Raw genomic sequence first — 72,089 nt, 5'->3', positions numbered from 1 at the left:
TACAAGAAATCTTATTATCACAGTTGTTCATCCATCTACACATCGTGCTAGTGATGAAAGCTTCAAATGTCAGGGAGAGACAATTCAAATCTCTTGCAATAAATCTCACATTTTAAATAATGATTTTTCACCTTGGAAAACTTCAAGAAAGGAACTACTGCAGTTTTCAATTTCACTCAGCTGGGTATGATAAGAGGCAGTGTCTATTTCCACACAAACTGAGAAAAATGAATCTCATTATTTTTGATGATGTAGCAAAGAAGTAATGACCCTGTGGGATCTTATTACATGGCTGAAAAGTGAATTAGCTTTGGCATAACCATATCGAGTGAATTACTCTAATGATCTGTTTCCTAACTCTTATGGGTGATCTCATAACAATGCTCTCATAATCTGGGAGTACGCGTGAGAGCATAAATGGATTTTGCTTTTCAAAATCCAGACTTTCTCAAAGGAAATCACTGAGACACTTTGTCATCACACTGCTGAGGGAAGTAGTTGTTACTATAGGCAATGATGACACCTTCTGTGTCAGTGATAAAATCGGTCCAAGTCACAGGCATTCACATATCTCATATAGACGTAAAACTGAAGGTAGCCTTAAATGAGAGAGGAGTTACTGACTTCCTCTGACTGGTCACCTTATTCACAAGACAGGCTGAGAGAACTGCAAAGCCACTCTGCCTGAAAATTTGTAGTAAACACGAAAACAAAATGAGCTGGAAGATAAAAGTTGGAAAGTTTTCACTTTTACAGGAAAGTAAAAGTGGATTTTTCAGCAGGGAGATCTTCAGGACCTTCTGTTAACCACATTTTCTGAGAGACTTGAAATTGCGGACACTCAAATTCATTAGTCATTTACAAATTAGAAGATTAAACCCCTATTTCCTACTTTTGTTGGCTGACAGATAAATAAGCATCAGAATTTGCAATAACGCTATCTAGGATTTCTCATTCAGCAATGATGAGAGTAGGGTGTAACATGGAATTAACTCCTCCTTGCTGTTCTCTGAGTTAAATAAGCATTCTGGTTGTATTTAAATATGCCTACAATGTGGCTAACTTGCCCTGGGCCAATGAGTTTCTGCATAGCACTAAACCTCCTTGGAGGCTAGTCCTGTGCTTCACTCTGTTTGATGCTTCAATGTTATCCACTAAATTTACGTTAACACTAATTGAGGATGTGATCACACAAAGCAATCAGCAGTAGTTCTACCATGCACTGTGATTATTTCAAGTTGAGGTGTGGATAAATATGCAATTTCTACACAGGGGTTTTAATTCTGTAGCAGCAGGATTAATGAGTTTGCTTTGCATTGGTCATCACTGACGTGCAAAGGGATGGAAAACAGAGGCTGGCAGTGTAGTGGAGGTGAGCACGGAACGCGTGTCCATGGTCACTCTCACCCTGCTGCTGAAGTGTTTCCCCTTTCAGGTCTTGTTGTTTTAAACAGTTGTTTATTACAAAATCCTTGATGGAGACAAGGATCCTTCCGGAGATTAATTTTCTGGCACTGTGAAAAGACCAGCTGTTGGGTGACAGCCTGTCAGATTTTTTTAAACAATCCAACAATGAAGGGCAAAAATACCGTGTCTGACAGCAGTAGCGGCAGTGGTTTTGCCAGCCTGCTAGTTCAGCAGGTGGATTGTGAGGTACTGCAGCACCATATGCAGTCTGCCACAAAAGCCCTGCAACAGGAGGTGAAATCCAAAACTGATCCATAAAAATGTGGATGAATAGTGCCACGTCCCTGTAGTAAGCGAACACTTTACTTGTTAAGGAATTAATCGATTTTTATCCTTCTTTCATCAAGGAAGAACTGGAACAGAGTGCAAGAAAATGGCAAAGTTAAGAGGAGCCAGTGGCTGAGCTGGGTACCAAACCTCCTTCTGTAACCCTGGGAATCCCTCAGCCCTTACACTCACCAAGATGATATTATTTACCAAGAGCTGTTGCCAGCTGGTTGCAAAGATAGACAATAAGATGACTCTGAGGCAGTAATGTCCATTATCTGAGCAGTCCAGGTTTGAAATGCTGGTATTTTTCACAGCACTTTGCTTACCTGTCTGGGAGCAATAAAAGTCATAGAAGTCATTTGAAATAGCAAGGAGCAGCTGTTTGCACTGTTGGCTGGCATAAATCTCAAACCATTTATAATAGCAGCAAACTCAACCTGAGCTAGAGCTGATCTCTAGTGATAAAATCTGATTTCCTTTTTGGTCACTTTTCCTGTGCCTGGAATATTTCCAACAATATATTTCTTGAGAAAAGTAATGAGACACACATAAATTCTCTGAAGCAGATTCTCTTGAAGATGATGAAACATCATTTGGCACTTCAAGCACCACAAAGGATGGAAAAACACTTGGCAGAGACTTTTGTCTGTTTTGTGTGTTGGTCTTCCATAATAATGATACCTTTGCAAGTGCCTAAACTACAATAACATGTTCGTAGCTGCCATGCTGCCCCACTGGGAGGCCATCTGAATTTCCTTCAGAGAAATCAGTCAAGACTGATGTTTCGGAAGTCATCCACTCCAGTCTCATTAAGTTGACTCAAACTATGAACAGTGGACAACTCATTCCTTTCTTATCATCTACCACTGAAAAGCTCTATCACTTTAACCACTTCCTGAATGCTCCCTTTAGTCTTTTTGGCTCTTGATCCCCTGATTTTCTCCCTACACCCACTCATTCTTCGCTGTCATACAGGTGTTGCTTTCTCTTGTCCCTCCAACTGTTGGTGCAGAATAGAGGCACACTAGAGCAGAGACCTTGCAGTCTACATGACTGGTGTTTACAACTGAGCAAACCAACCACAAACTTTAAGTTCTACCGCATTATAAATTATAGAAACAAAACCACTATTTGACGTCCAAGAGACACAGATTAAACTGCTCCGAGAATGCCTGGTTTTTAGGGACAGAAGGACACTTCTGATTTTGTTTGACCTCCTCTCAATATAAGCTGTAGAATGTAACCCAATCAGCTCCACATTCAGCCCAACATTGTACTGGAGAACCAGGACATTTCCTTTAGAAAGTTAACCAGGCATCAGATTACCTCTGGGAAAACAACTACCCAGAGCTATGTGAGGCTGCATTTTTCAGCAGTCAGGAATATATGGCTACATCTGCAGAAGCTGATGATTAAACTCGCTGCCCTGAGTGCAGCCCTCCTGTTTTCTCAGTAATGCCTCTGCCATACCAGGATTTGAAGGGGAAGCAGAGATATCAATAAAACTATGCCCATGCCTAATTCCTCGAGTGAGAAATGAGCATAATCCAAAGGCACAGAACAGAGTATTACCATGTTGATGTAGCATTTGGGAACCTGGGTTTCTTATTTCCTCTAAGTACAGCTGTTTAGTTGAACTTGATTTTGGTGGTAACCTTCCCAAACTGTGACCAGGGCCAAGGTTTTTGTCTTTTGCTTACTTTTCTGTAGCTAGGATGTGATTTCTAGCAATGTTTCTCTTCTGTGCAGCTTGTTGCATATTAGGGTAGTGATCTCGATTGATAATCTTGCTGTCCCTGTAATACAGAAAACAAAATTATATCAACAGGAAGAACATAAAGGAAAGAAGAAGAAAGGTTGAAAAATACAGCAGTGTTCACTCAACAGATCCAGCTCTCGTGGCACTGTGAGATAGAGAGTGTATTTCTACTCCTTTTAGCAGCATAGGCATGGCTGTAGAAATGTCATGTAAATGGTCTCAAAAAGTGAAAACGCTGAACAAGTTTGTTCCATGCCATATATCAACCTATTGTTAATCCCTGATAGTACAGTACCTTCTCCCATTTACTCCTACCGAGGATCTTTCTCTAACAAATACTGCCTCTAACAGCTTTTTCTTCCTTGTCATCCTGGCCCAATTCTGCACTTATGTTTTTCCTATGCTTCTAATTTGTTAGTTTGCTGCCAGTTCCCCATGACAGGTATATTGAGTCTGACTGAAATGAGCTAATTTTCCCCACGGAAACCCTCATGGTGCTGTGCTTTGTATCAGTAGCTAGAAAGGTGTTGATAACACACCAGTGTTTTGGCTACTGCTGAGCAGTGCTGGCACAGCATCGCTGCTGTCTCTCCAACATTGCCCCATCACCAGTAGGTTGTGGGTGGGCAAGGTCTTGGGAGGGGACACAGCCAGGACAACTGATCCAGACTGACCAAAGGGATATTCCACACCATATGATGTCTGCTCAGCAATAAAAGCTCAAGGAAAGGAAGAGGGGAGAGGGGAAGCATTCATTATTTATGTTGTTTACCTTCTTGAGACATCACCTGTTGATGGAAAGTAGAGGATAAAATATTTTGTTTACTTTTACTTCTGCTCACATGACCTTAATTTTTGCTTTATCAAATTGCCTTGATCTTGACCCATGAGATTTTTTCCACCTTGTTTCCTCCCCTCCCTTCCCTGACTAGGAGGGGAGTTATAGAGCAGCTTGGTGGGGAACTGACATCCAGCCAAGGGAAACACAACATAACAGGCCAGATGAAATCTTCACTGACACACAACCTGATGACTCCTCAGGGAAATTTAGGCAGCCTGAGTGACCTTCAGCCACACCTTGATTACACGTGTGCACAAAGGCACCTTGTTCTGTCACAGAGTAATCACTAAACAGAAATTAGGCTTCGCAAGCTTTGTTGGTAGTCAGGTCTTCTAGGCAGGAGCTAAACACTGAGGAAACAGAACATATTGCAAAGATGTCAAAGGGCTTCAGGAGACTGGTGAGACTCAGCCTCCTGAATCATTTAGGCTTTCTTTATATGTGTAGAGAGGAATCATCCAAGGATCTCTTGGTGCTTTACGCAGAGACAAACTCAATTCATGTACTTTGGGAAAGCTCCAAAGAAACAGAAGTACAGGGGAAAGTAGATGAGGGGCATCACAAGGAAGATCACATGGATTTTCCCCCCAGATATTCCATTGCCTTGATGGACTTTTAAAGAATCTGTAATACTGTGTTGAAAACCTTTCTGCAAACCAGGAGAAATAATGTCTTTTTTCCCCTAACAGAAACTGTCTTTTTCCCCAAAAAAAGTTGTCAAGTCAGATAAGAATTTCCCCTAAAATATCAAAATGTTATTTTTGTTGTAGTTATGCAGGTCATTTAGCCTTTTAGTATCTATTAATTATTCTTCCTTGTTGAGGCTCATTATAAAATATCCAACTGATGCTGCTATTCTCAGTAGCCTGAGGAAGCTGCTTTAATGTTCAATGCTGTACTCTCAGAAGCATTTACAGAATTGGCCTGTGGTTTTGGCTTGTGATTTTTGCTTGTTTCTTTGTTTGTTTGTTCAATTATTTTTATTCATTTCAAGCTTCTCTTAATACACGTCACAAAACTCTTCCCCACCTTTCTCTGTGCTCATGGCCTTCAAAGGTCTAGATGTCCTTAAATATTTTGTCTTATCTTTTTGCATGAGTGAATCATCCTAATTTGAGCTGGCTCAATTTTAACTTCCTTGAATTTATTTGTCTCATGTGGTCCGTTGCTTATCCAACCTGAATAGAATTTGCCAAAACTTTGTACTAAATGAACAGTATTTTTCTTCTCTGTAATATGTTTGTTTCTGAAGCTGGTTTTTTTAGCCTTTTCAGGCTGACCTGCGAAATAACCATTTTCTGATCTACTTCTTCAACAGTAATTGTTCCTGCCCATCTTAATCATCCAGCATGCAGTGTGTGCCTGAGGATTTGTTCCAAGTGATTAAGATGATTTCCCAAGGATGTCCCAAATGATCCTTATTTGATTTACATCTCTCTTCATTTTCACTATTGTCTTCAAAATTATGAAGGTTCAATATAGGTTTTGTTGTTTTGGGGCTTTTTTAAAAAGGTAATTATGCTGAGAACTTCTCACTGCCTTAATGCTTCTGATGGTCAATGATTTTGGAAATTTGTTGTATGTAACTACCAAATTGAAGTTTTGTCCTGTTATTCACCCTATATTAACAGTAGCAGAGCCACTAATGCACTTCATGGTATTTCTGATACTTTGCTGAATTGAAAATAAAATCTAATAGTAACCTTTGTCACAAAGCAAATTTCTTCCTCTAGAGAGATGAAGAACAAGCTTTCTGGTGTGCTTATCCAATAACTCAGCTGGTCACAAGGCTTCTGTATGGCCATAAACCCAGAACAGAAAAATCATCTGATTTATTTTGAAGTCACTGGTAGAATAATGGGATATGAAAATGTCGCAGTAGAGATAAAAGGATTGAATAGGTGCAGTTATAATAGCTGGGATAAAATTAAAAGTGTTATCTAATTTTGTGCTTTAGGATATGAAGTGAACACCAGCTTAGTTCAGGAATAAGTCCTTCCTCTGAACAGCTTATACCCCAGAGCACAAATAGTGACTGATTAGATTAGTTGGTGACATGGCTGCAATTTTTCATCTTCCTTTGCTGCAAATGCCATTGATCATTCTCAGAGATTAAATGAACCAGTGGTATCTTGTGGTTCAGAAATTCCCTTGTTTTGAATGACTTGACATTCCTGTGTGACAACAGAACTGATTTCAGCCTGGTCCTGCCTAGAGAAAAGCGTGGTGACAATTCACAGCTGCAAGGACACTTCCATATCAGTTTGCTAAGTAGAATGGTACCCAAATTTCAGAATTCACCAGCACATCCAGTGACCAAATTGTGTGAGATTCAGATATGTGGGCATTTTAGAAGTAGCTTGATCTCTTCTTTTCACCTCCTTTCAGGTGTGCTTTTAGATGTGAAAGACTGAGGAATCTTTGAGTTCCTCTGGAGTTGGCAGTTTTACAAAAGTAGGGCCAAATATTATGGCAAATGCAAACCGGAAGAGCTTCACTAAGACTAATATGGCAAAAGCAGGTGATTTTGTCAGAGTCAATCCAGTTTATGACATTTGAAGTTTTGACCCTGAGCAGAATGGATGGATAAAGAAGATCCTTTACTTGCTTTTATGTCAAGTCTCTTGATGTAAAGGAACAACAGACACTTTTTTTTCCTTCTAGAGCAACATTTTCTTGTGATGGAAACCAATTACTGTTGTTCTCTGAGGGAACATGTAAGCATCAGAGGGAATATTTTTTGTCTGAAAAGAAACAAAAAGAGTGGAAACCTTTTTGAAAAAGCCACTACTGAGGTTTTCTAGAAAAACATAATGCAACTTTACTCTTGAAGATCCTGGAGTTCTGATTATTTCCATTAATAAAATCTACTGAAATTGTTCTGTTCCAGACACTGTCTCACTTTGCCAAAATTTTCCAGCTGAATTATTTCCCTTAAGCAGTGAAGAAAAGATGCTTTTAAAGCATTGCTGCCTGTTGAGATCAGGAGATCAGGTGGGAAGAAGTGTTTATTTCCCTCAAATGTTCTTGCAGGAAGATTGTTGCTTGTCTTCATTTTGAAGTTATTTTTTTCCTCTTCTGGGATGCACCTTCCTCTCTCCTCAAAAGACTCCTGTTTGTATTAGAGTGCCTTGAAGACAAATGTGGTACTGCTCTGGGAGAAGCCTTAGATCCTGCCTTGGGAAATAGAAAGGCACCATGACTCTATCGAGCTGTGTACCTGTCCCTGTGCAAACATCTGTGATAGACTGATACATCTATTATGATCTCATGCAGCCTGAGGTGTCTGAATGAGTTAAACACTGAGGTAAATAATGAAGCAAACAACCTATCTGTGCAAATAAGTCTTTGAATTGATATTTGAATATGAAAAAACCTGAAAATTTTGCAAACTAAGCCAGAAGGACCATTGGAGATGTACCAGTGACACAGCTCCTCTGCAGAGCTCTGCGTGCTGTGGACACCAGCTGAGAGGGCAGATGGAAAAAGGAGACTGGAGATGTGAGAGCAGGCACCACATTTTCAAAGTTTTCAGAAAATTCCAGAGGTCATTCTTAGTCTCCAGGGACAAATTCCAATTTGGACAATGGCAGATGACAGTCAGAAAAGCATAGAGAAGACACTAAATCCTTCAGAAGAGGATGGTCAGAAAACTCCAGACAGCTTCAAGTGATGAAGTTGACATATTTTAGCGAATTAGCACCTGACATCTGGAAATTTTAAACACAATACTGAAAAGAGGAGCTGGCTGTATTACTTTCACTATCCTGTTAATACAGAAAAAACCCATGAATTAATGGTGTTGTTTCTGGTTGTTTTTGACTTTTTTATTTTTTTAATGATGATTTTGTTTTGCTTATCTAGACATTGGAACTGTTTTAACCACACACATTTTTTTGGCAACAAGGAGGTTGTCCTGATTTATTGGCACAGATACCTAGTCCTTTGCTGAAGTCCTTTATTTTTTAAAGACTCAGCCTTAAAAAGCTGATTTTGGCAGGAGGGGAATCTTGTATTTTGGTGTTTGGTTTGTTTCTTTAACAATATGAGTCCATTCAATTTAACATGAGAGTACTGATGTGATCTTTTTGAGCTTCTCTCTCTCTTAAAAGTTTTAAAAGGCTTTTAAAATATAACACAGTCAGACCTATTGTAGCAGATAGGTCAATGCACGTGAATAAAATTAACACAGAAGTAGCTAAAACCAAACGAGATCAGTGGCTTCCTCGCTGCTGCACAAAAGTCTTGACATGGGTGATACTTCTAATTTTCTTCCGGACATCACTTGTTCTCACAGTAACAGCTGTGACAAAATATCTTCTGGGTGTGTCTCTAAAGCAGAGAGCTAAAGTCCTCCCTAGGCAAAGATGTTTTTACAAGGAATTTCTTAGCTTTTGGGAGATTAAATATACTTGTCATTACACTAATGTTGTAGTTTCAGTTGTTTTAGGACACCTAGGCAAACATAGTTAATCCAAAGAGAACATATAGTGAGTCCCCTAGGTGAAAAGTCATCACACCTAATTTGATTTTAATAATACTATATTTGTATTTCAGGGGTTCCTGTTTGCTTGGCCAACAAAGACTATTGTTCTGCAACCTCCCATCTGTAGTTGTGATTGCTTTTTTACTTGATTTGGTAACAATATTTTAGAAATGCTGAGGTCTTTCCAATGCCTTAATTCCAAAACAAAGGTCATGGGAAAAACTCTTGTCCTTGAGTGTAACCACAGCAAAGTGAAACCGGGGCCAGAGATAATATCTTCGAATGATAAAGAAAGCAGATTAAACACATGGGACCGTCCAGAGACATTTACACAAAAGGCAAGCCGTTAATGGGCAATGAACTAATGATACATCTTCAGAAAATGTTTTCTCCGTGCCCAGAACCACTAACAAGATACGTAAGAGACACACACTTAGCCACATATTAGACACTCAGCTTGGGTGAATAGTGTCCCAAGATACCCAATTTAGTTGATATAGCAGGATGAGCTTCTCCAGACAGCAAGTCAGAGCAGGAGCTGCAGAGGTGACAGTGAATATTTCTCATCGTGTTAAGGAAGAATTGAGTCACAGCAGTTTAACATGTCAGACCTGACTGTAAAATCTCTTTATCTGTTTGGTGCAATCAGGGATTGAAAGCATATATCTCTGCTATGAGGCACTGAACACATGAAGGCACAAGCAGTTACCTGTGGGACTAAACAAAATGAGAACACTATGCAAGCAAATGAAAGAAGAAACAGAAATAGTAAGGCAGGCGAAAACAAGCCAAAATGCTACAAACATAAACACTTCTCAGTCCTTTTGTGTTATTCTTCATGTGTATTCTGCACTGGTTCAGCTGCATTGTTCTGTTAATTAAAATCATGTGGAATTTACAAAGAGCTTAAATAAGTCCAGAAGAAACATCCCACAGTTATTCTAAGCTGTGGGACAGACCACATTGCAGAGAGTTCAAGATGAGATGGGCAGTGCCTGCTAATAGCAAGAAAAGCCCATACAACTTGCAGCCTGGTGTTTTAATTAACAGAGAATATACCAGAGATGAACATTACAGGTCTATGCCTAATTCTCCTTCAAGTCATTGCACTTCTTTAAAGGAATCTGCAAGGATACAGTTCTATCCCGTGTATGAAAGGTTTTAACCTCTGCGTGATGCCATCCTGACAGAGCTTTCCTCCTCATTCTGTATTCCTTATGTATTTCTGGGCTTCAGCCAGAACTAGAACCAAAAATGGGATATTGCAACTCTGAAGGTATTTCTGTCTGGGAACAAAAACATGGAAAACCTCATGAGAAAGCATGTTGTGCAACTGCTAGACTGGTTTGGTGAATTTAAAAGATGAGGGTAGCCTTGACAAAACTTCATGTTGCTGATTATTTGTGCAATTTGAATGTAAACTACTAAAACTTTCTGATTAGTCTGAATAATGTCTGTGCCTATATTCACTCCACTGGGAATGGATCTGTAGAGCAGAACAGCTGGTACTGAGGATCTGTGATTACTGAGCTTATTCTGGGAGAGATTTACATCAGACAGGCTCCCAAAAGGTTTGCATTTTCTGAAATTCCTCTGCAATAGTAACCAGAGTATGGTAAGTGGAATCGAAAGCCCACCTATGACCCAAGAAGAGGTGGTAATGTACACATGCCTGAAGGTATTTGGTATGAATAATGCTTAAATTTTGAAGGTGTTTTATAGACAATTGGAAAATGGACTTTTTACAGAAAATAAATTAATCCAAGATCTCCTAAATTCCAAAACATTTGTCTGACCTTTCAACAAAAAAATATTGGTGAAAATTTAAACACTTCTTTCCCCCCTCTCCATCAAAGCAAAACATACGAAGATATTTTGATTCTACATTTCTTGGCTCTTTGCATCATGCTCCTCTGATTTACTCAATGAGGTTCCCAAATCTTAGCTCTGTGGTTTGGAAAAACAAGAACCATCTGGTAGATGCAGACAACACCAAACAAAAAGGATTAGCTCGCTTTTCTCATTTTCATTCTTAATCTTGGGAAGGACCCAGAACAAAAGTCACAATAAGAAAACAGGGTTCTGTTTGCAGTGGAAGAAGTTAAGTGCTCACTTGTCAGGTAACATTAAGATTCTCCACAGTTTGCAGGCACTCTTTACAGCCAGCCTAGGGAGGCAGATTAAATAGCTCAGTGTTGCACTAGACTCATGAATTCAACTATCAGAAGCCAAATAAAGAGAAAGCTGTGACTATTACACTGTCCAAGTAACCACTATTAATGATTATTATGCTGTCCAAGAAGTGAGAAAACAACTAGAGGTTTCCTTCACTTTTAGCTCAAATTCAGGCAGGGTTTAATGTAACAGCAGATGAAAAGTAAGTCAGGTATTTGGATTTTGTAGCTGTGAAACCCCTAACTCTCTGTATGCTGCATGGCCTTTCCACGTACAAAAAACAACCTGACCAAAAAGCAATTCTTGCCTGCTGAAATGAAGGAGTGTCACCACTACCATCAAAAGTATTATTAAACTGACACACATGTAAATCCTGTGCATTTCATACAGTAGAAACAGAGGCACACATGCAGCCAGTAGAGAATTATAATACACTGTGTTCAAAATAAAGAGAAGTACATCTCAATTCAGTGGTCATTCAGTGCCTGCAAACCCTCTGGTATAGATAAAAGATTTGATTTTTCCAAGTCTGAATGCTTCTATGGTAAAAACAAGGCTGGGAGAGCATTACTTTGCCAAGGAGTTTGCTGTATCTAACACGATGCACGTAATTAAGGGCATTTGCATCCCATTTCTGCATCCTCAAGGCTCAGGTTAGAAACATACACACCTGTCACAACCTGACATGTTCAGTGAAAGAAGAAATAGAGTCGAAATCATTACAGAGTGGTTATTTTTAACTAGAGAACCAATAAAAATACAAAGGAAGGAGGCAAGAAAGGAAAGCATTCAGGGACTGTCAAGAGCATGTCGAAGCTACAATGTTAATGGTAAAAAACAGTACAAAGCCTTTTAATTTCATGTCCTTCATTTTCAGGTCTCAACAGTTACAATAATTCTTAAACATATGATTTGTTTGTTCGGTAAAGGTTAATGATCTTTATTTATAGAAACTCAAGGAGAAGCTCGTCACTTCCCATGGATGGCAACAATCTCTCAAATAGATTTTTAGTCATGAGAAACACTGGGAAGATTTAGCAAACCTGGGCCTGTTGATTCTGTCTTCCAGTTTTGTGGACCAGATGAGGCTCTCTTTCAAAATGTCCTTTAGACTTTGTAGGTGTTTTATCAGAGTGGCATAAAGAGGGCTTTTGGCTAATAGTGCCACATAGCTCTGCTGTATGACCGCTTTGCTATTAAAATTTTCTTTTCTTTGGGATAATTTTAGGCAAATAGCATTTACCCAGTGTTCTGTTTTCAGCTGGGATAGAGTTAATTTTCTTCCTAGTAGCTGGTACAGTGCTGTGTTTTGGATTGACTTTGAGAATAATGTTGATAACACACTGATGTTGTAGTTGTTGCTGAGAAGCACTTACAGGATTTGTCAGCTTCACATGCCCTGCCAGCGAGGAGGCTAGGGGGGCACAAATAGCTTGGATGGGACATACCAGGACAGCTGATCCCAGCACCATGTTCAGCATGCAAAGTAGGGAGAAAACTGGCTGGGGCTGATGCTCAGGATCTGACTGGCATCAGTTGGTTGGTGGTGAGCAATTGTTTTTTCATTTGCATCACTTGTTTTTCTTGAGTTTATTCCTCCCTCTTCCTGTTATTTTCTCCTTCATTATGATTTTATTATTATTATTTCAATTATTACACTGTTCTTATCTCAACCCATGGGCTTTCTTACTTTTACCTTTCTGATTCTCTCCCCATCCCATGGAGGGGAGAAGGGGGGAAGTAAGTGAGCAGTTGTGTGGTGCTTAGTTATTAGCTGGGTAAATCCACAATCTCCAGGGTGTTGAGGGCCTCCAGATGCCTACTTTAGAGCCATTTTGGATGTCACACTGGTACTACTTAAAAATAATGCCAGTAGTTTCATGAGCAAATTTCCTCTTCTGAAGGTAACATCCTGCTTTACAGCTAGGGAATGTTCCAAACCACAGGCATCTAGCTGAGACTACAAAACCAGCTTAATCAAGGTTAAACTCCCAAATTCCCTTTGTTTATTGCACTACTCTTAGTAGAACAAAAATATGCAAAAGATCAATAGTTGAATCAAATAGCTCTGCCTTCAAGCAAGGTTGAATACTTTGAATTGAAGTCTTAGTCAACTTAGGTCCATGGTAAATGCTTATTATAATAGCCTTCTATTTAAAGCAATAGAAAAAGCATCCCTGGCAAACCAACAAAACCCCAGACAGTTAAAACACTTAAAATTTAAAAGAATAAGGAAAGCTTTCATTTTAACACTAACTCTTTTCCCTTTCTCTTTGGATATAGAGAATTTTCTTTCTGGTGCTGCCTCTTCTTTGACTATCTTTCTGCTGGTAGTGGAGGTGGCATTAATTGCCCTCTTGCATGTCAATGTTATCTAAAATGAGCTGCTGAAGTGGCTGCTGTTGATCTCTCTTATAAGTACAAGTATGTTTTCTTGGAGACATAATAGGACAAACACCCAGAGAGTGAGGAAGAAAGAACAGCAAAGATAAATTTGCTGCTTCTGATTTTGCAGACCACTTCATGAAGTGTCTCTGTAAGAAAGACAAGTTTTGGTACACATCCTTATCAGCTGCCTAGATCCGGGTAAACTTCCTTTACTCACTGGTTATTTCAGGAAGAGCTGCCTCCCTGCTCACAGGCTGAGAGCAGCACAGCCACAGTCTTCTTTTTCTCAAATTAGATTCTTTTCCCTAGTAAAATGCAAAGAAGGAAGAAAGGAAACAGAGTCAAGGATAGAAAGAGGTGTGCAGCAGTGAAAAGATAAGTAATCCTCTAGGTGGGAAACATTAATTTTGTTTTTTGTGGCACATTTTGTTCACTTTTCTCTGAAGGTTGGAGAAATAAAGGCAGACTGACAACCCTGGTGGGAGCTGTGGTCTCAGAGGCTTGCAAGAAGGTCAGAAAGGGTGGAGAAGGTTATTTATTTCCACTCATTTGTAATGCTGGTTTCAGCATTAAATTAAAAAATCTCGGAAGAGGTGTTTTCTCCATCCTCTATTCCTCTCACACTTCTTTCTGATGTTTCTGTTCAGTTCAGGGACTGCCATTTGTTTAATAGCAGAATGTAAGCCAGGTGGTAAAATGGTACCAACAGATTTAAAACTTGATTATATCCATCTTTGCATCTTTAATTTTAAATTAAATGTATAATTTGTAATTGTACTTTTTTTTATCTTGGTAAGCATAAACTGTCTGTTCTTCACAATCAACCTTGAAAACACACGCATTTTCTTTGAAACTTTTACAGGAAGCTTTGACTTTTTAATTTTCATTTACTTATTTGCATTCTCCTTATGCTATAAAATAAGGCCTTAAGAGATGAAAAGCATTTAATCTACAGAACTAGTTATTGGTTTAGCATCCAAAAAGAATTCATCATCAGATTTATATCCTGCCCTGTTAAATATGGTCTCAGCACCCACAGCAGTTCTGCTCTTATGATCCTCTGCCATCCTTTCTGACTTACTGGGGGATGTTTGTGGGACACTGACCTATGGATGGAGTACCTCATCCCAAGCATTGGGAGCACTATAGCATAAAGATCATCCATCATAACAACAACTGGACATGCCAGTGGGAACATAAACACAAATGACCTTCAATAAGACTGGAATGGTCTTCAGGACCCACGAGCATTGTTAACTGTCATGGCATTTATGGATGCTCTGATGTACCAAAAAACATGGTGGTCACATTTCCAATTACGAGTTTAGAAGGCTAATTTACAAAAACCACGTTTGACAATAATGCAACTGAGGCTTTATTTAGTAGTCCTGATGTTACACTAGATATAAAGGACACTGCATGGAATTATTCCACCCTCCAACCAAGAAATATATATGTATACATTTTAATTTAAGCAGCTAGTTCTCTACAGTCATATTTCAGACATCTGAGCTGCTCAGTGATTTTCATGGCAGCTTCATGAAGCAGTAAGGAAGGCTTTCCTGCAGTCCAATGCCCAGAGTTTGCTGTCATGACTTCCAGTAGGTTGTATGAACGGGGTGGGAATACAGCTGCCCACTTAGATTATTTTGAAACCATCACCAAACTGTAGCCTGAGGAGCCTAGTGATAGCAGTGCTCAAGTATTTTGCTATATATTTGGTCTCATTAGAGTTGCTTTCTTCAGTCTTTTCTCTCTTCCTCCCTTTTCATTCCCAGAAGCCCTTAAGTAGGATGTCAAAACAAACAGTACTCAAGTGGGAGACAAACATTTGATTGTGTGATGTTAAAGTGAGTTTCAGATGAGACGAAACTATCCTACAATGCCCCAGAATGCATCTCAGTTCACACAGGGGAAGAACTCACATAAAAATGAAATAGCAACCTAAATCTACAGAGGGCTGCTAAATCACTTCCATATTGCAGCTGATATTATCATTTCTGGGAAAGCTCCACAAAGGCCTTCAGACAAGTATGAGGAAAGTAAGCTGAGATACAAACTCTGGTTATTTGTGCAGAATGCCAAGGTCATGCTAAAGTGTTTTCCTATTTTTCTGTTCTTCATGTTCTGTGAAAAATCATTATTCCTCTCAGACATGTTATATTGTACACTGAGTTGCATAGCAGTAGCTTTGCACTGCATGTACCTTACTCTCTTTGAAACTGCTGGAGGCTTGGATAGAATTCAAAATAATGACAGGTTCTGCTAAAAAGTCTGAATCAGAAACTTCAAACCAGATCTACTCCCTTCAGATGAAAGTAGTGGTCTTAGTCCCTACTTTTTAATTTTTTTTTTTTTTTTTTTCCGGGTCTAGGGTCAGCCCTTGAAGAGGACAACAAATTGGGCCAATTGAGGCATCGTGTTCTGACCAGGCAACAGCAAGTGAGCTGATTGCTGCAGTGGAACTGGGGAACATTTGAGAGATCGCAATGACCTTGTAAAGTCTAAGTGACTCACACCACTGGAAAAGAGAGTGGTTCTTATCAAGACCAAGAGTAGTCTTGCCATGACAGCAAAAGAAGACAGAAAAGAAAATATTTCCACATGCAAATTGCCAGCAGTCTATACTGCCCTGAACATAAAGAATTCGCGACCAAGATGACATTTCTATTTTTCATTTAACAGCTGCAACACAGTCACCAAGTCCCACTGAAACCAAGAGAAAAGGGATGTAGTTTTCACATTATGTGTCAAAACAGCCTAGAAAACATCATCATTCCTTCCTTAGTATTTATTCTGTTTGCCTTGGCTGCCTTGCAATACACGACTAGAACAAAACCTTAGGGAGAAAGCAGATTTTGAAACATTTTTACCATCCATTTAAGGACACACACACACAAAAAAAAAAAAGACATGAAAATTTTCACAAAATGAAAATCTTCCAAAAACTAGATCAAATTTTGCCTGATTTTATACTTTGTTTTCCCCTTCACCGGATATGATTACTTCTGCAGATGAAATTCTGAAACAAAACAGCAAAGCAAAGCAAAAAGTACATCAGAGTGTAAGAAAATCTTTAGTTGTTTAGTGTGTCAAAATCAAGCTTTGGATGACTTCCATATCAGCATATTGCAAGAACTGGCAAGTGACACTGAAGGCAAAGTGCCTCAAGGACGGCTGTAATTTTGCCACAAAATGGCACTTTTCTCCTGAAAGCCACAGTGAAGTGAATACATCCTCAGAGGGCAGTCAGAGAACATCTATGAGTGCTGATGTGATGCCATTGTTAGAAAAGCTGAAGCAAACCTACTGGATTGTTCTTTGGTACAACGTGTATGACGATCTGCAGAGTTGCTCTCTAATCTCCTGTGCACCAGCAGGTTGCTGATTGCCTGGAAAAGGACTCAGTGACATAAGTAGATAAAATTAAAGAGTTACACAGCAAAATTTACCAAATTCATTTTCAAACAGAATATGTGTTGACCCCAGCTCTTTCCTGGAGCAGGTTAAATTTTAACAAAATGAGTATTTTCCAATAGACAAATATCCTCAAAGCCCTGCTCAACTCTCATATAAACTTTCAGTACTACTGCCCTTTGGAGCTATATTCATTTGCTTTAGCCAGGCATTGTGCCATGTCTTCATCAACTTAGTCTCAGTTGGTTCATCTTGCATATTACATGGGAAAGTGAACCTAAAGAACAAGAAATGGATCTGAAAGAGGATAGTTACTTATTAAAAAGTACCTTATAAAAAAGGACATCAGCTGATCTGAAGGCAAAATAATTTTATTGCAGTTCCCTCAGCAGTGAAATACAAATGACTACAGCATGTTTTACCATGCAAATTAAGCTCTGATCTTCTGTTCCAGCATCCAGCATTTAATATATTAAAATATGATTTAACCTTCTAGTCAGGTTGGCACTACTCTGACTTGTGTACTATCCTGACTGAGGACACAGGAGGTGTCCTCTAATGCCTTGGTACACAACAGCACCTACTACAAGCTGACAGCACTGAGACTGAATTTGCTGTGTAACCCATTCCCCATGATCAATTATTCAGAATTTTGGCTACCATTTGGAGATGAAGTTTATACATTTTGTCTTTTTGCCTGCCCACCCATAACTGACAGACTGGGTAATTTCAATAAAAGTTATTCTTTTATCACTACTTAAATCGTGGTGAAGGGAAAATACATTACACTAGTTTGATGGGGAAGAGTCCTCATCTTCATCTTTCTTAATAATGATTTCCTCTTCAGTCTCTGGAGATGTCATTTACGTTTGGGAACAGAATAAACTCTTGTCAGTGTCTTTTGCCATGTGAAAAAACTGCCCAAATTTGATCAAGCTATAAGGCTGGAAAAAAGCAATTTACATACCACGTGTTCTCTAGAAACTTCGTATTCTGCTACCCTAATCTTCAAAGATTTCATCTAGAGAGTAATGCTGTAGTCTAGTCTCAGAGCTCTGCTCTCCACATCAGGGCATGCTGAAACCTAATGTACTGACAATTCTGTGGAGTTTGCTTTAAAAAACAAGTTACAAAAGACAGTGCATACGTATTTTAATAACACAGGTTTTACATGAACTAGAAATTGGCAGGAGTTAATTTAGTAGGGGAAGCTGTTTATAAAATGTAAGTATTCCTGATGATACCATGTATTTTGCAGTTTTGGAAATTAGCAAAAGAAGACTGTCCAGAAAAAAAAAAAACAAACAGGTAAGAGTGGTCTGAAACAATCCATTGCAATAACAAACGAAATGACATGTACTACAGGAGGAGTTCATGAGGAATGCTAGCAGGTTCTGTGACCCATAGTCGTGAAACTGGTATGTCTACACAGAAAAATTAAGGAAATGTTAGTTTTGGAGATGTTAAGATGAACACAAAAAAATAGGGAACCAGGAGCATTAACAGATCTCATCTAACACGTTAAAGATTTCAAGTCCATTTGTCTGCCCTTTGGGGATTAGCAAAATTTCATAATTGCAGTTTCTGTATACATCTGTTTGCTTGGCTTATCTGATAAGTGTGTTCAAGCAAGGCTATGAGACTCTGTAGGCATAATACTTGTGTGATTGTGTGATATCTTTTGCTCTGGAAACAGAGCTTAAATAAATCACCCTCATCAAATTGAATTCAAGTGAATTCCTTCAACAGCTATGAGTACTAACCAGATGTGCTCATACATCATTTTAGGACAACAGCAAAGGCATGAGGAGAAGAAAAAAGATCAGGGACCAATTTGAAGGGAACAAAATGAAGTGCATGCATATAATGGAGAAGATATCTCTGCAAATATCCAAAGGGTCTTCAAGATTTCCACATCTTTGTTCATTGCCTGAAAGACATCAGCTGTGAAACAACCATGGGAGGGAAAGGTTTGCTGGCTGCCTTCTACAAAAACTTTAACTAGAAAAAAAACCCAGAACACTCAAAAAGTAGTGGTGGGCAGTGGGGGAGGGAGGAAGAAGAAAGATAGGTAGCAGGAATAAGAAAGCACTGCTTCGACACAGGTAAAAAGAGTTTTCTCTAAAGCCCAGTTGGAGAAAAAACTACCAGAGGACATCTAGAGCAATAAGAAGGGATGCAACAGACATAATAGTTTCAAAAGAACTGGAAAAAGTTGGGTCTGCTGCTGAATGGAGAGATGGTGTAGTGATGGATGATACAGGGAAGGCTAAAGTGTTCCCTGCCTTTCTTGCCTTGGCAAAGCCTGCTTCAGTACTTAAGTATGTACCAGCACAGCCGAGAAAGAGCCAGACATCACTGTGTGAGGAACAGGCACTGTCATGCTGAGCTGCACTGGCTAATCACAATGTGGACTGCTCAGTCTGGTGACCCCAAATGGGTGGCATTATTTTTGTCTGTGGTCATTAGTTCTCTAGGCAATTTTACCTACAAGAGCAGGAAAGGTGGAAAGAGAAAAGGATGAAGCAACCCACAGGCACAGCGTATACTGGGCTGTTCCAGTGTTATTCCTGTATGTGGCACAGTACATATGGGGATGGCGCATTCCTGTGCCCAGCCTGAGGGGATGGGGCAGCACACTGCAGCACTGTGTGCATGAAGAAATACTTGTCTCTTCCTTTCTCCCTCCCTTCATGCTCACAGCTCGCTCCTTCCCAAAATTAACTTTCGAATTGAAAGTTCAAAAGGTGTCAGGGCTAACAAGGATTACTCATGCAAATCAAAGGCAACCAAAACACCTCAGTCTGCCCAGTCATAATGTCTGCATTAATAAAAAAGCCAGTCAAAACCCAGTGTTTAAGTCATTTGTTATGAAAGCTCTTCATGTTTTCTGTGCTTGGAGAGTAATGTGCTACTCTCAATCACAATGATGTAAAGAAATCTATTCAGAAATCCACAATTTTGTTTTAATGTGGCATCTGCAATGACTAAGCTGGCACATATGTTTCCTAAAGATACAACACAGCAGTTCTGCTCCTTCACCTTAAAAGACTCCCAAGTGAAACATCCTGTGTACCCATTCACACTCCAGATGTTAATGGACCCCGGAGTTCTTTTGGTAGGAAGCTGGTAGGAAAACTGTATCAGATGCTTTCTCTAGAGAAGAGAGGATGGGAAGACTCTTTCCTGAGAAGTAAGTGAAAGCTCTGGGCATGAAGAGAATGGTGATTTGCTGTTTGGCAGCTGATCATATGATTAGTTTTAGACAGAAGCAAGAAGACTTTCTGACATTTAAGTTTCTCAATTTTTCCTTTTGCAAGGGCACTTTCACTACAAGACAAGACAATGTTTAAGTGCCAGCCTACCTTATTGTAGGCTTAAACATAAAGATAGTATTTTTCTCAATGGACTTTCCCTGATCCACAAATATGTCCAGTTTTCCTGTGCTGTTGGCTGTGTGTCCTTCCTGCTGTTTGGTTCAGTAAGTGTCACCTTTACTCAGTCAGTTTTACCCCAGACATCATTGTGGTTGGGATGCTCAGCTGATACACATCTGTATAGCTCCAAGGCTGTCAGCACAAGTACACAGATTAGGCCTGTGTCTATCCCCTGGACAAGTTCATTCTTGGTAAAACCAAACTTGGTAAAACTCAAAGTTTTAGCTTGTTTTTTCTCAGTATTTAAGGAGAACAAGTTTTGTCCTAAATAATTAGCTTAAAAAGATTGCTAAGCTGGTGTATGTTGGTATTTATGGTTTGCATTCTTGGTACAACTCTAATAAAATGTTTATAAGTTGTCACTTAAAAAGATACTTTCAAAGACAAGACATATGGCAAGTTAACCAAAAGAACATTTATATGGAGAGACTTCCTAAGAGAACTTTATTCCCACTGCTCACAGCAGCTGGCACACAGTTCTTTAACATGATGCACTGCTCAGCCCTCAGTCTTACCCAGGAAACATCCAGTCCTGAAAGTGCTGCACTTCACTGCAGACAGCAGTAAAAGGTAGATACAGCAAAGGAAATAATATAACTTGTGTAACAGAAGGAGTCTAATCAGGGCTGCAGAGACCTCACTGTGAGCTGTTCAGCAGGGTAAAAAATGGTGCTTTACTGATTGAACTTATCACCCATCCTTGGAAGTGGGACTGTAACCACAGCAAGTGGCAGTGGGGCTCATTTGGTGAGTACAGGGATGTTGCAGAATTAGAGGCTCTCTGGGTTGAAACAAGAATAGATCAGTTGGTGGGAATCTGAAAAGTCCCAAGAATAGGTGTTTTGAGAACTAGATAAGTGTTTTGAGAACATGACAAGGACTGGACATCTGCAGGAACGAGAAAAACAACACTTGCAGAAGGGAGTTTAAGCTGAACCTGCCAGGAGGCATGGGAATAGAAGTGTTGTAGTTAGATTTAGAAGGAGAAGAATTTAGAAAATAAGATATGTTAACTAGCCAATAATAATCGTGTGAACAATGTGTGTTTTAAATGTGTAACCAATAGCTATTAAAATAGTTAAATATGTTTAAGTGTGTATCCAATGATGTGTGAAATAGTAAAATATATTATAATTATTAGACTGCATAAAAATCTGTGTGATGGCTAATAAAGTTTGAAGCTTCCGACATCATATTGGTGGAGACGAAGTTTCCTTTGGAGTTCTCGCACGTGTTACATCTGGTGCTCCGTGTGAGGAATTTCGTCTGGGAACGGAGTTCGGAATATACGGAGTCCAGTGATTGACAGCACATATCCGTATCGGAAGATTGTTGCTGTGGCGAAAAGGCGAGGTGTCTGCTGACTGGCTGCGGTACTGCGGGCCGCAGTTTCAGGAGCCCACAGAGGCGAAGCCCAAAGAGGCGGTGAGTTGAAGCAAGCGCTTGCAAAATATTCAGCAGACAGTATGGGGAATGCGGTATCCGCAGTTGAGCGAACAACGCTCAGATGTAGGCTATATTTAGCAAAAAAGATCGGAGTTGAGGTGAAAACGAAGGCAAAGATGCCGGAGCTGAGGGCTCGGCAGTGCCTAGAGCTGCGGCGGCAGCTGGGGGCTAATAGCTCGGCCCTCAGCTGGGCACTGCGGGAGGAAAACACAAAGGATAGAGAGGAACAGAACGAAGCGGCACCGCGAAATGGCAGAGCGAAGTATCAGCGGTGCGTGACAAGCACTGGCGGGGCGGGACGGCTCGGCTCTGCGGGCCGGAGCCAGGACCGGGGTCGGCTGAGATCGGTCAGCTGAGACCGCGATTGAAAACCTTCCCCCCCCCGCCCGCGCAAAGTGGGCTGAAGACAAGCCGAAGGAGGGAAGTGAAGCAATCAGTCGCTATGACGACCATTCACTCTAAAAATCCATAAAATCCGTGAACAACATTCTTTGAACTTTTAACAATGTTAATGAAATTAAACAAGAGGCAAAAATATGTTTGCTTTGCAAGTTATAATTTCAACACAACCGTCACTCACAGATAGAAGACACGGAGTTAAACATTACTAACTCTAAGACTGAAAAACAAAAGCTTGTGTAAGAGTAGTATCTGAAACCTTTCAAACACATGAACTCCCTAAAACTTTTACTGCTACTGTGAAAGTTGAAGCAACATCTCACTCACAGTACCTATCCAGATTTACTTTCTGAGGACGACAGAGCCGGTTACAGTCGCCTTAAGCAAACGGAACCAGGAACCCAACTAGCTCAGAGACTTTTAATCCTAAAGTGGTGGGTTCGAGCCCCACGTTAGACTCGCCAGAGCAACAGGAGGACGAGATGGGATTCCCAGACTGAGTCTATCGTTTTCTCCCCCTCTGCAAAATTGCCTGACTTCTCTCATTTGTTTCTGCTACGATAACCACTTAAAACTGACTGAACTATTAATAGGAATGATTTATAAGCTTTTTGTTAACAGTAGAAACAACTGGAAGAGCCAGCACAAAACGGGACGGCTATGCAGAACCACACTGAGAGCAGAGCGAGGCCAGTGCAAAGTGAACAGAGCGAAGGCGGGGCCTGGCCGAGCGCTCGGAGCGGCAGTGCCGGGACGGGGATCGGGCTCTCCGGGAAGCGCGGGCCGTGCAGGGGGAGCAGCGGGAGCGGCTGGAGCAGCTCCGGGAGCAGGAAGAGCGTTTGGAGCAGGCGCGGCTGAGCCTGACCCAGCAGCGGCGGCAACTCCAGCGGCTCCGGCAGGAATTGTCACCTCCAGGGACCGGGATCGGGATCCTGCCGGGCACGGAGCGGCTGATCCCGGGGGATGCGGTCCCGGGGGAGCGGCTCCACATCCCGCTGGCTCCCGCGGCTCCCGGCGCTCCGGGATTGCTCCCGACATTCCTGCCTCCCGTGGAGATGATCCTGGGGGGCTCCAGGGACCCCCTGTGGGGCTCCAGGGACCCCCTGTGGGGCTCGGCCGCGCTCCACGGGCACCTCCTGCTGCTGAAACACCAAGCACAGGCGGGGCCACTGTTACTGCAGCTCCGCGGCGAGTGCGGAGCCGAGGCTCTGCGGGCTCCGGGACAGAACGGGACACACTACTCCCTAACAGAATCGGGCCCCGCCACCCGCGGTGAAGAGTCCTAGAATTAACCCAAAACTACAAAGCTCGGCAATTGTAGTGTTGCCGGCACAACTTGCTCGACAGTGTAACAAAGTTGCCGAAACTGCAGCTACTAAACTAAACTTAAAAAAAAAAAAAAAAAAAAAAAAAAAAAAAGGATTTCCATGTCTGTGACTAATAGTATTATTCATTTAGGTTAAACTTTATATTCCTTGTATTGATTCCTCTTCAAAATAAGTACAGTTATTACTAAACATGACTATAGAATGGCAAACTGAGAAACACACAACCAGTAATACTTGGGATATGAGATGTGTGGTTGAAATGCAAAAATATAATAAAAATTCTAGCTATGTGTGAGTGAAGAATGATTGAGGTGGCCACCTTTTTGAATGACTGGGAAAAAAGCTGTATGAATGAGAAAAGCTGTGTAGATATCTATGTGTGTGAACTTAAAATACTTTAAGAGTATTAAGATTTTAAGAGGATGTGTTATATAAATTTAATTATGGTAAGTTGATGCATGCTAGCCTTCAACGATTGGAAGCAAGAATCAAAGAGTTGCAAATTGATGCTGGTCAAGACTAACTAACTAGTCTGTTTAGTAGATGGGAACTATCAAAATGACTTTTGTCTATAATCAAAACAAGGTTACTTGTGTTGCTTAAGGATTTAGTAAAAATGGCTATTATGATAAGTATAGTTATACTACTTTTTATAATTTTTGTACCATATATTCTGCAATACTTAGAAAGAATAGTTACAAGAATAATAAAAAATATATGGGTTATAAATAAAGAAAAAGGGGGAGATGTTGCAGAATTAGAGGCTCTCTGGGTTGAAACAAGAATAGATCAGTTGGTGGGAATCTGAAAAGTCCCAAGAATAGGTGTTTTGAGAACTAGATAAGTGTTTTGAGAACACGACAAGGACTGGACATCTGCAGGAACGAGAAAAACAACACTTGCAGAAGGGAGTTTAAGCTGAACCTGCCAGGAGGCATGGGAATAGAAGTGTTGTAGTTAGATTTAGAAGGAGAAGAATTTAGAAAATAAGATATGTTAACTAGCCAATAATAATCGTGTGAACAATGTGTGTTTTAAATGTGTAACCAATAGCTATTAAAATAGTTAAATATGTTTTAAGTGTGTATCCAATGATGTGTGAAATAGTAAAATATATTATAATTATTAGACTGCATAAAAATCTGTGTGATGGCTAATAAAGTTTGAAGCTTCCGACATCATATTGGTGGAGACGAAGTTTCCTTTGGAGTTCTCGCACGTGTTACACAGGGAAATATTAATGATCACAGTAAGCAAGCAAAGGACTCAAAGATGCAGGAAAATTTTAGCTCCATGAGGCCAAGAAGCATACATGAACTCTTTGTTGATGACTTTCTATCTCACATGCTGTCATTCAGGGACAAATGCCATTAAATTCAAGATCATGGGAATTTTACAAATAATGTGCCTGCAGTGATTTTTCAACTACTGTAATTTATACCAGATGATTACTTTGCTAAAAGATCATATTTCCAAACCTAACCAATCCATTTAAAATTAATAAAGACATGAACAAAAAAAATATTCTGAAAGAGAGCTTTTTTAGAGAAAAACATTTCACAGCCTGCCATGAAGACTTCAGGTGATCTTTAAATAACGAGCCAACAAAAATACATATTGATATATATGTTATCCCCAGGAGTACAGAAGTTACATTAGCACTAAAAGTATTTTATTGTTGTATTTTTTTATAAACTGGAGGGTGTCTGTATATCTACACAGTAACTAAAGAGAAGTGTATAAACAGCCAAGTGCCAGTAGTGCCTCAGGAAGGCTTCTTGCTAACAAGCTGCAACTGCAATTATAGAAACTACTTGCATTGAATCCTTTTCCCTGCTATCCAACTTCCTAACACACAAACAGAGCTAGGGCAAAAGAATTATATTCTAATTACCTTGGCCAGGTGTGTTCATATACTCAAGTGAAATTCTTGTGCAAATTTATTTATTTTTTAACAGCAAAGGAAGACTCAAAATGAATTTTGGACAGCACCTCAGTAAGGCTCATTATTTCCTCTCCTCAGCAGCAACCTCATCTTGCTGGAGAATAGCAAAAGTAACAGACTTTAAAAGGATGGGAAGAGGTGTGCAGCTGGGCCTGGGGTGGGGAAAGATGTCTCTAGTCTTGTCTGGGCACACAGTGAAAACCCCATTGAGAAGGCAACTCAGACAGAGAGTACAGACAGTCTAAATTTGGAAAATCTCTCACCCCGAGGTGGAAGATTACTCCAAATTCCAGTGATAAAGGGCACCAGAAGAGGAGAATAGAGGATCATTTGCAGGGGACAGGCAGCATAGACACAACCAGAGCATCCAAGGGAGGTTAGAAACATTTCTGTCAGAGACACATAAGATTGCTGCTGAACTGTCAAGTAGCCAAACCCTCTCCCAAATGCAGCTTCACTGGTCCTGTGTCAAGGGAGTTGGAGAAGGATCAAAATTCACTGCAAGAATTCACAAGAGAAAAAATCCCAAATCTAGAAGTAGTTTAAAAAGCGTCTAGGTTAAGTCACAATTTTTTCCTTAGAGCTGAGTTACCCTAAACAGAAACTAACTCAAATTTCAGAGTTATTCATCATCCAGTGGCAGACTACGGACCGAGTTGAAAAAAATAGAAAGAAACAATTTTTATTAATATATAATTGTTCAAACCATTTGTAAATGTCTCAGAAATGAGATCTTGAATGTAAAGATTCTGAGGCTGGCTCAAAAGTCCAGTGAAAATAACCTCATAGAATTTTTATTTAAAATTAGTCAAAACAATTTTTTCTTTTTTTAACCACTTGGAACCAGCTGACTATGAAATAATTTCACCTCAGATGAAACATAAATTCTACTTTCCAGGGTTGTGGAAGATAAATATTTTTTACAAATGAAATAGATGCAGGAAACAATCCAAAAGATAAATAAAACACAATATCTATCTATTTTATAAAACAACAAAAATTGAATAACCTTGCAATTTTCAAGTTCAATTCATGATTACTGAGTACTTACGTTTAGTGACACTACTTCAAAAACTTCATTAATCAATTAAATGAACCAGTCCAGCCCTCTTCTGAGACTGGATATTTTGGAAGCAAAATGAAATCTGGGGGTTCAAAAAGAGAAGACACTTGCATGTATCTAAGTGTTGTGCTGCAGTGTAATAACAAAGTCTGCTTTCTCTTTGCAGCAGCTGAAACTTATTGAATTTAACTATGAAATACTTTGCTCACAGAGGCATATGCACATATTTTTTAAACTACTGTTGTTGAGAGTTAAATATTGAACATATTTCAACATTTGCATCTCAGGTCAAATAGCCAGCTATTTGCATTTAAATGGATTACCAGCATATATTTCTTGTTCTTGTTACTCTCTGTGCTTTTCATGTAGCTGTTTGATATGAACAATTCTACTGATGCAGACAGGCTTTTAGTAATCAGGGCAGGAGACAGGTTAATATACTTAAAATTAGACTTAATGCTATTCCCATGTATACTATCACACTGGTATCAAATCCTTATATGGAGCATCTTTTCCCATCTGGTTCAACTCCATTCATGCAGGAAGGAGGTTTGAGAGACAGGCTGATGTAGCAGCTTGGTATAAGAGAGAGATACCCAGTAACAATGGAGACTGGGATACTGGGATACCATGCTTCCCTGCCTGTTAACTCCAATCCAGCATTACTCCTGCCTTTGAACCTGGACAAATCACTGTCTGACGACCCTGTGCAGCCACTGCTGCCAGAACTGACACACAACTGCTTTGCAGAGATGCAATTGGTTCCCCGTTGAGTGTTTCATGTCTTAACTGGGTTGTTACAGGAGGGCAACAGCAAAGGTTGAGATGGATCAGCCTTATGGAAGCTGATCCTGAACTGCTCAAGTTTTCATCCAGCCTGCTGGAAGCATCACACACTGTCCTCGCACAAATCCACACAATAATCTGTCAATCCACTGTTTTTAATTCAGTTGCACAGAGAAGATTTATGTGAGATGTTATCAGGGAAAAAAACAACCCTAACTTGCTTTTACTTATGGGTAAGGCCTCTGGAGAGGCCAAGGACTCTCCACCATGAAAGCTCCATTGCAGCAGGGCAGAGAAAGAGCTTTCTGAAATGGGAGCAGTGGTACAGGGAGCTCATAGGGAGGCTGTGATGAGCAGAAAGGATTTCTCAGGGGTCTGTCCAGCCTTAATTTCTAATGTTTAATGAAATCTGTTTGAAAATTCAGAACATTTTTCTGGTTGCTTGTTACAAACAAACATAGCTCAGTCACACACCTCTTTGATGGGAACATGCACCACTGGGGGACATGGCAATATCTGGAGGAGATCGGTGAGGCTACAGCCACTTCCTCTCCCTGAGCCACAACCACTACCTTGGCTCTTCAGCTGGTAAGAGCTGCTCCTTGGCTGCCCTGTGCTCTTGCTGAGGCTCTTGCTGGCAGTGAAAAGCCAGCCAACAATGTTGCAAGTCCTACGCAGGTGCCTGATTTTACTTGTCTCACTGGTGCAACCATAGGGAAGAGGAACGATAGACGCACAAACACAACAGCAACAAAAAAAATTGGAGTGTGAGTTGTCTCAGAGACATATTCACATTTCCAGCTGAGGGAAACTCAGTGGGAAATATCTTGGCTGACACTCTAAAATCCACAAGTTTACTTTGAAACAGCAAAGTTTTCCAAGTCTTTATACTACCCACATTTTAAAAATTACCACCTGGAGGATTTATGGCAGGGTGCATGGGCAATTACATAGCTCTATTTGTTACTGTGGAAACACATTTTCTAACTAGTGAAATCTATGAGAAATATATTGAATGAAGTTCTGAAAAACAATATTTTAAAATTAAAACCAAGCACTGGATTTAGAAACACCAGGAAGCTTTAGCCTCAAGGAAGTCATGAAACTCCAGGGAGTCAGCAGGAAAGTGCCACCAAGTCTTGCTGGGATTGATTTTGTAGAACTAGCTCTGTGTCGCAGAATGGAAAAATAAAAGGAGAGTCAACTAATCAAACTGGCACTCTCACAGCCGGAGAGCTTTGCCCAGAAATGGGTGCAACAACGAGTCAGAACACAATGGTAATAACTCCTGCTCTCTTGTACTCTGAATATTTTCCAAGCAATCCAGCACTATGACACAAAACTCTCAAGACTTTGGTCCTTTAAGCATCTTTTTCAAGAAGCTTTCCATTGGCCTTTGGTCATGAAAAACTACTGAACTTCTAAAGGTTTGTTAGAAGACACAGGGATGAATCTACGGATGCAGGGGAGGGTCTCTTCTTGTACCTAAATCATACTAAAAATCATGCACTTTGGTGCATGTCACCAGACAGTTTTCAACCTTCCACAAACAAGGCAGGAAGAAAGGGAGAAATCTGGTTAACACCTCCCCTAAATGATGTTTGTTTCTTTTTTATATCGAAGGTGGTTTGGAAATGGAAATCCCACTACTAAGTGAAGAAATCCAAATTCATTGAAACCATTTGAGGCGACAAGACAGACAGGAAGTCCAAATACCCTCTGTTACTCAGGAAGGTCCAGCCTTCATTTCTAGAGGGACTTCACAGCAAAAAAAAAATAAATAAGGAAAAATGAATCAAAAGAAAGTTTGTTTGTTAAATAAGAAGGGAAGTATCTCTGTGAGGGATTCTTCTGGACTCTGGGGGAACACTAACTTCTTTCCTACTGATGAAGTACCAGGCTTTATGGACTTAGATCATGCAAATAAAAATATTATATTTTTAAACATTTATCATTTTACAGCTGTGCATTATAACTCTCAGTAAAGCCATTCTTAATTTACCCTGGTAACTGTGGGAGAAGAATTGAGGCTTGCAGAAAGCCAAGGTAACTAGACTGCAGACATGATCTATGCAAAAGCAGCAATGACAAAAGCTGAGATGTGTGAATAAAAGCTGAGATGTGTGAGTTTATTGCTTACCAAATCAGATATTCACTGTCAAAAGTTCGAAAACTGACAATAAACTTTACTGTTGCATCTTTAAACTTATTTATAACTTACAAGGAGAGTCTAGTGTCTCGGGTTTGTCTCTTGGATAAAGTTTACAGCCAGTAGGAGATAATAAAATCTAGGATGAGCTCATATTGCCGAGAGAAAAATCAAGACCTGTATGTGTTAGTGACTGTCAGGTGAGATATTTTATACTTCATTAGTGTCGGAGCAGTTATTGCTTTTTCTTCCTTTATGAATAGATCATGTGATAGCATGCCTTGCTCTCACACTCCTCACTGATTTGTCACAGCAAACCTGACTGTAATAGAAATAAGGTATTTCTTGCCCAACTCCTTTTCCCCTCAAAACTTGCTTCTAACGAGCCATGCTACCCAAACCAGTTTAGATGTCATGCACAGCTTTCACCCCGATATCCAGATGTTGGAAATGGATCTGGTATTCCCTTCCCCCTGGACCTCCTCAGCACTGGCAAATGTGCTCCCTCACCAGCATGGCATGGGAAGGCTCTAGCTGACCTTTCCTAGAAAGCTCTCAAAGTTCAAAGCACTGCAGCTCTGTGTATCATCCCTGGGCAAAACTACAGTTTTCAGAGCAGAGAAAGCACTGCTGAGCAGTATTTTCACTTAACTCACTGGAGATTATTCAGGATAGTGGGTCAGTGTCTTGTTAGCAGAGAATGTTCTCCTGGTGGAAGTTGGCCATCTGTTCTTCCCTCAGACCTGAGCTGGAATGGCCTTCACTAAGGTTCTGGCCAGACAAAAGTTGCATTCTTTTTTTGTTGTTTGTTGTTTTTTCTTTTTTTATATATAGTTTTATGCTGAGATAATGCAAACCATGTCCAAACTGCACGGAAGATGCCCCAGTGTTCTCATATAGATCAGGGGAAATGAAAAGGAGAAGTAATGTACGCTAATTTGACCAAGAGACAAAGCAAAATGGAGTAAGATTCTACAAATAGTTGGGAAGAAAATCACATAAATACACCAAGTCCCTGTTTTCAGAACTGTTAATACACTCTACAATAATTACTCATTATTTTAAATCCATAATGAGCCCGCCTGAGGCAAATGGAGACCACTAAAGTTATTTTTGGGAAATCGACTATTTCTTTCACTGCCTGTTACTGCTTGCAGGAAAATCTATTCAGTTAAAGAACCACAGCTAAATATTGTTTTCCTTTTTTCAAAAATACATGCTTATTATTATTGTATTGAGTGGAGGGCATGAAGTTGTGTAAGCTTTAATTAATCCACTGAACCATCAGTTTATATTCCACTGCAAACACTGCCATCTGCTACCAGTCCATGCATCGATAATTAATGTCGGCTACAAGTTTGCTTCCCCAACATTATCTGATTAGGCAATTAGCCTATGGAACAATACCCCACTTAATGCATTATTGTTCTATTAAGTGTGATCTGTTTGAGAACTAAAGAATGAGCTAATACTGTTCCATTTCTGTGACTCATACTTCAATCGACACCCATGCAGAGAATGACAAAACAATTCAGAAAGAAAGGGGGGGAGGGGGAGAAGGGAACAACAATAACTTCAAAACCACATGAAAATCATGTCAATAAAATTAGGCAGGTTAATCTATAATCATTTATCTCCAGAGAAGGTACGAATCAACACCATTGGTGATCTACTTATGATATAGGCCCCTTCAGAGAAGTATGATGAAACATAGTTTGTCATCAAAACTCAGGAATTTAATAAAATCAATAAAAGGTGTAATCAGGGAGAGGTAGAACAAGGCAGCATATAATCTTTATTCACTGGTGTAAAAAGAGGCTGCTTCCAAGATTATACTTGAATTAAGCTTGTGAGGGAAACAAGTAATGAAGATTCAGCAAAGAAGAACTGAAATATGTCAGCACTGTCCTATACTGTGATTGTAGTGCAAAGTCTATCACTATTTGGCTGAGTGTTTTTTACTTTACCCAGCTCTTGACCTCAGGTGATTACAACACGCACTCTGATTTTATTTTGCATGAGATCCTTAGCCTAGCCTGGGGCAGAGAAAAAGTTAACAAAGTCAGCCCTAAGTGCATGGAAACCACAAGTTTAAAAAAAGTCCAAGTTTAGGAACCTGGAGACCTCACACGTCATCATTGCTATTTCAAAACTTCGAGGTCAGGATTTACTTGACCAAATTTACATGCCAGTATAGTAAGTACCTTTACATTTCAGCCCATTCTCTCCACTCCTTTTGTAGTCAGATAATACTGCCCCTCATTTTGGCAACACAAATGTTTTCCATCTCATTTATCTAAAATAATTTGCAAAATCATTGTCAGTTCAATGGCATAGACTGAAGACTATGTATCTACAAGCTTTGGTTCTGGATCAGGCTTTCTTAATTTCAGGTGTCCTTCCCTTCCAACAAGCCCTGTTTCACAGTTAAACCAGATGTCCTGATGTTGGCCCCACAGTCCACAGTGACCTTCCGCATGACTGGGCAATGAGCTCCCTTGTAGAACCCATACAGGAGCCCCAGGGAACTGCTCTGACCCCTGTGCCACCACATTTTATATCTAGGTCAAGGTGTGCAAACAATACAGCACTACATTCATTAAACTGAATAATAAACCTTGAACTATTGGGCTGAATTTCCTCCTCCCTCTGCATTAAGGGAGTAGGAAGAACCCTACAGAACCAGGTCAACCCCCAATGGTCTCAACTGCAAAACTGTGCAACAGTGGAATGAACACCCAGACAGAGCAAGCGTAAAACTGTTCTTGCATTGAATGCATTCCTAGAACATTGAGTACAGGCCTTTTTCCACCAGAGATTTTTCCCAGAATTCATACCATGTAACGTCTGAAATTTTGAATAGTGGTGTGGGTTTTTTTCCCTAGAAAATCTCAACCCCTTGATCCACTCCATTATTCCCAATGAGAACAAAATCTTATAGTAGGATTTCTTCAGAAAGGAACTCCAGGCTGTAGGAAAACACAGATATTCAGAAAACAGCTATGGTCCTCCCAAGGTCCCACCCTCTCTGAATTTCAGGCTTTCATTCCAATCTTCAGTTTACCATGGAGTCTTTTCATTCTTATTTTGCTCCTGTTTTTACATTAGTATGCGTGTCAGTGCAAGTATTCTTCCCAATATCACACAGCAGGAGGGTACACATATTGAAAAATCTACCTTGCTTTTACGGTCATTAGTGATAGCTGCTATTTAATGTCAACCACAGCATCTTCTGACAATCTCCCCTTGCTGTGATGAAATTGCTTGTCAAAGCATCTCCTTCATATTTGAGCACTGGGGAGCATTCACACCATCTCACTACAGCAATCTAATTTAAGTAAAGATTTAGAGGAAAGCCACCTGACAATCTGTGAAGGGTTACAGGCACCTCATTCAGAGGTTTGAACAACCTGTCTTGGCTCTTCAAAGCAAGGACTGAGATCATGTCTAGAGATATAAGATAGAGACCCTAGAAAGAAAATGTGAGTGTCCCAAGTGTCAAACTCTTAACAATATAAAATCGAAAATGCTTGATGCAGGATGGCAGATTTCAGTGATCAGAAACTGTAATTGTTAATTTGAAATAGAAAATAATATTTCAGTTGCTTCCTACCCCTCCAATATGATTACAGTAGTAGAATACAGCCTTTCAACAGTCTCTTTTTTATAAATTCCCGAAGAGATTTTCCAAACTAAAAAATTCGTGACAATGTGCCTTTTTATGAAAATTTCCACCAATAATTTCTACCAATAACTGCAAAAAAAAGGCTTTTTTCATAAAAAAACAACAATAACAAACAAACCAACAAAATAACATGAAAAAGCATGCTTTTTTGGTAGAAAGTATGCAACAAGATCTGCTAATATTAGAGCTCTTATATGCAGGTTATACTCCTTGGTCTCTTTTTTATTCTTATACTTGAGACAGCACAGAAATGTGCTGATTTTTAAGTAGAAAAAACATTGATCTTCTGCTGCTCCTTTGTAGACCTTGTGATTATTCACAAATTTCTACATTTCTACAAGTATCAACATTTCCCTAGAGTTAGGATGGGGGGTACTCTACTAAAAATCTACTTTTTGTCCCATTTGTCATTTTTTATTTAAACTTTGGATATTGTTTTATTTGTCTTGCAATATCAATGACTAAACTAAAGAAACACCAACAAACCAAACCAACAGAATCACTGAACTACAATCACGATTCCATGTTTGTTCTTATGTCTATTGTTTCCCTGTTATCATGTCACTTGGGCCCTTCAAATCACTTCAGGCTCTGTCCTTTGACTAGACACAGAAACACATGTAGAATTTAGGATATCTGAATAGAGATCATATGATGATAGTAGGTGTATTATTACTGTTATTACCACTATGATCTTTCTTACCATAGTTCCTAAGGCTCTATCTGGGACCAGGGTCCTAGGCATCGAACAGAGAACAAGAAGTGATCCCTCCAAAACTTGTAGTTTAAAGGAGAATGTAATTTCATGTAAATACGGTCTAGGATTACTTTGGTGATATCACTACTAGTATTTTAGTCTGAGACTAGCATTTTTCGGTAAGAAAGGTTGCAAAGAAAGGCAAGATGACTACAAACAGAGCAGTTCTCTCTGTGCCTACTCCCTTGTAATTAAGATGTTGAGTTGGTGGGAGGGAAAAACATAACACTTGAGAATATTTATTAATTATTTTTCAGCTTCAGTGCGCAAGGTTAAATGCAGCCTCAGGCAGCTTTCACTGATGTGACTCACAGCTCCACAATGTCAGAGCTTTCAGTGGCACTGATGGGGCCCGTATTTTGCAAAGAACAAACCATCCTCTGGTGTGTTAATTAAGCACGTCCTGCAGCGAAAGCAATGCAAAACTATAAGAAGTTTTGCCCAGTGATTTTCATACCTATCAAACATATGTCTTGACAACTGCTGAGCATGAAATCTCTAATTAATCCACAGAATGTGGACAGCGTGGATAAGAAACACGTTTCCCCATGGTAATTGTGTCGTCGGTGGGCTCGGTCCTGATGGTGAGTCAGCACAAGCCCCTTCCCCATGAAGGCAGCCAGCAGATGAGCTGCTTGTTTCCAATCACAGCATTATTTTCTATTAATTTTCCTATGAATTTAAATGTGACTTTAGGACATTGGTAAATATTCCAATGGAGATATTTGCAGAAATAAGGAATTACTTAATACATTTCTTGAATTGTGGCTATTATCTTACTGTGTTTTCTTACCACATTAATTTATTTATTTTTCTTGGTGCAGCTCCTCCCAAAACAAACAAACCCAGCCCTCCCCAAATCCAGCCACTCCAGCTGCTGCATGACCTCAAGTTCATGTTCATGAGCTCCATGGATCCTTTTGCAGGGCAGAATATGGAGCATCGCAGAAGATTCAATCCACCAGGTAAACTGTACAAAGAAAACTAAACCCTTTCCAGTTGCAAAAAAAAAAAAAGAAAAAAAAAGAAAAGAAAAAAAAAGTCAGCAACAACAAAAAATTCCTGCAAAGCTTTCCATTGTCTGTCTTCCACAAGCTGATCATTCTAAAAATCAGAGTACTACAGTAAAAAGACAGATCTAGAAATTGTGTTCCAAACAATGTCTCAATAGTTACTTTGCTAAAAAAATTAAATTCCTTTCAGAAGCAATATAATTTTAGCAATTTTTAAAAGAGAAAGAACACACACCGGAGCTTATGTCCTCCCTGTAATCTTCCTTTCTTTCAGAGTTCTGATAAAGGATACCATTTCTGATATTTTATAAACATTTCAATTTAGACTTTTTCTATTTCCCATAATATTTTGCACTAAATGATAAAGCTCCCTTACTCTTCCTCACAGTGTGAAATACGACACCATTGAAGAAGTTTGTGAATTAGATTGTCAATCATAGGGCTCCATTTTTGCCTTTTTTTATGTTATATTTCAAAAGTTTGACAAGTTGCAGAAAGAGGAAAAAAGGAAAGCAAGCGAGTAAAGCTAAATTCAAATCTAAACTTTTATGGCTTGTATGAATATTTATTAAACAGCACTTCCCCTGACATTTTGAAGCTCTTAAACACTGGTATTGTGAAGGAAAAGGACAACATAGCCTGATACTCTGGGAAGACCTCTCTGATATGTCAGGTAGTTAGTTTAGTTGGCAGCTTAAAGAGTTCAATTTAATCAGGCAAAACCAAGCAAGTTTTGGGATCAGCAATGCAGATTGCTGCTGGCATGGACAGCTAAATGCAGTTTCATCACACTTCTGTGAGCATTTCAATGTTCATTTTGGTGCCCCAAGCTGATGTGCTTCTGCCTTCAACCACCTATTATTGAAACTGAACAAAATGAGAACCACATTTTTCCATCTAGGTTCCCAAACGTAAATTGCCTAAAACAGCAGGATCTTCTTTCTCACACAGTCCCTGATCATCTGAATGCTTGGCATAAGCTCCTGCGAGAAGGGTGGAATGTGGTCTCAACATTTTGTTCAGACTTAGCTGCATTTTTGGTCTCCCTCATGTTCTTCTTCGCAGCTCCCTCAAGCGGCCGAAGGTCAGAATGTGTTGCTTCAGTCCAAGGCAAAGCCACGCACAGGTACCATGCAGGTCTCATTTACCCTTAGATCTGCTTCTCATCACCTTCAGTTGGTTAGGACCACTGCAAACATATTTTGAGATGTTCCTGAGGCAAAGTCAGGGTGGGGGAACAATTGCAGGAGAGAAGTACAGAAAAACAAGGAATGGGAGGAGCAAAGAGAAGGTTAGATAGCAAAAGATGTGGCTCTTTTTTTTTTTTTTTTTTTTCCTGGAGTGCAGGTTTTTGGAGGGAATTATTTTGGGATGTTCACTAGCCTTTATAGTAAACCTTGTTTTCCAAGCAAACATTTCCTTAGAAAAATGTTAGATTAAATGCAGTTAAGGTTCCAAACAGACAAGGTAGTTGCTGTACGTCCAAGATATGCATGGAGTCATAGCTCACGGGGAGATCTTAGAGTGAAATTTCTAATGTCCCCCTGTGAGGTACAGCAGGTATCTGGTACTACATATCTCTTGTGGTCCAAAGAAAGCCAATCTTTTCTGTTTTCTTGCATGTCTCCTTAGGTTCTGACTCACCTGGAGTACCTTCTACATAGAACTTTTGTGAGATGTTGAGGAAAGTTACTGCACTCCTCCATAACCTCATTTTTCTGCTCTGTTTTCAAATTTGCTGTGCACTTGCTCTGCCAGCCTTGGCTCCTGAAAGGATCCAATAAATAATAACTAGCCTGCAGTTCAAACAAAAGAATTTTACAGAATTATTTAGGGAGGGAAGAGATTGAAATTTCAGAGCCCTGGGAAATATGAGCATTGTTCTGAAAAACAAAAGTAGGAAAATTCTTCACACATGATAATTATCATTGCTTCATTAAAGAGTCAAAGAAACTGACAATTTTTACACATTGGAGATGTGGTTTCTCCAACGCTAAGAAGCACAAATTCCCCTTTAGTTCTGTATTTGGGTTTTTTTAGGTATCTTAAATGGAATTATCTCTCCTTATGGACTGTTTTCAAATAATCTAGTTTCAGCAAATGTTTTTTATTTTCCTGAAAAGACATGGGACAAAACAAAACTCTATGTAGTCACAGGTAGATTGCCTCTGGTTTCTAAGCTAACTGATTGACTCTGGACCAGCAGTTTATGGTTTTCCCTGTCTCGTAAAGTCTGAACATCTTCTAACAGAGGTGCACCCCCAGCCCCCCTGAGAGCAAATTTACTCTACTAACAGTCAGCTTTTCTCAGCTGTGGTATGTGGATTCCTTTGCCCACAGGCTGAAACCCACTGCTATGTGCTCTCTGGCATAAACACATCTCTGTTCTGAGAAAAATAGTTCCCAGTTTTGGGTCTTTGAAAAATACATCTGGATCTACCTCCTGAAATATGAATTAATTCTATTTTCAAGCCTCGGAGCCTGATTGTGACAGCACAAAAAACTTACATCAGTGGAGCCAGAAGATCTGCACGGGTGTGAAACCATATATAAATTAATCCCTTTGTTCCCACAGACTTCACTGTCAAATCTATTTTCAATGCAATCAGAATTTAGGCTACATTAGTAACTTCAGACTATGACTTTGTTCCACACACACTAATCAAATACTGAATCTAAATAGCAATTTTTTTTGTGTTATGTGAAACGCAAACACAGTGTTGGATTTTCTCAGCAATTACACCTTTAGACCTCATCTACCTACTGGTTTTCTCTTTTTAATTCCGCATATTTCTTTCTCCACATCCTGCAACAATATTTACATCTATATGTTTTTTGTAAATAGATACTATTTTCTCATCCACTACAGGACTAAGGTATTCATTTTTGAAAAGCATTGCCTCTACTACGTATGATTCTCCCCAAAGGGAGAAAAGGAACAGCATTTTCTTTTTTTTGTTCTCTCACTTATGGCCCACATCCAACAAAGCACTTAGCCATATGTTTGCTTTTCCCCCTGGACTAGGGATTTAGCTACTGGATAGCATGAATCTATTCACCAGGAAAGGAATGTCATCCATTACTACTTGGAGTGAATCAAAGACAGATTCCTAAATACCTGATTTAGGTAACTGGACTGTGACAAGTACTTGATTATCCTATGGAAATCCAGAGACTAATGGGCTCATGGGCCCTGTTCCTAACAGAGGTGCATAAGAGGCAGCAGGATAACCTCAAAGCACATGACATCACATGAAATTGCTTCATCTATGGCACTCCTTATGTTTCCTGATTATCACATTTTAGAAACTGAAGCATTTGATGAAAAACACTGGACTATAAATTGGTGTCTTCAACATCTAATTTCTTACACTCATGGTATGAGCTGCTCAGTATACCCCATTAAAAGGGAAAACATAACAAGATAATGGATTCATTTTGGCAGCAGCTATATACTTTGATTTTTTTATTATTTCTACTTGGTTATCTCACACTGAAGAGTCCAAGAGCTCTCTTCAGTTGCTGATCTATGAATGGCTAATGGTTAGACTCTCATGTTCTGAGATTAATGTCAAAAAATGACAGAGAAATTGCTCACTAGACAAGCGAGCATTGGTCATAAATTTTCTGGAATTTTGTGTGCAAAGTTTAGCTTTACTCTTTAAAAATGCTTTTAAATATGCTCTCTAGAAATGCTTTCCTACTTTGCTTTTCAGATTATCTCAATGTTAATCTGAAACTAGATAATTTTGCACACCCTTGAAGCCGGGTGTCTGAATTTATATTGAAGTCTGGACCTAATCCTTGTCAGTATCTCAGCTCCCTTTCCTAGGTGTGCTAAAAGCACTGCTCTTCTGTCTTGGCAATTTAAATGCATCACTGAACAATCATATTTCTAGTCCACTTGCACAGATTTGTGTTTATTGCATATGTTCATCTGTCTAAAGTATAAAATATGGAACCAACAAGATGCTGAGGATCTACCTGGTAGTTTCCTTGACCCTGAAATTAAAGTGTGGGGTGTTTTGTGGGTTGTTTTTTTGCTTGTTTGGTTTTTTCTTGTGTTTTTTTGTTTGTTTGTTTTCTTTTATGTTTTGTTTTGTTTTTTTTTTTTTTCGTTTTGGTTGGTTGGTTTTGTGGTGGTTTTTTTTTTTCGGCAGTATAAAGTCTCCTTCTGCACTCTCCTCTGTGTCAAAGGAAGTAAAAGACAGGAGGAAAAGAGAAAGCACCTTTTAAGGCTCCTGAAGCTTTTAACTGAATCAGAGATTCAGGAAATCTCATTCTCCCTTCTGCATTCTCTGAAATGGAGAGACAGTGAGCAGATTTCTGTCAACTGAACAGATGCACTGTGCATGCAGACATTTTGTGTTTAATGATAGCTTTGACATTACGATGAGTTTTCTGTGATCTACTGCTAGGTGTATCAGTAAAGGACTCATTAAATGCTTTCCCTGTAAAAATTTTTAGACATGGTTTTAAGTATGAGAAACTTACATAAAATTAGGCTTGTAATGATACTTCACTTGTAATGATATCACAAGACTGCACTGGCAGTAAGGTTTTAATTGCTCATATTACAGTATCTTTCAGATATCATAATTATTTGCATTAATTGCCAGTAGAGGCAGATCAATAAAGCTTCTATATTACCACACTGTGCATACAGTTAAGATTTATGGTATGGTTAAACTTCATATGTCTTTCTATAACAGGATTAAAAGGAATAGGCTACTAGATAAAGTTCAGAACTAAGATGAATGTACCTTTTCAGTCTTCAAATCTTAGTCTAAGTATTTATTTAAACTGTATATGAAAATAACATCTTCAGATCACTTCCTTAGATGATGCATTTAGGTACTCCTTATTTAGGCTGATTTATTTCATATCAGAACATGGCTTTATTTTTCTTACTTATAGTAGAAACCAGTGCTACCTCTCTTTTCATTTAGAACTATGTAAAAAAGATGCAGCTCCATCAATGTAAAGAGATTAACACTTTTGTGCTTCACAGTACAAGCCTCTTCTAATTTCCATAGTGAAGCTGAGCAATAATTTCTGGTAAAAAACTTTTGCCTTTAATTTTCCTCCATCCATTCTTCATGTAGTAGTATAAGGTTATCACTGAGTTTATGTAGCATAGGCTAATTAAGCAGAGACTGTCTTGTACATACAAAAGATGAGAATATCTTGGCAGATGGCCACTGGCACAAGGAAGTTATTATTTAGAGAAGGAGACAGTGAGGTTTGTTTGTATTCTGGCTTTTTACCAGGTAGGTGGTTGAGCTTGCTGGAAAACAGCTTCAAGTGACAGGAGAATAAAAGTATTCTTAGTCTCAAGCACTGCAACTGCTTTACCTCTCTGACCAGGACTAACAATAGCTCAGTGGAGGGAAATTTCATTTACAGCTCCTTTTTTGAAAGCCAAGCTCTCCTCTTCAGATCTTGATCTACTGGCTGCAGCATCCCTAGTCTGATCAGGATGGGAAGGCTCAAAAGAAGCTTTTACACTAAAATTCTTCTGCTTTTTTAATCCTTCTGACAATATGAAGGGTGACTGTGCCTCAGAAGGACAGTAGGACACCGAGAAAGCTCAAAACCCAGTGATTTTTATCATAAGAGACAACCAGTTGTGAGGTGACAGAGAATGGACTTGGTCTGGAAAGGAGGAAGAAATGTGATTCCTGAATGAGTTGTAGCAGTAACCAGCAGGACTATCCTGGCATTATAACCTGTGACATGCTGATACTAAAGTAGGAGGGACAGCATGAGTGTGAAGACATTACCCCTACATTTTACATACATGCTTGTAGTATGCTACAAGGGGGACGCTGCTCATCTGGACTTTTTCAGTCGTCCTTGACACATTCCTTAATCCTGCCCAGAAGTTTTATGTATTTGGATTTTAATAATTTGCCTAAGCAGTTCTGTAGCTGGAAATGCCTGGTTTCTCTCTCAAAACGCCAGCTCCTCTTCACCTTTCTTAGCCCTCCTTTATCTTATCTTCTGAAGGAAACAGACTTATTCACCAGGAATGCGTTCAGTGTGCTATTCAGTAGGTATTTTCTCCCTCTCAGCTGGAAAACACACAAACAACTATGATGAAAATAAAACAAAACTCATATAATGCTACTTGTTATCATTAGAGAGGCTCCACATGTTTTGTCCTCCGCATTTAACATGTTGTGTGATAACCAAATTAGTAAATCCAAGACCCAGTGTTTAAGAGGATTTTCCACTGCTGTTATTTGGAAAATATTTTTGTTAATAGAGCTACAAATTAAATTTTGAAAACTGCAGGAAGGTACTAATAGCAATAGTAAGCCTGTAGACTTTAAATAGGTTTTTCAAATTTCTACAATGTAATATACATTATGTATCGTGACCTAAAAAATTGAATTCTTTATGTTATTTTTTCATGGCTACCAAACTGCTTGTCACTTGAGAATTAATGGAAAAGTATCTTCTGCTCTGATGGTGATAAATGCAAAGTAACTGGGAAAGTTTTGGTATTTTAACTTCACCTGCTTATTTGATGAATTTTTAAATGCACATATCTGAAAACTCTTTTGGCATTATCTGTAAAAGGGAGTACCTTTGAAAAAAGTGTACATTTAAGAAAAAAAGTAGAGAGCCCAAATAAAAACTGACAGAATGAGCAGAGAATTTCTCATTGGCTCATGGTGGTCACTGGAGTAACAGGTGTAAAGCTCTCCTGTATGGCAGGATGTCTCCAGAGAAAGGAATGAGCCAGAGAAGGCAAGAGATTAGTTCAGATCCTGAAATAAAAAGGTTTATATATTCTCTGCTAAAGTTGTTGTCATTTAGTAATTCCTGATATATTTGTAATCTTCATTGCAAATTCCATCCTAGACTGGACCCTGGATGTTCACATGAATTGGACATATGAATTGGACAGAGTGAAGAGCAATAAAGATCTATGGTTGTTAAACTGAATTAGTGATGCAAAAATTATGAATATGGTGCCAGTTTAAGAATTTTTTAAACAAATATTACTTATTTGTTGCTGAGATACAAAAATCAATTTGGCTAAAAGCTATGTTGTAATCAAGATGACGAAGAGCAGAATCTGACCCACAGCTGAAGAAAAGTGGTTTCCTTGCTATGAAAATGTATTATTTGAAGCCTGAAAGATTTCTTATTCACAATAAAAGTGAATGAATGAAGTTAGGTTTCTGCAAACTACAAAACTGGGAAACAGTCCATGACCAAAGCGAAGTCCCATCATATTCAATAACGCTAATGTGATGCTAATGATCAGAAGTTGGTTAAAACTACATGTCTCTGTAATGCTTTCAACTTTTTAATCCATGTATTCCTCTTAGGGGACTAAATGTTAATATTGATTGCCACACAGTACATTCAAGTACCAATTAGTAAGTCAATATTTCTAAGTGACCAGAACTGACTCCACATAAATATAGAAAATAAAGGAGAAAACATGTTTAAGTTTATGCATTTTATAAGGGGGGTGGGGAGAGGAGTGGGGGAGAGGGGGGGAAGAGGAAATTAAAGCTGATATAAACTTTATTTCATGGAAGGTGACAGCTGTTAGAGCAAGCAGGTAGTATAGCAAAGGTGAAAAAGGTTAGAGGAGCCTCATGAATATGAAAAGATTTTAATTACTGCTCATATTGACGCTCTGTGTGACACAGGGCTGGACCCTACAAAGCACACCAGAAGGACGGGGCCACCACGTGGGACACTTGCTGACTTCAGCCTCCCTGTGCACTCACAGCATCAGCAACCCAGCTGCTGCTGAGAGCGTGGGTATTGACAGAGGAATCAAACCCAGGAACAATGAGCCAACCCACCACAATATTTTTGAGTTTGTAAGGCCCTTTATATGGTCAGATGAACCGTGGTTATGCTGAAAGCCCTCAGTCAGCCTTTGTTAGCCTTTAGCTGGTATTCAGCGTAGCCTTTGCTGCTGAACAGGTTTCTGGAGAAAGCCAACCAAAGACCAGGAAAATCTGTTCACTCTGACTTCTGTCTGCCTGGGCAGCTACCTGTGTTACCCATCTACAGCTGACCAGCTTGGTAGCACAGACCATAAAGTTAATTCACTTTATCAAGACTTGGATTGTGACTAGGGCACATCTTCTGGAAAGGTGCTTAGACTTGTAAAAACATCAAGAGACTGAAAATCTACTTTCTCCCTACATTATTTTGGTGGTTAGCCTCCTGTTGTTACAAATGTGAACTTTATTTCTAATCTACATTTATTATCTTTTACTTTAGCTCTTCCATCTATGCATCTTTGTTACAATCTACCTTACTAGATTAATCTGGTTTAGTCCTCTCAACCTAGTGTCATTCTAGCATCATTTCTTTCCTGCCTCTCACAGTAAGCAAAGAGGAAAGTCTGGCATATCTCAGCATGAGGGAATTGGCAGGGCATAATCCCCTTGGAATAAGCATAGAGAGAGAGGGTTTTTCCCCCAAGGAAGGCACCTGCCACTCCAATTCTTCTACCCTGATAGCTGCTGCAATACTGCTGACTGCACCCACAAATCCTACAAGAATCAAGAGGGGCATGCAAATTTTATCCTGTACAAAACAGAAAAAACCTGTTCACTGAAATCAGCTATCTTTTTAAAGATTTTTTTAAATCTGTCTGCATAACCTAGAAGACTTTAGTCCCAGTTTCATATTTTCTTCTTAAGCAGCTAGATGGTACAGGTTATTTCATAATAAACAGAAAGCTTTTCCTTTATCTTCTTTCACTATGAAACACAGTCAACAAAAGAGGAAATTTATATTAAAAAACTGGCAGTAACAGAAAAATAAGCCCTTTTGCTTTTTGGAGAAAAACACAAAACTATAACCAGCAGTAAAATTCAAATGTCATCTCAAGTTAGGCACACAGGATTGAGCTATCAATCACAGAAAAAATTCTGTTTGCATCTGCATAAAAAATATATTTCATCAACTTAGGAACAAAAACAATCCCACAATTCCCCCAGAAATTTTTCTCCATGTTCTTTACTGGATTTAGTACTATAAAACCAAAGGATATTTTGGGCAAAGGATATTTTTCTGAGTTTACTCCAGGACATCTAAATAGGATGCGTAAAATAATTCTTCTACTCCATTTACTGTAAAGAGCTGCAGCCCAAGGAGGCTGAGAAGGCTGTTGAGTTTAGAGGATAGTATCTTAAAGACACAGATGTACTAGAAAGATGCCAGGGAAATAACAGAATTATTGCAGGTCTAGAGAGCACCACCTTTGAAAAAAGATTTTTAAAAAAAATAAATATTGAGCATAAATAAGGACATGGTAAATCTTGAGGAACATAAAGGGCACTTACAAGAAAGAGAACTGTTCTCTTTACAGGATGTAATGGGTCTTGGTGCAGCCAGAAAGACTGAGATGAAATAATAGGAAAATTTGATCTAGAGCACTGAAGCACTGAAGGTTTTTTCTTGAAAAGGTTTGGTAGACATTTGTCAGGATTGATTAGATAAAGATGGTCTAAGGCAAAGAATTGGAGAAATTGATCTTTTAAAATACTGTCCAGTCCTATTTTCCTTTCATCTGAACTCTTTTCTGTTGAGTCAATCAGATTTGCTCAGCATGAACACTGTAATAGCCCTGTTAAAAGGGCTAAATTCTTTAACTGCTCATTTCTAGAGATTAACTCATTTGAATATCTTTCTGTATTATGTGTAGATTATTCTGTGAAGACACTTTATCATTACCGTGTTATGTGAACACTTGATAGGTGTCAGATTTTAAAATAGAAGGGATTGGTTAATAATAAAGATGCAACATTTATAATGCAGAAGTGTGAGAGACTGACTATTACAAAGATATTAGAATCAAAGAAGAAGAGATTTCAATTTATGAGAGAAGACTAGAAGAGCAATCAAAAATTAAAAAAAAAATCTTGCTTTATGACATGTGAAGAATAATAAAAGGAAATGTACCTGGAGCTTGTAAATGAGAGAGGGCACAGTCTGATTCATATAATTCTATGGCAAATTTCAAGTTAATCCCTTATTAGTTAAGTACTTAGGAAGATGTGTAAAGTTAAGTGTGAGATCAAGTGTTTGTTGATTGCTGGAAAAAGACAGACCACAGGTAGTAACTGAAGGGATACTGTGGTGACAACGATACCTGAGGTGTCTGTTGAAAGAGATCACTCCAAATCCTTTCATGGGAAAAACCTAATGGACAAGATCTGATGATGTCACAGCTACAAAAGTAAAATGCAGCCACAAAACAGATCAACCATAACCACATATTGTAACTCATTAAAGCAGGAACTGTTCTACCCAGTGCCTTTGTATCTCACTTGTGTGCAGGTTGCTCTGAATGGTCCTAAGAGGAAACAAAACAGGTGTGGTAGCAATAGCAAGTGAAAAGGAAGCTTACAAACAAGCAAAAGAGTCTTAGGCCTGAGATCAAGCTGCAAGGCCAAGTTCTCAAAAACGATCCAATGACTTGGCTGAGTCAGTCTTTGTGCTGTTCTGTTCAGAGACAATAAATAGAATTAACTGATGATTGCTGAGTCTTTCAGATTTCTTAGTTAATAACTGTGCAGAAGCCAAGAGTATCCAAATTGTTCTCAAGGAGTCTACTTGCAGAAATGTAGAAAAATCACAGCTGGTACCATAAAATGCAAGCTAGCTGAACTTATTAAAACTAAAGCATCCTAGTGCTGTCTAGAAAACAGTGGAGAAGGAATCTCCTTCCAGTTCTAATTCTCCTATTACATTACCTCTTTTATGAATCCTTCTACTCCTTATATCCTACTTTGTTAAGAAAAAAGTTCAAATGCTTAGAGGCTTATCTGCTTGATGATGTTCAAAAATCTGCTTGATCTTGTTTAAAAACCCTTTTATTTTGCCAAAAAATCAGAACTCTAACCAAATATATACACAATACTCAGAAACACTGTACAGTTGCAGTGTGTTAGGCATTAATACTACTGAAACACTGACACAAGAAAAATATTCACAGTGTTCACATTGTTTTCCAAGCTATGCTATAGAAGTAATAAGCATTTGCTCATTTGCAGTATCAGATGCAATTCACTAATCTAGAAAATTAGATTTCTGAAAGTACACAGATTACATTTGCCAAGTACCAAAAATCTATCAGAATCACTCCATTCTTTTTAATAAACTTTCTCTGTGTGACAGTGATATAGAAGGAATCAATATGACTTTTAAAAAATGTCCCTATTGTCATTCATTTATTCAAACAGGGACCTTAGCCTTAATTAAAATGGAGCTGCAGAGACACAAAGGAAACAGATATGTATAATTCCTACAATTACTTATTTATTATTTTAATTAATTATTTATTACTAAGAAGGTTTTTTTTAAAAGCCTGCAGAATTTTAATTAAAATTACAGCAGATTCTGAGAATGAAAAGCGCACATACAGAACACTTTCATACATCAAACTGAAATCAAAATCATTTCGGTGTGTGTTAATGTATATGAAATTCTATTTCTGTAGAAGTGCAAATAAAGTTACACACAGTCAAAGACCAAAACCCCAGGTGCACACGTCAGTTTGGCTGAGCAGTCAGACACTTTCCTTGGGGCTGCAGGGCTCATGGCAGCCCAGCCTGATCCTCCTCTGTCTCCTAACACAGGCATGATGGTAAGGAGATGGAGAGCACAGCTGCAGTTCTCTCATGCCCACCATGCACTGTCAGAGAGAAGGACTCAGGTCGGTGGGCCTCCAAATTCCAGAAGTAGATATTGAATAGCAACAACGCAAGTGTGATGAGGGTCCATCTACCTCCTGAATCAAGGGGGCATAGAACCTAACCAATAGACTGAAACATCATGCTTGGCATCTTTAATCAGGGACACTTTTGGAGCAGATTACGTGTTCAATAATGAAGTTGCTGCAACACCTTGATTGTTATTTGGAGGCTGGTGCAAATTTGGCCTCACACCATGCTGAAGTCCACTCCGTCCCAGTCTACACTAATTAAGCCTGGTTTAGGCTGTTCTTAAAGTAGCCTCCCACCAACATGTTCTCATTACAGCATGGTCAAACCATTCCAGCAGTGCAGCACAGGAAAGTTTATTATGCTAGAAGACTAGTTCAGAAATATCCATAAAGATACATAATTTTCTGTTAAAAAAGTGAAGACAGCTTTTGTCCCTGGATATGCACAGATGTGTGATAATTGACTTCACTGCAGACTGTGTAGAGGTAAAGGCACATTGGCCAGCTAAAATCTTATAGAAGCAGCTTCCTTTGGGATTGGACTCCTACCAGACCAAGTAAGCAGCAGTGTTCTGCTGAGTGTTCAGTGGAGAGCAGGGAAAAGTGAAGTCTATATTTCAGTGCATTTTGAACAGTTGTTTCTTTTCTGTTTTAACATTCAGTACAACTACACTGGGGAAGTTGTTAAAAACCTTCACCTTTTTGTATTTACTACTTAAAACATACACTATTGATACCACAGCACTCTACAGGACTTTCTAGTTCAGTCTTGCTTCAAACTCAAAAGGCCAAAGGTAAAAATATTTACTCAAGATCTGCCTCAAAAAAATCTCTCTCTCTGAAAAAATTGCCTCAATATCTACAACAGAGGTAACTCTAAGGTGAGTCTTACAGCCTTGCCTCTCGGATATCATTAGATACTAATTTAAAGTAGAGGTTCTCCTCCATCCCCTGGCTCTTATTTACAGGAATTAAATACTAAAGGAAAAAAATAGTCACATATTCATATTGCATATTCTTTAGACCTCGAAGTCTTTGTAATAATGAATTGTATGAAACTGGGTCTGAATATGCTCATATGCAATGACATGAAGGGTTTTTCCATGTTGACGCAAGTGGCATAATGACAAAGCACAGCCCAAGTTTTCTTTAAGAAAATTGGCACCACAGTTGGAGCATTTCTTTGTGCTGGGCATTAAGACATACCAAGAAGACAGAAAAAAAATAGATGAGGCTGGTGATGGCCAGCAAAGGACATACTTTGTACCAGGGCCTGGCTTGTACAGAACACTTCTATCTTACTGACGTTACTGAAATGTTTGAAGCAAATAAGATAAGAAATCCACTGAATCTGGTTTGTGAGATTTTGATGCACATATGGAACATCCTACTGGTGAGGAAGTGAAGTTTACAGTCATATGCTCAGCCAGTCTCTGGTAGGAATACTGCAGGTCTGCAGTACACCAAGAATTGATAGTGTATATTTATATTTCTGATTATTCTGTATAACAGTCATCATGACGTAGTTCTGTTTGATCAACCTGATCACTCCAGGAAAAGAGGCTGGGAGAAGAATATATTCTTGTGTATCATTGTTTCTGTTGAGGTGTTTGGTGTGGGGAGTTCAGGGTTTTGGTTTTGTTTGTTTGTTGGTTTTGTGGGTGGTTTTGTTTTTTGGGTTTTTTTTACTTGCCCTATCATATATGCCTGATGTTGGATAGGAAGTGCAAAGACCAGTTTAAGCCAAAGATGTGTTACAAAAACATCATCTGCATTAAATGCATATAATCCAGAAATCTAGTGATGTCCCACCTACATTGAGGGCAAGAAAAAGGTGGCACCCAGGAAGATTACAGACAAGGACAGAGAAATTTCTTGGGGAAGACAGATGGCCAATGCCTGCCAAGTCCCCTGAGGAGAGCCAAAAGCATTTCTTGGATAAGGTTAGAAGATAAGCAGTGTGACTTGTTTTCCAGGGTCTAAGATGGCTAGATCTAGAAAGAACCACAGAAGTATTAGTGACTGAGGTTGGAAAAATCTGAAAATTTGAAATGTTTGCATGTTGGCTCCATCTGGGCTCCAAAGCAGGGAATTAGTGGAATACTCACTGTCTGACTTCAGCAAACAGGAACCTGCTGGAGTTTTCTCAGAAAAATCAGCTGACAGAAGCAAGTATTTGTATATTGAAGAATACTGAATAAACTTATTAAGAATTAGTGTGGAGGGAAAAAAGTTGTTCTCAGTCAAAAGGGAGAGTAAGAACGGGATAATGGCACTGAATATTTTTCCATTGTGTGGTTTCAAATTACAGGATTTTTTTTTCAGATATAATAAGTTAAAAGCTTCCCTTAGTCTTCTCAATGACACTGGTTTGGGTTCTGCAGTCTTCTTCCCTTGTTACACTCTGTATCTCAAGAATGAAATGACTAATAGCAAATTATATTATATCCATCTTTTCCGGACTCTTTAATTGTTTGGCTGACATTTACTACATTTCTGACACAACAGAAGAGCTAAAGTCAATAAAGTCAATAAAATCAGAGTATGGGGAAAACTTGTCAGATGGCACATGTTGGCTGTCACCAACATGTACTGGTATCTAAAAGTGTGATGAATAAGATTGTACCAAGACAATGACAACTTGGAATTGCAATACATTAAGCTACTTTCAGGTAGATGTTGACAATTAAAAGGTGCTAAAGTTATTAAAATGTAGTATTTATTATTCTTACCTGTCTCTCTATCCATGAATACATAGAGCCTTGTTTTAGCTTGTCAACTGTAATTTATATATATATATATAATTCAGACTATTGGTAAAATGCCAGTAACCAAAAGAAAGTTAAAATAAGAATATTAACTTTCACCATTTGTAAGTTTTCAAAATAATATTTTTTAAGACTTCTGTCAGTTATCAAGTATAGCACTGGAATGACACCTATGAAGATGTAAGAATTTGCTGTCTGTGTCAAACTCACATAATCTTCAAATAAACTGCTTGTGCAGTATCACGCCAGCAAGATATTATTTCACAGCTATAACAAGGCCAAAGATACACTGAGCTTAAACAGACAGGATTGTGTTTGTAATGCATTATTAGGCAGAGCCCTTTCAAAGAGCCCGAGACATTTCAATGGAACTTGAGGACAAATTAGTCATGGTCAGTAAGGCCCTTAAACCACAACACAAGACATCTTATAAGTAGCTTAAGATTTAACAACTACCTTAGAGAATTCCTGAGCGATACACAGGGTACTCATCTTCTGATCCATTGCATTTTAAACAGAAGTGGAAGCAAACCAAACAGATGAATACTTAGGTGTTTGAAATAAAGTGAATCTCTTCATATTCCCAAATGTCAAACCAGCCTTAAAAGAAATGTCTTTTATATATGTTATTTACCTGTTGTCCTAATCTCTGATATTTTATAGAACAGTCAAATGTCTTGACTCCACCAAGGTGAACTGACTACCTTGGAGATGAGGCAAACTGTCATACTCTGTGTACAAGTCTGTTATCAAAAACATGCACAAACTCTCCAATTCCCATCTCTGGAGAGAGTAGTTTCCTTTCCCTGTTATTTTTGACTGAGAGGTCTTTTATGACAACAATAGTTTCATGCCAAGATTAGGTAAATTGCTATAGAGAGACCATAACAGAGTTTGTGTGCATGGACAGGGCATTTGAGCACAATAATCCTTGGGAGGTTTACTTACTCCTTCCCCTTCAATATCAACAGAGTAACCAAGTGTTCTTCAATCTTTTATAAGAGGGCAATTCAAAGGAAACCAGGCTTTGGACAACAAAGGTGAAAGCTCAGAATCCATTTTTCTGACTTAACAGAATTTTCTCAGTTCCTTTAGCAAAGAAACTGTGTTCTGGTGTCAGTAAATAGCTTACACTAGAATGAAAGGCTGTTATTTTAAGTTTTATAAAAGCCTAGACCCTAAATCCCAGTGACTTGTATCTTGCACTTCTTTCTTTTGACTAAGGGATAGGCTGTACTGATACACAAAGATGAAAAAGAAGTGAAAGAATTCCAGGAGAGAATAATGTTATGACATCAGGTTCAGTATTTGGGAAGAAAATACTCCTTAAAAGAAATAACAAGCAAAACGAGCAAGACAACTGTAACATACAGATAAAGAAGAATGAAGGTGGATTCTTGTTTTATGGATACTTAAGTAGCAAAACTTGCACTGAGGCATGGCACATGTTGGCCAGTTACAGAGAAGCACTAGCACTCGATATGAAAAGGTGGGTCAGATTTTTTTACCACATTGAATTCTTCCTCTTCACTACTTTTCTGTTATATATCTAAGATTTGTTTTCAGGTTTCTAACATAGATTTTAAACAATTACAGGGAGAATCATTGTGCATTAGAGGGATTGTGATGGTAATCTAGATGGACTACCTGGACTATCTAGATTAAAACAACTTTTGGGGGTAGAAAACTTCTCTTTAACTACATTTGACAGCAGATGGATGACTATTTGCACTATGCCCATCAGATTCACTGCCTGAAGTTTTGTAAAAGGGTCCTCAGAAAGGAGACCTTCAGCTGTTGTTTAAAGCATCTGCATGTGGCAGCATTCCTCTGAGAAACCAGAGGACTTGTAGGTCCATCATAGGACTATAGGAGATCACAGACAAAATAAAAAGGGAATATATCTTCAATATGTGTCTGCAATTTCAGAAAATTTCTGCCACATCTCATAATCCTTTAAGAAATATGACATTTATTTTATGTCCCATGGAATATCATCTAACAGAACAATAAAACACATGCAGACAAACTGAGAACCCAACAGAACTCTAATTCACCACAGATTTTTCAGTATAATTGTATTATATGGCATTAGCTCTGCATTCTTTGGGAAATAATTTTCTGGCAGGAGTTTATTAGCTTACTTTTCTGTTAAAAAAACCCCAAACAAACAAACAAAACCCCCTTGTCTTTGGAGCAATAATACCTTATAGCTGTTCCCTAGTAGATGAAAAGGAACAGAACGAGTGAAAGTGGTGAACACAGGCATGGGGTGGAAGGAACCAGAACATTATGTAAAGCCCATCTCCTTGGAATGGCTGATCATGGGAATCATTAAAAACAAGATTATATACCTATGCGAGGTATTTAGGGCACAATTGTTTAGAAAAAGCTGGGCTGGCAGCAGTTAATAAGGACTGACTACATGAGGTTTTTTAGAAAGTCTGCAGCACTTGAAATTATGTCAGACACTGCAGACAGAGCCTGTCCAATGTAATTCTCTCAGCTCTAGTTTGCACACTATGACCTCAGCTCTACTGTGACCAATACTCCCAAAGGGCTTAGAAGACTGTTAAGGGAAAGATCAAAGACAAACTTCTTCCTCCTGGTTGCTGTAGCATTTACATCCACTTGTAGTGACTTCTATCTTGCAACGGGCAGCCCCTCCTGAAGTCCTGTGCTTTCATGCTAACTTCTGTATAGACATCAACTTTGGGTTTATCTCTGCGATAACACCTCTGAGGGACTGACTGTGAAATGGTAACTCCTAGCCAAGAGACCATGTGAATTTTTCTTAATGTTTTCTATAACTTCCAGCACTAGAAAAAAACAGCATTTCATGAGAGAGGAAATTATTTCCAAAACAAATGGTTATTTGCTTCTGTTTGAGGAAAACATCTTCCAGGGGGAAAATAATTCAAGAATTTTTCATTATCTTTAAAACAGATAAGAGCTATATCATGAAAAGGTAAAAAAGGGCATTGTCTCCCTTGGCTGCCTTAGAAATCTTATACAGCAAGAATACTCGAGGCTGCTATAGCTGACTTAGCTTTGCTAAGGCTCAGCAAAGCAGAAAGAAAGTACAGCTAAGAAAGCAGCAAATATTTTAGTCCCATACTAGAGTCCTGCTACAGGACTAGAGAGCACAGTCTTTTGGATCTCAGTATATCTCATGCTTCTGAAACTCTGTTTCTACTATCCCAGAAGGTCCCCAACCCAAAGCAAAGCTCCAGGCTTCCCATTTCACAGTCTCCCCACTCCTACTGCAGGACTCCTCTGAGCATTTCCCAATTTTTTTCTATTCCTCAAGGACATACCTCTCTTTCCAAGTCATTCTGACCCCAAACTGCTCATACATCAGCCTTCCACTCTGCTATGCCTCAGACATGTCTGCACTCACCAAATCTTGTCTCCATCTCACTCCCTCTCACAGAAGAGCTGGTGCCCAACGTAACAGATCACATCTGGGATGGCAGCTTTGTGCTATTAAAACACATGGCCCAGAAAACCAATTAGACTGCCTGACATGCCTTGTTCTTCACAAATCCAAGTAGATGTTATTCACCTGCATAGTGTCTTCCAGGTTATTCATCTGCACAGTCTGTTCTTACGCATTGCTTCAATTATTATTTATTCCTTAATTTATGCAGCGATTAAAATCACTCAGGAAGATTCACAATTCCCTAGACACTCTTTCTCCAAGGCATAGGTCGTGTTCACCCATCCCCTCTCACCCCTGAACTCCCAGGGTTAACAGCTAATAGTTCTGTGATTGCTCCACAGATTAGCAGACCCATCATTCTTCAGTCACACCCCCCCACCAGCTTAAAGGAGTAACTAGGACCCCTAATAAACTGGAGAGAACAAGTGGTTTCTGGCATGAACAGCTGGAGCCAGCTGGCATTGCTTCATTAATTAAACCAGCTTCCAAGTCAACTCATAGAACAAGTTCAGGGATCAGGAAAAGAATTAATTAGCTTCTTATTAAAAACTATTAAGAGAAATAAAATAGTTGGATTCAAATAGGTTTTGAAGTAGAGGGACATGATCTTTCTCTGTTGTTTTGGCTTTTATTTTTCAGGTGGTTGCGAGAAGAAATCATTAGATTTAGAAAAGCTGCTTCTGCTGTCTCCATTTGTATTGCACCAGCGAAACAGGAACGAACGGCAGTTTTAGACCCACTTACCTTAACTTTCTACTCAGAAAATCTAAAGCTATGGGGAAGCAAGTGTCACAGGCAAGGTACATTACTACCCCAAAGGACAAAGCTCTTCATTGTTATGTTTGGTAGTTTGGAGCACAATGTCTTTCCTAATAATATTGACAGTTGAGGTTAGGGAGGGCAAAGATAGAGTATGAAAGGAATTGTTCTGATGTATATTTTAATATAATAATTGCTGGTTACGCAAGACAGTGCATCACTAGAATTGTGATTAGTCAGCAATATTCAGTCATTCATTGTTGCATGTTGTAGTAAAGACAAGATTTTAACATGAACAGATGCTCCCTCAAAAAGGAAATATTTCCACTGTAGCCTGCAGTGCCCTGCTCCTACCTGGAAAACCACACAGGTAAATTACAACCAAACCAAATGCCTCAGTTGGACATTAAAAAATAGTTTTCTTTTGCCATATAGCATTCAGATGAATGCTTCGGGATGATAGTCCTGATAGATGCAGGTCTATCTGCATTTTTGTCTTCACAAATGATGAAGTCACATTGAAATCTATTCACCTCTATCCATTCCTGTGAAGTCATCGTAATGGCTTGTGTCATTAATATGTTCTCCTTAGAAACTGATTGTGTGGTACTGTTTTCTCTACCTCATGAGGATGGGAGAGAAAGCAAGAGGCTGAAGTTTTAGTGAGTAATCTTATTCAGGGAAAAAAAAAAAAAAGAAAAGGTGCCAAGAAAAAAATATCTTCTGAAGCAAATTAGGTTGCATAATACAAAGAAGAGAAAGAAAGATGGCTTAGGGGAAGATTTTGGAAAAATTTTGAAAATTCCTCCTTTAAAGTTAACTAAAAAGGGATCAACCTACCATAAAATGGTCTCACTTTCATTTGTGATATATCCTAATTTGACTGTTAACAACCTGACCTAGTATGCCTGGATATTCATATACATTTTGTTGTGAATGATTCTGTTAAGTTTCCTGCCCACAGATGTTTTTCTAACACAGATGAATGGAGAATTTGAGAACAGAAGCCACTTAATACAGAAATAGTAGCTGGATGACAGTAATGGCAACATTATAACATGGGTAGTAATTCAGAGTACAACATGTTCATGTTCTCTGTATTACTCTGAACAATAAATGCATCAAGAAAATATGATCTCATCACTTGAGAGTGTACATCAGGTTAAAAGGTGAATTCAACCAAGCTCAGGTACGTGATTTCAGTTTGAGTTTACGAGAAATGAGGATCTAAACCTACGTATTTCAAATCAAAGTCCACAGCATAATAACAAAAAAAGTGATTTGGAACATTTTAACTATTTCCTAGGGGAAAACACAGCACCATCAAAAAATCAAAGAAACATTTCAAATAAAAGAACTGATTTAGCCAAAATGTTTGTTTAGGTGGAGAGAAAAGGGAATTAATCTAAACAGAGTCAAATTAATCACAATCATTTTGCTCTGTTTTTCTTCCTTTCTCAGTATTATAACCAATATATTAAGAAGCATAAAACAAATTATTCTGTTCCAAGAGATCTAAAATGCAATATTTATCTTACAAAACTCTGTATCTCTCCAGCTTAACTCAGGATTAATTGTGAACAGGAGAAAAACAACATTTATAATCCTTCTCAGAATTGCATTTTTCACTTACAGCAGAGTTTTCTGGCAAAGTCCATCAGTAAGAGCCAGTAGCAACCTTTTGAGGTCCTTAAAATTACAGCCTACTCCCACACTAGGGAGTGGCATAATTACTGAAATAGCAAAATGAGGGAGGGCTCAATGAGAAGACATTCTTTTCACCTGCAAATGATTAGGAAGAAACCAACAGAAACATCATTGCTAGAACATCACTGCACTTTAGTTTCATTGAAGATCCTTAAACTACAGCTTTTGGCAAAATTGCAGGTAAATATTCAGGTTTTTCAGACCTGTCCTCAGTCCAAGTCTTTTTGAGTGGTCTTCATTGTGTTAGCTAAAAGACAGAAGGAAGAGGGGAGAACAGAAATCATGTCACAACCTCACCTTTCCTAATGTGAGTTACTTAATTCCACCTGAACAGAAAGGTTATATTTTAAGAAGCAGATGCCTCACACAACTGATGCTTCTGGAAGCTCTTCCATATCTTCCATGTAGGTAGTGTTAAAGTCCAGATACCTCTTCTTTAGGATAGTGCTTCAAGCATTGCCTTTGTCATGTACAGTAAAACAGCATTGTTCAATGTATGTTTGTCTTTCCCTGTAACCCTAATATGAGCAACTTATAAGGCAAGGAAAATGCCTTCAAAGTCACTGGCTGTTCATTATAAAAAAAAGTAAAACACAACCTTCTTCTGATACTCTGAACATCTGATTCTATTTGAACAAAATCAGAGGGATTTGCTGATTGAGATTCAATTCAAGTACTGAAAGGCTGAGTTGAATTAAAAGAAAATGGGGAAAGAATCAAATGTGAAAAGCCAAATCCATTACAGCCAATGGCTATATTTACCTCAGTGAAGAATTTTTCTCTTAAACTATTGAATTTTGCATTCTTCTCCTAAAACTGTTCCTTTTTCAGTATAATTCATCAGCCATGATAAAATATTAAAAAGATTGTTATGAACTATAATAACTTGCATAGCTTTAGCCTCAGCTAAGGAGGGAAGATCTCTGTATTAACAGCTGTAAGAATTCAAAGGAAGAACTCGGGTAAGGCAAAGCTTTAGAAAAAAATAAGGAGACGGGATCAAATCAATATTTCCATGTTACAGATAAAACCTAGAAAACAGCACTACAGGACAGCACCTACCACAGCCATGTAAACTAATGAACTTACAAGTCTTGTGACTGTGACTCATCACCTGTTCTGAAATTAAGCCACAGATGGATTTAGTCATTGAAGTGATGTTGCTGAATGGAACCACACTAGCTACCTTCAGCCTTAGAGCTGAAGATGTTACACTCTCCAGATGCCATAGCAAAAGTCAAAGGGGTATCATGAATTCCCAACTGAGATTTATTAATATAAACTCTAACTGGTTACAATTTATATTACCTGATGTGAAACAACACACCCTAAAAACATACTGACTCTCAGTTGTTGCAGAAGCTATCACAGTTGCCTTTATCCACTGCTTCTAAATAACAGATAATAAATTTGCCAAAAGGCAGCAACTTCTCCTTCTATCAAAAAGAAATTGAAGAGAAAAGCAGGACTAATTTCAGTCTAGCTTAGGACATGATTAAGATTACTAGTTTTGTTTTGGTTTTTCAAATGTATTATTTAAATGCTAATACCTAACCACAGAGGGAATTACCTGGATCATCTGGCAGTTCTTTCAAGTGTTATCACATTTAAGTGCAATGAAAGCAACAATCTTTGCAGATGTACGGATGAGGACCCTAATAAATCCTTTAAAAATCTGCTCTGAAACATTTTTGGTTTAGGTCTGTTATATAATACTGTGACAATCTTTACGTTTCTATGTACTCAATGTACTGTATTGTAAATGGTGAGCAGTTTGAGAATGGTTTTCAGGTCAAGTTCCTAGTTCTTTGTACTTGCCTCCCTTGAAGTTTGCTGTAATTCCTGTCTTGCCTCAATCACATGGCTCTATATCTGAAAGCGGCTGGACTCAGGTAACACTCATTATTATGGGATAGAGAATGTCATTCCTTATTACTGAGAAGGCACAGTCTCATCTAAAGCAGAAAACATTGTGACAGATTTTATTCTTCTTGAGAAACCATTATTGCTCACTTACTTGCAAAGTTTTCAGAAGGGTTTTTAAAAAAAAATATTATTGTTCAGTATTTGTGTTTTCGACACACAATATGTTTATGTGTAATATTTTTAGTCCTGTAACAACAAAATATTTTCAAGCAGATAGCTTTGACAGATAGATTTCTGTGAACACAGAAGTCCTCGTCAGTTTATTGTGTACCCTGGCAAATGAGTTTTGGCAAGAAAAGTTTTTATTTCCTGAAGCTACAGATGCATTCACTTTCACCATAGCACTTATCCTGCTTTTTATATGCCAATTTATAAAAATTACTGTGTAGGTTTGGCTGCTGCAAAGGAGAAAAGATGTGGGCATGGAAAGTAAAGCAGATAGATGCAAAGAAAAGGAGAAGAGGTAAAGAGGGTGACAAGGTTCAAACGTTTGGAAAATAAAAGGTACAGAAATGAAGAAATACTTCCAAGCCACAGAAAGTGCCTGATTCTTATTGTTGTTCTTATTCTCGTCCTTTTTTTTGTGCTGGGTGAGGACATTGCTTCTTCCTGAGAAAATAGAACTGACCAACAGCCTGTTCACTTGCTCAGGTCAGACCAGGTGGGTGCTGAACAGGAGCTGTGTCTCTGCCAGGTTCTCAGGAGCAGTATCATAAGGTGACTGTTTTCCTGCTTGTTTGGAATATTTTACATTAAGATGGTAAAATCAGAGCAACATCTCTCAGTTTTCTGTATTCTGAGTATTCTGGAATCTTTTCTCTTCCCCACCCAGAAGCTTGCCTACCTTTTCTGGGCATGAGGAGAACAGCAAGCAGGTCACAGCTGCCTCCTCCTGCCTGCCAAAGCTGACACTGCCTTATCGCATCGATGTTAAGAAACAAGGAAAATAAAATGGGGAGGTTTTACTACTCTCCACTGAAGTGTTTCTCTCTTGCAGTGCTGTGAATAAATGAGCTCATTTTGAAATTAGTCAGAGAAAAGAGGCGTGTGAAAGCTTTGAAAGTGAGTAAAGAAATGAGCAGAGATGAACCCAGATGGAGGTCTGAGCACAGCCATTCTCCGAGATGATGACTGCACTCATCTGGGCAAATAGTGCCTGCAAATTAGGGACACATACTTCTATGAAAATGCTCTGAAATTTTCATTTTAAACATGAGCCCTAAACAAAATTATGAGTTTCATCATCTCAGAGAGACTAATACAATGCCTCAGCCACTATGACTGTGTGTGAGCACTCCAGGAGCTCTGCCTGAGCCCAGCACAAAATATGGTGGTGATCAAGAGACTCTCAGAGATGCAAACTGGCCAGAGAAACCTGTTAACAAGTGATCTGTGGCAAGGAGATTTCAAGGAGCAATTCAATAGGTTTGAAGTCCTATGGAAATATCAGCCCTCTGTGTTTTGAGAGAACAAGAGATACTTTAAAAAGCAAATAAGTGATAATTCACAGATCTATTTTTTTTCCAGGGAGTGCAAATCAGTTCAAGCTGTAGTTTTTCAGTGCATAAGAGCTTGACAAGAAATAAATCTTTTAAAAGTTGAAGGATTTCACTACAACCATGAGAGTGTGATGGAGTTGTTTTGTAGCGATGGGAAATGGTGCTTACACTGCAGGCTCCAGGGGAAGGGCAGTTGGCATTAACCAATTGCCATACAAAATGCAGCCTGGCAAAACAACTCCTGAAAGTTCCCGCTTGACAGGTGCAGGAAAAGGCAGGGGAAAGCATCCTGCATATCCTTGCCAAACAGTACTTGGAATGTGCTGGACTATCTCAAGACAGTTACCTCTGAGGAGATCCTACCAAATTCAGAGAATAAAGTTAAAAAAGAAGACACTGAAAATAAATAGAAAGGAAGAGAAGCATCAGCAAGGCCGATGTAGCACACTTATTGCTACATTAAACATGTTAAAAGACTGAAGTTAGAACTCACTGGCCTTCATTGACTTCAATGAGCTTTTCATCAGCCACTTACTGCAAATGTGTTTTAAAATGACAAGGAAATCATAGAAGAAGTGACATTATATAATTGTGTTTAGAGATAGAATGTGGCTTGTAAATATCTTATATGGTTTTTGATAAATATCTAATTCAATTAAGAAGCTGAATACACCTGGACTCTATTTATAAATTCTAAATATTCTGCCAGAGAAGTTGACAGTGATGATGTGACCTTGGCAACAAGAAAATCAAGGCCATATTAGATGCTATTCACAGGCAGTCTCATACTTGGGATTGGGGTATAAATCAGTAGAGGTTAACTGACATCTAGAAAATAAGGCAGATTAACACTGGCTGAGGACTTGACCAACAGAAACAACTATTCCTACTGATCACTTGTAGTCTCATATTTCCCCCCACATCAGCAGCAAAACTGTAGCTTTATGGGGGGCATTACTAAACCTGGTGTCCTAAAAGTCTTCCTCAGGGGCAGAGCAGGGAACATATACACCAGCTATTTTTCTGACTTTTTAATGCCTTTCCTATTGGTCTTTCATAAAAATTTGGAGTGGCTAAAATTGCTTCTGACAGACAATTCTTCAAGGGCCTGAAAGCCAGGACCTTGATTCATAAAACTGGACTGAAATTAAACAAATTACACTGGCAGATGTGACAGAAGGACATGCTGTAATGTTTAATATCAAAGCTACTTGTAGAAAATGTATGCCAACTATTCAAAACAATAAAATGAGGAAGAGAAAGAAAAAAATAACAATTATTAGATCATGACATAAACAGTGTTTCATCTTACAACCCTGTGGGAGTTGTAACATCCTTACCTCCACTTGGTTAATTTGGGAAAAGCAACTTATTAATTACACAGACTGACTTAACACAGATTTTGTTTTGATTTTATTCTGATGACTTTTGTTTTACTATATAGTGTAGTTGCATACAAACAGAAGATAAAGGACATGAAGTTTAATTCCTTGCTATTGTATTATCAGCTGCATTCATATATCTAATCAATTGTGTGTCTAATGATCATATTTTTTACACCCACCATTTCTAATGGGAGGCTGACCCACATATCACTCCTAGGTGATTGCACTTCTCAACTATCATGCCAGTTTATTCCTGAGTCATTTATGGTCAACTGTTCCAGCCTCTCTGTGCCTTAAATTACTTGTTTTTACCACCAGCAGAAATCACACATATCCCTTCTCAGATTTCATTTGGTCAGAGCACACATTAAGTGCCCTCAGTCTTTTTGTGCACAATATGCTCTTCATTTGTCTGATTCATCCTCTCAACCCACTTTGCATCTGTTCTGAAACATGGGTGGCTCCCAGTGAAAAAATGTTCCAGGAAATCACACAGATTTTCTTTCCAGCCCTCATCTTCACTTGGAGCCACCTGAACTAGTAGTAAAAGTTCTGCTCAAAAATGCCCCCAGGCATGACCCTGTGCTTTGCTCCATTACATTTCATCTAATTTTTATTACTTCAGTCCTCCAGTTCTTCTGGTAGGGTATTTCAGTCTTGCTCTGTATTGGTATCTTCAACTTTGTGAAATCAACAAGTTTATTTAAAAGGCTTCTATACTTTGTGACAAGTTTATTAATGGAAGTATTAAGCAAGGCCTACACTTGAGGAATTCAATTGTAATCACCCTTCAGTCCAGAAGTTTCCTTTCCAGCTCAACCAACTGTTATTTCTCTTTCAGCCGTGACTGATTTCTCTTTTCCAGCTTTAATAACTACCCCTGTGTCACTATCTCACACACTTTACTGAATTACAGGGAATTAGACCTAAGGAACTTCAGCTATCTGACCTTAATTTGAGAAAAAAAATGACTAACTTTAGCTTTGGTAAATCTTTACTGTCTTCACTCATTGGCTTTTAATCTCTAAAAAATGGTTCTGTTGAGGTTTCATACAAGCACAGTCCACTTTTTTCGTTATGTTTTAACAATGAAGAACCCTCTTCTACATTTACAGCAGTATAGTCAAGTCCCTATTTTACAATTGTTTGGCAGAGAGCACCTTCTTTTCTTTTAATTATTTACTTATTTACTTGACAGTTCATTGAGGTCCATAATTTGACTTCCATCATTTTAACTTACAAGTCAAAAATCCCAATACAGACCCTAGAACACATCATCATGCAACACAGAGACGAGGAATTGCACTTGCCTTACTGGAACACAGGTTCATCCCTTACTTGCCAAACACAACTTCATCACCTCTAGCTTGCTATGTTACCTCTTCAGGATTTCTTGCTGTCAAATAGCAGCTGGAAAGGCAGAACAGCAGAAGTGTATACATAAAAACTGGACAAAACCTACCTCAGTATTGGATCTAGGTTGGCACAGGCCATGATTTCCCCAAATTTCCAGATAACCAACAATGTCAGAGACACAGTACAGTAAAACCTGAGGTATTGCCATTCACTTTGGGAAATGGAAGCGAGAATCTGTAATGGACACAACTATACAAATGAGCTTCTTTTGTTCCCTATAAACCCATACAATGCTACCTGCCTGAAAGACCACTCTCCACTTTTTCAATGTATTTATACAACTTAACAGGGAAAAAGGTTTTCTTTCATATCTGACCAGGTGTTGAAGGTGAAATAAATATGTTTGGGCATTGATAGAATCATGCAAAATAATGCTTCATTTTCTGAACTAGAGAATATACTCTGTGTGTGTTAACAGCACTCCATTTCACTGCTGCCAAGGGGATTTCAACATTATATTTGCTATAGCAACCCCAGAAGATGCTCTTCCTGCCGGTGAAAGTTAGTTCTGTGCTTAGAATAATAATTTCTTAATAATGCCAAAACAGTACAGGAGATTAATATCTTAGGTAAGAGCTAAATACAAATTACACAGCAAAACAGAGGTGAAAAGAGCTAGTTAGTTCAGGATCTCATCCAGACAATGCAATATTACACTGTCAACTAACAAAATACAAGCTGAAAGCCATACGTCTTCAGAATTATGACAATGCTTCCTCAATATGAACCATGCAAATCTTACAGAAAGCTACTTTCTTTGTGACTGAACTCTTCCACAATATATCCTTTGCAATAGTTGTTTCTTTTTGTTGTTTTTTTTCTCTGAGAAAAAACCTAGTAGCTCTCCCTACTACCCAGCACAGCTGCATAACAGGAACGTTGACACCCAAGACTAATTCACAGTCGTGCAAACACTCACTGACTCTGAGAAGGATAACTCTACTGCACAATCAACTTGCAAACTAAGAAATTCTGTATCATCTTGTGGTTCTGGGTCATTCGTTATAGAAATGGTTTGATCACTGTTAGAGTTCAGGACCAAAGATTACTAATAATGTTGCATTTTACACAGGGTCACACAAGCAACTCCAGGAAATGTTCTTGTCACAAGACTGCCTAAGGTAGGAGACAGGCTTGTTTTAAGCTACTTTGTAGAAGTTTTTCAACAAATCTCAATTTAAACCAAAGAAATCTAGAATTTAACAAGGACAATCACAATAGGATACTAGCAACTGAAATGTAAAAGAGCTGGTAGGGCAAAGTCCTGGAAAGAATTTGCCATCTCCATCTGTCTGCATTGCTGTTCTTGTACAGGGAGGACTGGTTTTGACAGGGGAGGGTGCCTAGGTGTTCATGCTTCATGTTCCTTCAACATGAAGCAGAAGGCAAACCTGGCACACACAACTGCTTTATGTGATTCCAGTGGTAATTGCACAGCAAGTCTAATTACCGCAAGGTTACTCTAATTAATCTAATGATTTTATAGTACGTCTGATTATGACAAGAATGATTGTAAGAGTTGCAGTAACGTGGCAGATCAGTGTTGCACTGCATACTAAAGAAGGGAAACATACAGATTTTGTGATGAGGCAGGAAGGAAAGAGATACAGTCCTGTAATATTGTCACATTGCTATGGTAGCAAGGCTTGCTGGTCAAAGACATCGGCAACAGTGCCCCTTGTCACCCTACCCACACTGGTCAGATGGGAAAGAGATTAGGAAACCAATCTGTCTGAAAATTGTCTAGGGGAAAAAAAAAAAGCTGTATGAGGCTGAGGCTTCATCAACAAGCAGGAAAAGGAGGAAAATGCTTCAGTTGCAACTACTGTGCAAGGTAAGTTCCTGTGGCTGTATCCTCAAAGAGATCTAGTGTAGGGAAGAGACAGATTCTCATCTGAATGTCTCAGTATGACTGGGCCAGAGTTGGCAGGGAAATTAAAACCCCCATTATGAAATAATTTGCACATTTTTTCTTCTTCACAGTAAAGCAGCACATCAAAGTTTGTAAATTGGATAGAAGAAAAAGACTGGTATGAAAAATCACAAGGCATAAATTTATCACACAGAGGCCTAGAGAGTCAGATGTAGTTTCTAAAACATTAATGATTTTGCCCTTTCTCTGTGACCTCTCTTACACCCGCTTTTACCTCCTGTTCTCACATTTCAGATGCAACTTTGATATTCCTTTCAACATAGCAGAAATGAAGGAGTGAAGTTGTGCCTCAGACAGAAGAGCCAGGAAAAACATGTTTTGCTCAAGGGCATTAAAATGGATATTGCTGGGTGTCACATTTCTTATTTTTATAGTCATTATCACGTATTTCTACTGTGAGATCCTCTTAAGTAATTGCCTGAAATCAAGGCCCATTAAATAGACATTTTAAATACGAAATAAGCCATAACACTTGAGGTATAAAATATCACAAATCTAAACAGACAGAGGGTGCAGGGGAAAGGTCTTATATAATATATATATAAGGTCTTACACTTCAGTGCCAGAACTGGAAACAGAAATCTAATTTTTGAAGTGCCAGTACAATATACTACTCAATACTGGGAAAACCAGGATCAGTTTGCAGAAGCACTGTGTGTTACTTGTGGTAACAGTTTAGGTACATAAGAGTTGACATCCAAAAGGCAGTATTTATCATGTTAGATAACAGTTTCTCACTTACAATATGAGATACTGGAACATAACAATGTTGAAAGTGTGTGAAAAGCTGTGAGAAAGCAATATTGAGAAAAATCTAGATTTCAGGGTATCCAACACTTCCAGCCCTCTCATCCCCTGTGAACTGAAAATGTTTCAAATAGAAAAGTTTAATTCATGTTCATTCACTTTGTGTTTTCATTCCTAGATAAAATTTATTCTTTTATTTTCAATTCCCTACCCCTCCCAAATTATTTTTATACTAATACAATTTTACCATGTCCTAGATTATTCTACGGTAGCCTACAGGTTTTGTTACAGGTTCCATTTTAGTAGGCTTCTTCTTAGCAATTACAACAGTTTTGTAATCTCTAAACATGCAAATTTTGGGTCAATATCATGTTGTGCTTGCATAAATTAAGTCATAATTGCAGTTACCCCTGCTGCTATTAGTAAGTTCAGGTCAGAGATGAGACATTGACCTTTGGAAAAAGTCCAGTTCAAAGTCAGCCCATGAGGGCAAAAGATCACCTGTGTTTGTCATGTATTACTTTTAGAAAAGCTAAGCAAATATGTCCCGGAAAAATATGACCTGTGGTAATATAGATTTTCTTTCTAACCATTGAGGACAAATATTTATGGGAACATTTTTTCAGTTCCATAGAAAGTAACAAATGTTCTTTGAGTGTTTACTTGCCGCCCTGGAAGAGCTTTAATCAATAAAGATCTGAGCAATACCATGTTATTTCTGATGCAAAAGCAGACAATGGTACCTTTGATACAAAATATGATGTTTGCTGTGCCTTTGTTATGCAGAGAAATACTGAGTCTGTCGATTGCAAGAGACCAGAGAGAGAGAAGAGGTTACCATGTGTGTGACCTTGGTTAACAGAGTAAACACGTAGTCCCCTATCCAGGGCAAAAAGGAAAAGCTATTTTCCTCTGTCTGTGTTGTTCCAAACAGGTCCTAGTTTTAATATTCCTGGACATCGTGTCATCCTACTGTGGGGGAACACTGAAGGAGCTGGGATGAAGAGCACAAGAGGTGTATGAAACAATAAGGGTGATATGTCAGCATTCACTGGGATGGAAACACTTTTGCTCATACATATTCTGAGTCTCCACCTCAGAGGTGGTTACATCTCTGTAATGGTGAAATGGTCTATACTGTGCTTTATTCATGGAGAACAAAGGCACAGCAACTATCACCCTAATTTAAAGTATTAATAATTCAGAAGTGAGAGAATTGCAAAAGGAATATGGGATTTATGCTTTTTCCTCTCTTTGCTCAATCATTATCTTTTTTTCCCAAAAAGGAGCTATACAGAGAGCTATTTATCACCAAAGCAACTTCCTAATAAGCACAGAAGTTCTAAAGAATTCCACTGCTTCAAAAACGAACTTACAAACCAGCACCTATTTATTTGAGGGGAAAAAAATTCCACAGAAAACTGTTCCTGTTTGGTAAAAGGTTATAAAAGGTCCTGCATCATCCCATCAAATTTACTTTAACAATGTTTCTATTTAAATTATCCCTCCCAGAAGAAGAAGGTGATGGAGGAAAATATGCATAGACTAAAAAATTTTTAACTAAGCATCAAATAACCAATTGTTAGGCAGGAACTTATTACAACTTTATTCATGAAGGGTAATATAGTATTAGAAGATCTTATAAGAACGTCTCCTTTAACACAGACACCAGCAATAACTAGCCTGTAAGTGTTAGCCCTCTTTTTCTCACTCTATCTCCTTAGCCTTATTCTCACTGCTGTCCTCATCTCCTGCCACATTTCAGCTTGATGTATCTCATTTCATCAAGGAGTAGTGAGGACCTGCCTGAAGCAGTCTGCCAGACACTCACACTCCGAAACTATTGATCCATAGGAAAAACAAGCATGAAAAATAAGACAAATGGAATTAGAGGCAGGGGCAGATCAAGAGGATATCAGATCTGTGTAGAATCAGAAGCCGAATCCCTCAGCTCACAGACAGTTTTGCAGCTTGGGGTTTCATGTGCTGAGGTATCTTTCACCACTCAGAAGTTACTTCAGAGGAGCCTGACTCTTCTGCAGAGCAAAGACCTCAGACCACTTCACATGTTCCAAGTGCTTTTCAATCTGCCACTGCTACCAACATATGTCAAAACATGACTTTAAAACTTCTCACAGCAGGCATGAAAGGAAATGTAAATGGAAAACTCAGAGTACACAGGCACAGCTTGTCTGAAAACAGACTTGTATACATTTAAAGGAAACAGAAGCTTTTCCTGCACCATTATGAAACTCTGAAATATGCTTTCTGTCCAAAGTATTGCCTGAGAACAGAGGAGAACAAACATACTTGCCTAAAAGTATGAATCTCTGACTCATCAGCAAACTAGAAATGCAAACTGGGACCTCAGATTTCCAGTTTTTTGTCAAAAAAGTGACAAGTTATTTAAATATACACACAGATACAAGGACAACTGCAAAGCCGATCTGCGTACAGGCTGAGTAAGATGAGTCTCAGTATTCCTTTTTCATACATTATCATATTTTCTTTGTGCAGCTGGTTTAGAAAGGTCTTTTGGGTGAAGGTTATCCAAATTCTGCTCCTAGAACACGGTTTCTAGAATAGGAACCTGTTTTCCTCCAAACTGCTCTGAGACCTGAATGTGTGTTTAACAAAACAAAGTTCAGAGGGGAGAATGCAATAGCTGCTTGGAACTGAATATAATTCAAGCCTGATATTTTGAAACTTCTGCTTGGTAATCACAATGGTGCCTTTGAAAATGTCAGGCCAATTCCTTACATTTAAGGAAAAAAACATGTTGCTTATGAAGGCACAAACAGCAAGGTCTGCTTTATTTCAGCTGCTTTCCAAAATGAGAGGCTTTTCAATTGTTTTCTTTTTCCAAGAGCTTTGAAGTACTTGATGCAAATTCTGGGCCTGCCAGTCACAGGACAGCACTTAGAGCTCCAAGAAGCCCAGCACCAGCAGGGCTCCAGGAATCTTTGTCAATGCTGAGGTCAGAAGCAAAGTGCTCTAGAGATGACAGAAAAATCATTTGTGCAACTTACTGTTGCAGTTTACAGTACTGGAAGAGGAAAGACTGTGACTGCTGCTTATTCCAAGCACTGGACAATTATGACACTGATGACACTAAACATTGATGGAACAGACCAGATGAATGGAGTATAATTTCTCCATTATACACTCAATCATACTTGAATATACATCCATGGATCTAAATCAGTAACCTCTACTGAGATGAACTCACAAAATACAGAGTGCTACCAAAACAAGAACTGTACTACTTGCTTCACAGTAAATGATTCACACCAGAGGAAGGAAAAAACTATAAAATAAAATTTTTTTAAAAAGTAAAGCTACCTCATATTTGTAGTGGAATAGGATTTGTAGGAGTACCAAAAAGCTGGAGGGGAGAGTGGGAAATGAACTTCAGAAACTCCAAATTAATACGAGGGGGGAAAAAGGGGGGAGGGAAGAAAGTTAAAACATTATCTTAACTTCTTTCTTGTGAATTACTGAGCCGTGGATAATGATTTTGAAACATTTGCAGTGATACAGAGCAACCTAGATTTCTACAGTACTTTTTTCTGTTCCATGTAAACTATCAATGGTTCAAAACTCCTTCAAGTATCTAGTTCTCTCCTAAAACCTGGCACAGCTGTGACCTTTGTAACCTCTTGTATAAACTTTCTTTTGTCTGTATGTACATCATGTGAATGTAACATTTATGCAATCAGATGAGCTATAAAGGGAATACAGTGAGAACTTGTGAAGTTCAGATTCTCTCCTATGTGGAACTTTCACGGCTACACCACATATGGAGCATTCAGAGAGGAAAATGGTGAGTTTCAAATTCTAAAGAACTGACAGTTGACTTAATATAATTCCAAATACTTTAAGTCACAAAGCTATGGGAATATTGTTAGGAAGTAATCTCTGAGTCCAGCCTCCCACTTGACTGTCTTGAAAATCTTCATGAATGGATATAACATGATAAACTGTCCAATTACTGCAGGAAATCACAAGGATTTGAAACCAGAATTGTTCAAAGTTTCTCATAGAAGTTTCTTTTCAGAGGCCAGTGTGCCAGTCTTGTCAGTAGTTTGGATTCTCTGAAGCTGAGCCAAGGTAAAAATCTAATTTTGACACCCTTAACCAAAAAACCACTTTTGTTACCTTGAAGAAAACCATGCACATTTCCATCAATAAATCTTTCATAACATAGTGCACACAAACCATCTGCAGATTCATACTCAGATGACCTACCTGACCAACAACAGAGACTGAGATTCACGTTTGAAAAGGATCTATTTCATTTGTAGAAATTTTTTTGAAACAGAGTATGAAAATTAAATGAACTACATAGTCATTCAAGCTAGAAGTGGGTTAGTAATTTGCAAATATATATATAAGTTATTTACCCACTTGTACTCTGTATCATTATCACTATGACCTATTTAAAATGAACAATGGTCTCTATTGCCTTCATTAAACAAACTGTTTTGAATTAACTCTACAATAAGCTATTGTATCTCTGCAAGACTGGAACCTGCACTGAAATTGCAGTGACATTTTCATATTATTTCCTGGTGAAAGTGATGTCAATGAAAATCTCTGCTAGCTGATACCTCACTCTCACATGCTCATAGTGGTAGGTCTTAAAAAAGATGTCATAGCCCAGTCTAGGAGTAAGAAAAAAATTATAGTAGAGATATCAGCTAAGGTCAAATACAAAACTAGATGTTAATGAGTACAAAACATATACCCCATGCTTAGTAAAAGACAAGGCCTCTAGGAAGTGAAGGGCGTAAAATCAGATTGCACATGTAGCTAATAATTTGTAAGAACTTATAATTCTTAAAAAAATTTAGAGCAACAGAGAGATATTAGAGAGAGACTGGGGGCCTCTCAGCTGTATGTTTTCAAATAGGAAATGCATACTGTCATGAAACAGCAACTAGACTGGTCAGATTTGTCACTGTTATTCCATCTCTTTGCTGATGTAAATATCAGTAAGACCAGAAGAGTAGCTGGGAGAATTGTATACCCTCAATTTTCTTCCTTCTGTTGAATGACTGCATAACACACTGTTCCCAGCTACTAAATTATTTAATATATCATCTACAAGCACCTGAAAAAAATATTTCCTGCTTCATTTCAATAGTTTGCATCTTATCCCCTAATTTACTGACAGAGGAAGTAATAAAAGCTGTCATTCCAAATGGCTCCTTCAGATCATTTGAAATTACTTCAGTAATGTGTTACCTCTAAGCTACTTTTTAAATAATCCTTTCTCTCCATCCTGTTCATTACAGGATGTAACAAAAACTGTGAAACTAGAAGTGTGTTTAGAGTTTGCACTTCTTAAATAATTAGTGATGTTTTGTTATGGTTAATGGAGGAAAACTCAAGGGAACCATGATGGCCAATATAGCTGTGATAGGTTTTTTGAACTGGAATATATACTGCAGGAGAAAATTATAGTAACACTCTTGTATTTAAAGGAAATTTGTCTCTAGGGCACAGCAGCCCCTAATAGAAAAGAAAAAAAAAATGCCAGAAAACTCTCAATGCAATGTCAGCACTGGGCTTAGACCCTTGAGACCATGACCAGACCCACAGATACGTGAGCCTTTCTTCTCCAAACTTAAAAACTAAATCAGACACAGCTCAATGAACATGCAATAAACAGGATACCCATGGGATGGGCTAAAGAGACACATGTCCCAGCTCTCAGGTTTTGTGTTCCAGAGTTAAAACACATTTTGGATGGGCTACATCTTCCAGAAGGGTGAGTGCTGAGGCAACTGTTGGCCATTTACCTTGATGAGCATGGCACTGCGTTTTGAAGGAGGTCTTTCCTCTCTGTTGATTAAGGCTTTATACTTGAAGCCACATCCTCACAGCTCTGCCAGATAATGGGGAAACATGAGAATCCCTGAATTCACTTTGAACACACTCAACTGAGTTTCTGAAAGTCCCAAAGTCTTTTGCTAGTGCAGATGATTCTCCTAAAGCGGGACACAGAGCGCTTTGCCTGAGTCCCTCCACAGGCAGCATGGTGGGATTGGTGAGCCAGCAAGTGCCAGCCAATGGACAAGAGGCAGAGACGCTTGTGTTTCAGCCAAAATCAGTAAGGGATGTCCACCCACAGCATGGAATTTCTCTGAAATGTTCATCAGCCACATTTGTCAACAGCTACATGTTTTCAAAAGTGTCTTTAATCAGCAAGTCTCTGCACAATTGGCTGTTCTGGAGCACCATACAAATTTTTGTCACAGGTCAGCTACTGCTTTGCGTATTGGGAAGAGGGAAATCTCATTCTGCTCACTGTGAAGTTCAGAGGGTGACCAGAGGATGCAGAGGATGGCAGCAAATAAAAAGTTTGTGTATTGGTTAGCAGCACAACGCTGCATGTCTGTACACCCCTCTGTGTCACTGTCATCTGCCAAAACACAGCATGTCACCCATGGCCATCTGCACATTGGAGAGAGGAGAGGGTTCAAAGCCAAGAGCTCATCCATGCTAACAAGGACAGAAAAAATTGCTGCCAAGATGCCTTGTCCCATTCTTCAGTCATAGTGGCACAAAGATGTGATACTGTAGTTCCTTATTTTACAGCTTTCTGCTCCTTTCTGAGACTGCTAAAGGAGCATCTCTGTGACAGGCATTGAGTTTCAGCCCAGATCGTATTGAGAGGGAGCTAAAAAGACATCTCTGTCAAAACAGTGGCCCAGTTTGTCAAACCTGCCAGCCTGATGCAACATTCTAAAATCTATATAATCTGACCCATATATGGAAACAGTTTAAATTCAGAGTTATCCATCACCAATAAAACATAACAAAGTTAGTGAGAAAGAGGGAGACAAAGTGATGATGATTGAATACTTGGAAACTTGAATATCTACTTAAAAACAAGTATTTTTGAAAATGTTGGTGTATAATGATATAGTAACACACAGTGCTCTGAATTCCTCTGACTTTCAAGAAATAGCTTGCAGCCACAGCATTGATTTTGAAGCCTGTGGGTTCTCACCCTGTTGAAATAACACGAGGTCTTGGGTAGAAGATCATGGCACTGCTCATCCAAGCTCACACTGGAAGTTTGTACTGGGGTACAGAACCACAATGAGCTCTCATCATTACACAGATTACAGCAAGTTTTGGACAAAATCAGCAGCTCATCATCCGGCCCTCTCTCGCTTTTCGCTTATTCTCATGCCATGCACCCCTAATGCTTTACCTTGAGACAGCTCTGGCACAGGTCTGATCCCATGGTGCATCAATTCTATTTGCTAAAGAGCAGAAAATTACCTTGGCATAAAGCAAACCCCTTGGTTAGACAGAAGAGGCAAATTGGCTGTCCGTGCAAACAGGTGAGTGCCAGAGCCAAGGAAGAAGGGAGAGGGAACTCACTCTTCCATTTCAGCAAGCTGTGACCAGCTCAGCTGGCTCCTGGATCCATATCCCAAGCCTCATTGCAGGCACTACAAGAGCAAATAGCCCATCGTGCCTCTAAAGGTATCAGTGCTGATGAGGAAGACACGAGAGGGATTAGGAGAAACAATAATTGTAGGGAAGCAATTTGCCTGTTATCAGACAATCATCCTGTGATGGAGCTGTTTACCAAGAGCCCTCACACAGCAGTGTTTGAACAAAGCCATTATCTTTACTCTCAAATTTATTTCAATTTTTTTTGAGAATATTAATTTTTTTCTGTACTCACTCATCTTTTCTCTTTAAAATAGTTTCCTCTTGATCAGCTGCGTGGTCAAAATATGTTGCCTACATCATAAATCACACACCCCAGCCTGCCAAAGGCTAAATGTGTGAAAAGATGCACAATGAAAACTCCAAAACACTGAAAAATTAGTCATGAAGCAACAGAAAGGAGCTTCCTTTGGTGTGAAAATCCTGCTACATTATTTTTAAATTCACAGTGGAAATATTTTACGACAATCAAAGTGAAGGAGATTTGATCTGTGTGGAATGAAAGTAAAT

Source organism: Myiozetetes cayanensis, unplaced genomic scaffold, assembly GCF_022539395.1.
Source record: "Myiozetetes cayanensis isolate MyiCay16 unplaced genomic scaffold, myiCay2020 scf10, whole genome shotgun sequence".
NCBI lineage: Eukaryota > Metazoa > Chordata > Aves > Passeriformes > Tyrannidae > Myiozetetes > Myiozetetes cayanensis.
This window is presented reverse-complemented; position numbering follows the sequence as displayed.